The following is a 72,089-nucleotide window of genomic DNA, read 5'->3' on the forward strand; positions in this document are numbered from 1 at the left end:
TGTGGCACCGTTCTTTGGATGCAGGACCTAGGGACGTATCGGTTTTGAAGGTTTAGCGTCTGATGATATTAAAGAGCTCCTTGGGTCTGTTCTTGGTGCTATCCAGTGCGGAGCGAAAGTACATGGATTTTTTGTTTTTGATATGACTTGTATTTCTTCCGGAAAGGTCTATGTTGGTCACAATGAAAGGTAGTGGGCATGAACCTCCATTATCTATCTGTGGCTCTAAGGTGCCTCCTTTCATCATTGATGTCTGAGTCGAACAAAGATCTGGACGGAATGGGCTGATTTTTTTTTGTTTCAGGGGTGCAAGTTGGTCAAGCAGGGTTACCATATTCGAGTTATAGAGCGAGGTGAGATCAGTTATGGAGAGTTCGTTGTCACTAGGGAGGAGCGAATTTAGCCTCTCTTTCATGACATCTAGGGGAATCTGGGAGACATTTGTGGGGGTCATGAACAGGAAGAAGGATTAAGACTTTTTGGTTGATGTGGAATAAGATCATGTGGTGATCAGACCAGTCAACTGGAAGAATGTTGTCGCTCGTGATGGCGTCCTGGTGGGCAATGATGGCCTCTAAGGTTGTTCCTTTGGTGTGAGTTTCTTACGAACAGTGTTGGTAAAGGTTATTGTCACAGAGGAGGTTATTGAGAGATTGAATTAGAGAGTTGTTAATTTCATTCCAGCGTAGGTTGCGATCACCCAGGATAAGGGAGTTAGTGTCTTTTAGTGCGCAATGGGCAATCAGGTCCTATAAATGTTCACCAAATGTGGGGGTGTTGCCTGGAAGGTGATAGAGAAGGTGACAGGTTAAAGGGCTGTTGTCCTTAGTCTTAATGATGACAGAAAGACATTCAAAGGAGCTGTACTTGCAGGAGTCAGTTACAGTGATGTCTATGTCGTCCTTGTGGATGATGGCTACACCTCCAGCTTGTTGATCTTTTCTATCTTTGTTGATAATGGTGAAACCTTGGGGTACGAGCATATCAATACAGGGAGGGGAGATCTAATTTATCCATTTCTCCGTGATGGACGCAATGTCTAGATCATGCCACAGGATGGCTTCTGCTAATTACGTTGCATGTTTGGGAGCAGATCTACAGTTAATGAGCATGTAGTTAGTGGATACTTTCTTTTTACTAGGATACTTTCCTGATGGGGCCGTGGGTAAGGAGGAGAGGGAGGGCAGGTGTCTTGAGGCTTTTGAGTGGGGGTATTCTCTTCTGAAGCCTGTGATCACTTGGATATTGGATTTAGGAGAGGCTGTGGGGGGAGAGTCGTAGGTAGCGGCTTAGTCCGCTGCTTCTTCCGTGGACATTGCTGCTATGATCCTAGAAGGTCTTTGAGTCGGGGTTAGCACATCCTTAATAGGGGGACTCTGAAGCCTGGACACAGGGGTTTTGATTCTGGTGCGGGTCTGTAGCGGGCTCTCAGCGTCGGTTTTTGTTGGCCTCTTTTTGAGGGTGAAGGAGGACTCCGAGTGGGGTTTTAGGAGGTTGGAGTTGGTCGATGAGGAGAGCCTGGTATGAGATTGCTGGGGCATTCGAGCCTTGTCTAGGTTGATTAGGATTTCGTCAAGGCCTCTGAATATTATTTCTAGCTGACTCTCTAATAGGGTCAACCGGTGCATTATGATTTCCGAGGCAGAGGGCATGCAGTTGTGGGTATGGACCGCCCTTGAGGAGGGGGGCAGGATCGCATTGTGGGGTCCAATGCTAGTTGGGTCGCCCAGAATGTGAGGGGTCGAGTCCAGAGCAGTAGTTCTACAGGATTGCAAAGGGGGTCAGTGGACCAGACTCGTGGGATGGTGATGGGGTGTAGAGGAGGGTGAGTCTGAGGAGGTGAAGGGATTAGATCCACCTTGAAAGATTGACAGTCGCGATTAGTGTGAACGGAGGAATGGAAGAAGCGTCTAGCGGGGGCTGAATGGGTCCAGATTCCCAGTTGGTGGTATTCTGGGTCTGCCCGCGTGCTTTGCCTCTGTTGGAGTAACTCCCTCTTCCTCTCGGGGGTCGCCATGGTCCGGGGCGTTGTCCTAAAAAAGGGATGAATTGAGGTGACTGGTATCCGTATTCTTGGTAGTTGTAAGGACGGCTTGGACCAGCAAATTCTTGCTCTCCCTCCGAGCTATAGGATGAGTCGGAGAAGGTGGTATAGTTTCTTCTGCCACGAAAATTCCCTCGTCCTCTGTTGGTGAAGCGACCTTGATTATCTTGTTTTAATAGTCGTCTTGAAGGTATGGATACGTTTTCTTTTTATCGTATAGCCTGATGTCTCTGGCAAGTTTTTCTAGTTTCCGGTTCTGAGTGGTAAGATCAAAATCCTTCAATGTAGATTCCAAGTTATTAAGGGTTTCCTTAGCACCAGCAAGGTTAGCATCGGCAGCAATCTCAGCTCTGAGTGTCTTGATTTCACTTGTCAGTAATTGAATCTGTTCGGCAGCTGTCTCTATGCCGAGCACCATCCAATGGCGAGAGCAATTGTTTGATATGTGGCTAAATCCTTCCTTAAATTTGGGTATTTCGACAAAGATAGCTGGTTCAATCTTTATCTGTAGGCCAATGGGAATAATATTCTCTTTCAGGTATCTAGTGAGTAGATGCCCGTGCCAGCGGGTACAGATCAATTTCTTTTCGAGTCGTTCTAAGCGTTGAATTTTATCTTTTAGAGTGAAATCTATAGTGGGTAGGTCAGTAGATAGAAAAATGTTATCAGGGTTGTCTAGGAGTTTCTCTATGTAATCTTCGGAATAAGAAAGTAGTTCACGTTCGACCATGGTGTGTGAATACCCGGGGGTATAGAATTGAATTCTAAAGGGAAGGACCTCGCAGACCAGCGTCTGCACGAAGTATAGTATCAAAAGGGGGGTATACCCAAAGTAAGTCACTGGGACCTGGGTAGTATCAGCACTAAGAGGGAAGGGGTCCCAGTTTAGGAGAAGTGATTAAATATACATACAATTAAGTCCAATAAACAAAAAATGTGTCTATAATGTTTTATTCACATTATTGGACGGACCAACGGATCCACCTTCCCTATCATGCCGGAACGCTAGATTTAGTCTGAAAAGTAAGTCTTATTTAATTGCATATCCCTTATGGATTATGTCAATATTTAAACTACGGACTTACACATTGTTGGCATTTTCCGTAGGAAGCATCTCTCTCTCTGCGGACTCTTCCCGATCATTGACCATTAAGCACTGATTAATTCAGGTATGCTTTAAACACGGTGTGTTCCCACTTTATTCTCAAATGTTGCAACTATGACTATTTCTAACAAACAGAGCAATAATATGTATCCATTATTAATAGGTTGCTAGCCCCATCCCCCTTCGTCCTGATAAAGACCCTGACGCAAGGATTTCATTGATTCCTGCCTAATCTGGGGTCGAAACATCGACAAATCCCCCGTATAACACACAGCCCCTCCTACCCACCACCTTTGTATATTATGGAACGCGGGGCATGTGTACCATGAAATATTGTATTGTACTATGACCGTTTTGTTACACATTGACTATTGAAGTTTTGCGAATTTTTGATATATAATTGCTTTTATTGTCACTATTCCCTACCTGCACTACCCTCACGATCTCACATCCTCCTTACCTCCAGGGGCACCATTATAACGATAATGTTTCAAACTATATCTGTTGGTCCGTCCTATAATGTGAATAAAACATTATAGACACATTTTTTGTTTATTGGACTTAATTGTATGTATATTTAATCACTTCTCCTCAACTGGGACCCCTTCCCTCTTAGTGCTGATACTACTCTGGTCCCAGTGACTTACTTTGGGTATACCCCCCTTTTGATACTATACTTCATGCAGACGCTGGTCTGCGAGGTCCTTCCCTTTAGAATTCAATACTATACCCCCGGGTATTCACACACCATGGTCGAACGTGAACTACTTTCTTATTCCGAAGATTACATAGAGAAACTCCTAGACAACCCTGATAAAATTTTTCTATCTACTGACCTACCCACTATAGATTTCACTCTAGAAGATAAAATTCAACGCTTAGAACGACTCGAAAAGAAATTGATCCATACCCGTTGGCACGGGCATCTACTCACTAGATACCTGAAAGAGAATATTATTCCCATTGGCCTACAGATAAAGATTGAACCAGCTATCTTTGTCGAAATACCCAAATTTAAGGAAGGATTTAGCCACATATCAAACAATTGCTCTCGCCATTGGATGGTGCTCGGCAAAGAGACAGCTGCGGAACAGATTCAATTACTGACAAGTGAAATCAAGACACTCAGAGCTGAGATTGCTGCCGATGCTAACCTTGCTGGTGCTAAGGAAACCCTTAATAACTTGGAATCTACATTGAAGGATTTTGATCTTACCACTCAGAACCGGAAACTAGAAAAACTTGCCAGAGACATCAGGCTATACGATAAAAAGAAAACGTATCCATACCTTCAAGACGACTATTACAAACAAGATAATCAAGGTCGCTTCACCAACAGAGGATGAGGGAATTTTCGTGGCAGAAGAAACTAGACCACCTTTTCCGACTCATCCTATAGCTCGGAGGGAGAGCAAGAATTTGCTGGTCCAAGCCGTCCTTACAACTACCAAGAATACGGATACCAGACACCTCAATTCATCCCTTTTTTAGGACAACGCCCCGGACCATGGCGACCCCCGAGAGAAAGAGGGAGTTACTCCAACAGAGGCCAAGCACGCGGGCAGACCCAGAATACCACCAACTGGGAATCTGGATGCGGCCAAGCTCAGAAACAGGCTCACTTTCAACAAGAACAGCATGGCGAAAGAACCACACGCAACAAGACATATCGATGGTAACTGATACATCTGCGACTAATCCCATAGTCAACATTTCCCAATACACCTTGAATGAACATGAACAACGCGCTCTGAGTAAAGGGTTATCGTCATCCAAGACGTTTCAAAATATGAATCCGAAATCAAGCACCAACTGATGGACGGGGTCAGCTACCACAAACTGAGATCTGATCCATCCCAGGCAATAGCATTGGAAATTCTAGAAATAACTCAACTTGGACTTGACCAAGGATTCCAGTCGAAAAATGAATTTGAATACCTCAATCAACAACACCCTCGCCTGGCAACTATCTATACACTTCCCAAAATCCATAAAAATATGGTTGACCGACCAGGGCGCCCGATTGTGTCAGGCTGTGGATCCATACTTGAACCTCATGGCAGATATATTGACTTTTTCCTTAAACCTCTAGCGGAGGCAACACAGACATATCTGAGAGACACCTTGCAGACGATTAATCTTGTTGAAAATTTACCATTTAATCCACTTACCCAGTTGCTTGCTACCTGTGATGTGGTATCCCTCTACACCTGCATCCCTCAAGAGGAAGCTCTAGCGGTCATTACCAGATATCTTCAACAAAGACCGGAACCTATGCAAGTACCCACCGAATTCATTATAGCCCTGCTCCAGATAGCCATGACGAAAAATGTCTTTACATTCAAAAATTAATTTTTCCTTCAGACCCAAGGTGTGGCGATGGGGGCCCCTTTTGCCCCGGATGTAGCCATTCTATACATGGCGGCTTTTGAGGACAGTACAGTACTAAATATCCAGAATCCTTTCAGAGACCATTTACATCTATGGGTTCGCTATATCGACGATATCCTGTTAATTTGGAATGGTGAATCAACGGCATTAACAAGGTTCCATACTTGGCACAATCATCAGCTACCTCACCTACAATTCACTCTTAAATCGGACAATCAAACTATTGACTTTCTTGATATTACTATATATCAAGATCAAGGTCATCTCTTAACAACACTATACAGGAAATCTTCAGAGAGGAACTCCCTACTCCAATATAACAGTCATCACCCCCGGGCACTAAGGGACAATCTCCCTTTTGGTCAGTTCCTACGTATCCGTAGGAACTGTTCCAACAAGGAACATTATCTTCAACAATCTGAAGATCTAGCTGACCGTTTAAAAGTACGTGGATACCCCAGGAGACTTGTCACCAAAGCCCGCAAGAGAGCCTGGTTCTACCCTCGTGATGAACTTCTAAAACAAAAAGACTCCACCACCAACCAATCAGACCGCACTGTCTGTGTCACAACATTTTCTACTAAGAGTAATCAAATCAAGAAAACCGTCAACAGCCATTGGCAACTCATCTCTGACGACATAAAACATCCAGGAAATCCCCTCCACGCCTTCAGGAAAGCAAAAAGCGTTAAGGACCATGTTGTGCGCTCTCTTCTTCCCAGTAAGGAGGAACCCACCATAAGATCACTTTGGAATCTCCAGCCGGTCACAGGTGGTCACTGTAAAGCGTGTGATACGACTATACAGACAAAAGAATTCCAGCACAACCAAGCCAAAATATCACTCAAGACACTGACAAATTGCAACACTTCAGACGTAATTTACGCCATTGTCTGCCCATGCAATCTCATCTACATTGGTCAGACACAACAGAAGGCTAAACTGCGCATTCTGCAACACATGAGCAGAATTAGGTGTGAAGCAGTGGGTGCACCTCTTGTGGAACATTTAAGATCAGCATCACATCCCCCTGAGAGCCTTAAATGGGTCATAATTGAAAAAGCTACTCTGGGACCCCGGGGAAGTAATATCACTACCATCTTGAATATCTGTAAGCTTAAATGGATGTTTTTCTTTAATTCCATACAGTCAGGCCTTAATGAACATGACAGTTCTTTCTCTCAATTGACAACTTTACCCTGAGACTTTGTACTAACTCTGATTACTCCTATCCATACTCTGATAAGAACCAGCTACACCAGGTCTTTACCGTCATGTGACAGGTACACATGTGAATCTATCTTCCAACTTGTACCGGATTTTGCCAACCAATATCTGGATTCAATTTTAATACATTTCTAACTAATTAGCATGGCCTTTACCATCATGTGATAGGTACGCCGTGCCAATCTGTCTTTGATTTCTCATATGCATCTCTATAATTGATATGGATATACTGTGCCATAATATAATGTGTTCTGTTGTAATGATTCTGGGGTCCTCCAAAATGTCATTTTGTTTCCTCCACCTGAATTTTGCCTTGTAGGGACCTTTGGTCTCATTATATCACTACAACACATGACGAACTCGATTTGACCGATTTATAATCACCCTCTCTGAATGAATCCAACAGTCGCCCTGTCGACTTTTCCATCTTCTTGATTCCACAGTCGATTTTAATTTGATTCATTGCCTTTCAGCAATTATTCTTCGCTATTTCCCTGGAATACATGACACACTGAGTCTTTTTTCCAGCCCCATTGGTCACGTGTTACTGGTGTTACTATGACTACGACCATATCAGGAAGTTCGGCATTCCGCCTCGAGGCTCCCGAAGAGACGCTGGTTTAATCCAACATCGGTAAGTCTACCGATCCCCCGCTTCCCATTTCGGAATCGCTCTGGGTGATTTAGATTACCATATTAATTACACTGCCACTCTTTATCATTTGTCCAGTTTAGGATTCCCGACCAACGCGGATGTTCGTAACTTCAACGGGGATGCTCTGAATTTCTTCACGTCATTCGGTAAGCCGTCCCCCTGCCTGACCATACCATTCCTCGCACATACGTGCTATGGCCATACTTGAATATGTTCCCCTTTTTGTGTAGATACGTTGAGTGATCCCCAGTGCCTAACGCTCCCGGATCCACCTTCCCTATCATGCCAGAATGCCAGATTTAGTCTGAAAAGTAAGTCTTATTTATTTGCATTTCCCTTATGGATTATGTCAATATTTAAACTACGGACTTACACATTGTTGGCATTTTCCGTAGGAAGCATCTCTCTCTCTGCGGACTCTTCCCGATCATTGACAATTAAGCACTGATTAATTCAGGTATGCTTTAAACACGGTGTGTTCCCACTTTATTCTCAAATGTTGAAACTATGACTATTTCTAACAAACAGAGCAATAATATGTATCCATTATTAATAGGTTGCTAGCCCCATCCCCCTTCGTCCTAATGAAGACCCTGACACAAGGATTTCATTGATTCCTGCCTAATCTGGGGTCGAAACGTCGACAAATCCCCCGTATAACACACAGCCCCTCCTACCCACCACCTTTGTATATTATGGAACGCGGGCATGTGTACCATGAAATATTGTATTGTACTATGACCGTTTTGTTACACATTGACTATTGAATTTTTGCGAATTTTCGATATATACTTGCTTTTATTGTCACTATTCCCTACCTGCACTACCCTCACGATCTCACATCCTCCTTACCTCCAGGGGCACCATTATAACGATAATGTTTGAAACTATATCTGTTGGTCCGTCCTATAATGTGAATAAAACATTATAGACGCATTTTTTGTTTATTGGACTTAATTGTATGTATATTTAATCACTTCTCCTAAACTGGGACCCCTTCCCTCTTAGTGCTGATACTACCCAGGTCCCAGTGACTTACTTTGGGTATACCCCCCTTTTGATACTATTCACTAAACTTAGCCCATTAAAAATATTGTCAGCAGATAACATTATAATCAGATTAGAATCTTCCATTTCCTTGATGGTGTGCGTCCTTATGTACAGACCGCCTGATCACATGCAGGCATGTCCTCACTAATTATTATCCATGCAAACAAATCTGCTTCTGGGTGACCTGAATTATTGGGCAAAGACTCCAGAGATCAAACAAACATGCTACACAATCTTAACCTTACCCAACATATATTTGGTCCAACTCACATTAAAGGCCACACCCTGGACCATGATTTGGTCCAACAACCTCACCATCTCCAATCTCTTCATAACTCTGTGTGTATGATCGGATCACGTTTAAACAGGTTCACCGTAGAGGAGCTTGCCTTACTTAAAATCACCACTTGCCCAGGGATTAACTCAAGAAACTGCAACTGTATAAATACACACTTGTTCCATGACACCTTGTCATCTAAATCGACCCTCTTAACAGGGAACCTGGATGAATTTGTGGAAGCCATAGCAGACTGGCAAACAACAGCCAGCACTTTCCATTCCCCATTTCACAGAACAAGATTCATTCAACGCAATGAGGTGACAAAATGATTCTCAGAAGATTTAAAGACAGACAAATTAAAACTGTGCCAGGCAGAACTGAAATGAAGGAAAACAAATTTACATGGTGATGAGGAAATGTTCATTCAAAGCATGAAAAACAATTAACAAAAAGCTATCTAACTGTTCCGAGATTAAAGCGGAAAATATTGGTAAGAACAAGCCGCCATATTCATGAAAATCGGCATTTGCGATTCTGAAATAGCGAAAAATAGCGAGTCGCTATTCAGAAATCGCAAATCCGAATTCCTGAAGATTTGCGATAAAAAAAAGCGATTCGCACGCGATCGCAAAATCCGATAGCGATCCGATCGAAATTGCGATTAATCGCAGATTAATCGCTATTTCGGCCTACCCGCGGCTGGACTGCGATCTCGCAAATAGCGATATCGCTATTAGCGATATCGCTATTTGCGAGATCGCAAACTCGCGAGATCGGGAAAACGGGAAGTCGCATTTCGAGCCCAGTGATGACATCACAACCAGGAAGCTGCCGGTTCCGAGCACCATTCTCCACAGTGAGGCAGAGAGACAGGGAGCAGATCGAAGAGCAGCTGCACATCTTGGCTTGCAAAGTGCACCACTGAGCCACAACCCATAACATGGCAGAGGAAGCAGCACCAGGGACCAGCAGCTCGACTGGGAGGAAGCGAAAGCTGAAATTCAGCGAGCAGGAGCTTGAGCACCTCATCGAGGGAGTCGTGGCTAACCACGACCAACTGTTCGGTGCAAATTCCAGGAGGGTCCCGGAGATGGAGAAGAGGCGCATTTGGCAGGGGATAGCCTCTGCAGTTAACTCGGTGGGAGTGGCGGCCAGGTCCCTTGAAGAACTGAAGAAGAGGTGGTACGACCTCCGAGGCCGTGCCAAGGAGAGGGTGGCGGCGCGCCTCGGGGAGTCCTCGGGCACAGGCGGAGGAGGTCCGACGGTACCACAGAACACCCCCCTGGAGGACCAGGTGGAAAACACCCTCGAGATGGAGGCCGTAGTGGGTTTCACTGCACTGGACTCATCCGCCCCCACACAAGACACCCAAGGTAAGTGGCATGCGACTGCGACCCTGCCCCCTATGGATGTCCATGACCAAATAGGCCCCCCCAATGTCCCATAGGCATGTAATTGTTGCACATCAAGGATTGTCCTGAAGCATTGTGGGAGATGTAGTCTGACCACAATGTAGTAGTACCACAATGCAGCCATTGTGGGAGATGTAGTCAGGTCCCAATGCACACAAAGCCACTGCCATTCAGGGAATGTCACCCAGCATGCATGTTGCAACTGCACGTCTGCCAGATGCATACAACTAATGGTCCTCCACTTACCCCCACAGGTGGAGATACCAGTGACAGTGACAGGCTGGTGATAGACGACAGCGTCCTGGAGGAGCCAACACATACCCAGGCACCAGCCCCTAACGCTGCAACTGTACCACCATCAACTTTCACCGGCAGCGTTCCACCTGCAACTGCTGCAGCGCCCTCATCTGCTGCCATCGCAGCACCCATTGTGCTCCCTGCCACCGCTGCTCCTCCCAGAGTTAAAGCCAGGTCAGTCACTCCTGTGGCCCCCGCAGCGACTGCCAGAGCCACACCAGCAGGCACACCCCCAGCGACGAGCACACCTGCAACACCGGTGGCCTCATCCCCATCAGCTGGCGCCGCAACTTCCGGGGCTGCGCCACAGTCCAGTCAGCCCCCAGCCTCACAATCCGGCCAGCAGGGCAGGCGTGGCAGGTCACGCCAGCGATCCGCAGCTGCTACCAGGCGGGCCAATAGTGAAGGACAGGCGCGGCTCAGCATCGAGCGACGGATGCTGCACATACACCAGCACCAGGCACGGCAGCAGGGGGCAATTCACCTGCAACTATGCAACATTGGCCGCAACGTGGCATGTGTTGCTACACAGATAGAAGGAATGAGGGCCGACCTGGCCGGGGTGGGCAATGGAATGGCCCGCATTGCTGCAGCCGTGGAGGCTAACACCCGCGCCATGAATCGAATGTACGGTGGCCAACGCCGGCACCACCGCCAACTGCTGACACAGCTTGGCACCTACAGCAGGGCGAGCTACGTGTCGGCAAATGCCACTTCCCTACTGGCGAGGCGCTGTCTGACACAGCAGCACACTGTCATACAGTGCAGTGTGGACATGTCGAGGGTGCTGGAGACCCTCACCACAGCTGTCGTGGCTCTTCACCCTCCACCCATTCCATCTGTAGTGGGGGGTGATGATGCGAGTGAGGGGGCGTCCAGCATGAGCTCGCAATCAGCCTCACAGGCCCCACTACCCACCCGCAGCACCAGAACCCCCCCATTGCCTGACGCCCCGGAGGAGGAAGGCCCTCAGAGGCGTTGTGGAGGGGCACGCTCTAGGCACACCTAGAGGACTGGAATCACCACTGCCACAGGCTGAGGTGAAGCCTGGCAAGCACACCAGTATGGCGAAATACTGTGTGTGGGACTAATTTTGCACGGACCATTTCATTTACTTTTGTGAAGAGAACAGTTACTTTGATTTTGATATTTGGCACGGACCATTTCATTTACTTTTGTGAAGAGAACAGTTACTTTGATTTTGATATTTGGCACGGACCATTTCATTTTCTTTTGTGAAGAGAACAGTTACTTTGATTTTGATATTTGGCACGGACCATTTCATTTACTTTTGTGAAGAGAACAGTTACTTTGATTTTGATATTTGGCACGGACCATTTCATTTACTTTTGTGAAGAGAACAATTACTTTTATTTTGATATTTGGCACGGACCATTACATTTACTTTTGTGAAGTGAACAAATACATTTATTTTCCTACACACATTAGCGTTGTGTCTTCTTTACATTTTGCATGCATTGTCGATTCGTGGGGTGATGGCAGTGGTTGTACTAGAAACTGTTCACTGTGATGTGGTTGCGACGTCTGTGCCCTTCTGCTGGGGTCTCCCCTTGTGCATGGCGCGCATGTGCAGGTGGCTGGTTGTCCCCCTCAGATTCACTGCCAGAGATGTCAACAGGTATCCGGCGCTTGGTTGCCATGTTATGTAGTATTGCGCAGACAGCCACTATGCGGCAGCACTTTGCAGGACTGTAATACATGGCCCCACCTGTCTTGTGCAGTATGCGGAACCTGCTCTTGAGCAGGCCAAATGTCCTTTCTATGCAATTTCTTGTCCGTATGTGAGCAATATTGTAGCGCCGTTGCTGGGGTGTAGCAGGGTTGAGGTATGGGGTCAGGAGGTATTCACGGAGGGCGTAGCCACTGTCACCTGAATGGGAGGAGCAGATGGTGATTGCCTGTGCTGCGCTGTTACATCTTTGCAATGTGACATTTCAATCAAAGTGTACTTACCAAGTAGGTGTCCCTCCCCAAACTCTCCCCTGACCAGCCGTGTGTGGAGTGCGCTGTGCCGGAAGATGTAGGAGTCATGGGTACTCCCTGGGTACCGTGAGACAATGTCAGTGATGTATGTCTTGGCATTGCAGACCATCTGGATGTTGAGGGAGTGGTAGCACTTTCTGTTGCGGAACATGTACTCCATGCCAGCTGGTGGGCAGACGGCGACGTGGGTACAGTCTATGCATCCGAGCACATGTGGAAAATGGGCTACATTGTAGAATTGTAGCTTTGTCATGTCCAATTCCTGTTGGCTGGCGGGGAATTTGATGTGACGGTGTAGCTGGGTGAGCATGGCGTCTACAAAACTGTTGAGGCAGCGTGACATGGTGGGCTGGGATATTCCCCCAGCGGCCGCTACTACCCCCTGGAAGCTTCCGGAGGCCAGGAGGTGCAGGCTACTCAATACCTGCACATGTGTGGGCACAGAATTGTTTCGCCTTGTTGGGTGCTGCATGATGGGGTCGAGTTCTTGTATCAGCCAGGTGATCATTTCCCCATTCAGCCTGTATTTAGCATAGATCTGTTCTCTGGTTTGGCCCAGCAAGGTGACCCGCAGCCGGTAAATCCTTGCCTGCCTCATGCGTCTCCTCCGTGCTGCTCGCTGTAGCCTTCGCCGCCTCACCACCATGTACATCCCAGGCATTGTGGAAAGCCTAATGCTGCTACTGAATGTCCTTATGTGTGATTGGTCAGGCCTGGCCCTGTTGGTGATTGGACAACAGTTTTTTGAAAAAAAAAATTCTATGCCTTTCATGGTTACCACCTGCTTTGAGTTGTCCTTATTTTGCGCCGTGCAAATAGCGATTTTTGGGTTTTTCGCAAATTGCGATTTTTTTTGAATGCCGATTGCGATTTTTTATAGCGAATTCGCTATTATTTTCGCAGATTCCGTGGTGTGTCGCTATTACCGATTCGCTAATGCTCAGCGGCAGGGATTCTGCGATTATATTAGCGAATTCGCTAATATGTGTTAGCGAATTCGCTATTTTGTTGTGGAATGCCGATTACGGAAATTGCGCCCGCATTTGCCTTTTCGCAGCGATTGCGGGCGCTATTTAGCTACATGAATCAGGCTGAAAATTCTCATTGAAAGGTCCTCATATTTGGAGCTCACTCCCAATTGAAATTAGACTAGAAGCTAAATACAAGAGCTTCAGAAAACAGTTGAAAACCTGGGTTTTCACACAACATAAGTTCAATATAACATAACATAACATGTTGGCAGCAAACATTTATGAAACTGACAAACCATTACATAGAGAACAGACACAATGAGGACATGATGCGGTAGACTGTGATGGATAGACCAGGACCATCATCATTGTCCACTGACCTTTCTGAGTTTCTGGTTATGAGAGAGCAAAAATAATTTTTTAGAGTGGGTACACATTGAGGGGACTGAATGATGAAATCCCTAGAACCAGTCTGTCTGTATCATTTCTACCTGGACAACATTAAGAAATGTATATATTTTCATAAGAGTTAATACCCTCCTCTTTATCGGCATAGCCCTTCTTATACTGGCTCAACATATTTAGGAATGGCTACCTCATATAGGATTAAGTTGTGAGCTATGGATTGTGCCTACATCCTTGGGAAGGGGACAGTGAATGGAATTGAAAATCTTTGTCACAATTAAGGAAATATTTTTGTGCATTCCTTCAAATTAAGATAATATTTGGTCAAGTACTCTTGATACATGTTAAAACAACAGTTGATGGACAGAATGCAGAACAATGTCATACATTCACACCCGTACACTTTGTTCGCCCTAAGTAGGCAGGGTATGCCCATGCATGGGTCCCTTGCTCACTTTGCCACTGGATTCAAGCTAGCCTGGTTGATGATGGCTTATTAGCCAGAAACTGGTCACAGGATGCTTCTTTCCGGTCCAGGAAAGCCATGGCTTGGCAGTTTGGGCTGGACTGTTCCCATGAGGCACAGGATCAGACTGATTTGCATATGGCCATGTCTGCACTGGGGTGGCGGAATGAGCTAAAGAATGATGATGGATTAAACCCAGATCTGTTGACTGCGGGTGAGTGCTTGCAATGTTCAACACTCTGTCCATCATCCCCTTTGGTTTTGCTTTGTTCGCCCTGAGTTAACAGGGCATGCCCAGACGTGGGTCCTTTGCTCACTTTGCCACTGGATTCAAGCTAGACTGGCTGATGAAGGCTGAATAGCCAGAAACTGGTCCCAAGATGCTTGTTTCCAGTCCAGGGAAGACATGGCTTGGCAGTTCAGGCTGGACTGTTCCCATGAGACACAGGGTCAGACTGATTTGCATATGGCCATGTCTGAACTGGGGTGGCAGAGTGAGCTAAAGAATGATGATGGATTAAACCCAGTTCAGTTGACTGGGGATGAGTGCTTACAATGTTCAACACTCCGTCCATCATCCCCTTTGGTTTCACTTGATACATGTTGCCGTCATAATTGAAAGCTTTCCCAAAATATTAAATAACATTTCTTTGTCATTGTGCTCCAAGTCACTGAGCAATGATTAATGACTAGCTATGATGGTTTGCCTAGGCCACCCCCTTTCATTCTTCATTTCTATATTTCAAATACACATGGGTATATGGAATTACATTTTCCTGCTTTCCAATGTAACTTTTGGATGACATCATCTTCGAGCACGAGGAAGTACACTTGATAAAAAGTGATGAGAGCTTGCCTGGGCATCCTCTATCCAGTAAGATGCACAGCTCAGTAGAAGATGAGAATGCTCTGGGCTGTTCCTTTAAATTCCTACAATTTAAATCTTAAGATACACTGTGACCATTAGGAACACATAAAAGTCTAAGCCTGTAACTTGAAGTTAAAATATTTATTACAAACTCAAAGCCCACTATAAAAATACAAGATTATCAAAGGAAGAGAAAAGTTCCATACAAAATGGGTCCTCAACATCAAGGAGCATATACAAATTTCTATGCCAGTTATGCAGAAAATTAGGAATAGTAATTGATGACTGGATGAATAGTTTTGATCCTTTTCCCGATACATGCTTCTTTCTGCACCTGTCTTGCTTCTTTCTGCACCCCTGTTTTCTATTTATGTACCTCTTTTGTATCTTTCTGCACTTTTTTTGCCTTTTTCTGCACCTCTCTTCCCTCTGTCTGCACGTCTGTTGCCTCTTTCTGCACTTCATTTGCTGCTTTATGCACCCCTGTTGTCTCTTTCTGCACTTGCTTTCCCTCTCTCTGTACCTTTCCTGCCTTTTTTTGCAACTCACTTGCCTCTTTCTGCACGTTTCTTGCTTCTTTCTACACCTCTGTTGCTTCTTTCGGCAATTCTCTTTCAGTTGTTCACTTCTATTGCCTGTTCCTGCATTTCTCCTGCCCATTTCTGCACCTCTCTTGCCTCTTTTTACACCTCTGCTGGTCCTTTCTGCATCTCACTTGCTCCTATCTACACATCTCTTGCCTCTATCTGCACCCCTGTTGTTTCATTCTGTACGTTCCATGCTTCTTTCTGCACCTTTCATGATTCTTTCTGCACCCCTGTTTTGTCTTAATGTACATGTTTTGCCTCTTTCTCCACTTGTCTTGCCTTTTTCTGCACCTCTCTGTTGACTCTTTCTGCAGCTCATGTGCTTCTTTCTTCACCTCTTTTGTCACTTTCTGCACTTGTCTTCCCTCTTTGTGTACCTCACCTGCCTGTTTTTGCATCTCACTTGCCTATTTTTGCACTTTTCTTGTGTCTTTCTACACCCCTGTTGATCTTTATGTACCTCTTTTGCATCTTTCAGGACTTTTCTTGAACTTTTCTGCAACTCTTTTCACTCTTTCTGCACGTCTGTTGCCTCTTTATGCACATCATTTGATTTTTTCTGCACTTCTGTTGTCTCTTTCAGCACTCGTCTTCCCTCTTTCTGTACCTTTCCTGTCTGTTTTTGCATCTCACTTGCGTCTTTCTGCACTTTCCATGCTTCTTTCTGCACCTGTATTTGCTTTTTTCTGCTCCTCTGTTATCTCTTTATGTATCTCTTTTGCCACGCTCTGCACTTTTCCTGCCTTTTTATGCACCACTCTTCCCTATTTCTGCACGTCTGTTGCCTCTTTCTATACCTCATGTGCTTCTTTCTGTACCCTTGTTTTCTCTTTATGTACCTCTTTTGACTCTTTCTGCACTTTTCTTGCTTTTTTCTGCACCTCTCTTCCCTCGTTCCACACGTCTATAACCTCTGTTGCTTCTCTCAGGTCATTCTCTTGCCGCTTTGTGTACTTCTCTTGCCTGTTTATGCACTTCTCTTGCCTCTTTCTGCACCCCTGTTGCTTCATTCTGCACTTTCCATGCTTCTTTCTGCACCTGTCTTGCTTCTGTCTGCACCCATGCTGTCTCTTTACGTACCTCTTTTGCCTCTTAACGCAATTTTCTTGTCTTTTTCTGCATCTCTTGATCCTCTTTCTGCACGTCTGTGTCGGGACCCAATTTATTCGCAGGAGCAAATGGCCGCTGTTCCCAATGCCCACCCACCGGTAATGCCGCTCCTCTGACAGAGCAACGTCACCAACAGGGGGGAAAGGGGAATTAGAAGAGAAGAAAAGAGACACTCCAAACAGCTGTCACCCTCTGTTGCTTCTGAAGCCTCTGTCTGCGCTGTGTTATCTTCTGCTCTTTAGGGTTGCCTAATGCACAGAGGCAGAGAACCTTAAACACCACAAAGTTGTCTAAACATGTAAATATATTCACTCTGACCTTAGCTCTCCCTACCAGTCGTTATTGAAGTAAAAGCCCCTCTTCTGTATATTGAATTTTGACTTTTGTAGTTTTGTTGTTAGAAGTGTTTCAGACTATCTGCAATAGAGAGAGTAGCCTTAAAACGTATTAATCTATATCGCTTACTGCATTTGTAAATAACTACTCGCAACTCTACCTTCTAACTCATTATAGAGTCGTTAGTTATGTTCCATTCAATATAAAGTCAATATGTACAAGTCTTTTCAATTATGTCCAGTTGATTTTGCAGATATTAGTCAGTAGAGAGTTTCCTTATACTGGCGCGCAAAAAGGAACTAGGAAGGTAAGAAAGGGGAAGGAAAAGGTGAGGAAAAGCGCCAAGGAAGGATTGAGCCCTTAAATAAATGAAGAACGTTTGATTAGAGGAATAAGCACTGCTCGGCTTCCAAAGAATAGTCTTACTTGAGAAGTGGCGACGCTGAGTCCGGTTCTGTGCCACCCCGAATCCTTACTAAACTAACTCGTTGTCTCTGCTTCCACGAATGAAACCCCTCAGTTGTTTGAAGCAAGGATTTACTGATATCTTTTCAGTAATCGTGCAACTCTCTCTGGAACTCTTCAGGCTTCTTCTCTACAAACAAAGTCTTGAAGCAGCAAGATATACTCTGGAACTTGCGGAGTCGAATCACTTTTATTAGCGGAATACTCCAAAACCGCTACTAGAAAACTAAGAAGTACTGTTCTCTCGCACATGTGTTATCTATAACAGAATCAAATTGAAGTGAGCAGTTGAATCAGCGCGCGTCACCCTTAAAGACTAGACTGGTCAAGAAACTCAAAATGGCGCTGAATGTTGTGCCAATACGACGGCCATCTTATAATGGTTAATTGTTATTTATATCACGCCAGATATTGACCATTTGTGGTTTTATTACAACTCTGGCTCTTATTTTTAGGACACAGAATGAAAGCTTGTTTCAGATAGTAGCAACTGTGAATTTCCTGAGAGTCTGTTGACTCCCCCGCACCAGAAAGACCAGATCGGGAGGCCGCTCCTTCTCCTTCCTCGCGGCCAAAGCATGGAACGCCCTTCTGCTCCACCTCAGACAGACAACATCGCTCCCCATCTTCGCAAGAAACCTCAAAACCTGGCTCTTCGACAGACCCCCTCCTTGATGGAATGGAACCTGCACCCCCCTAGCGCCTTGAGACCCTTACGGGTGAGTAGTTGTATTTTAACTCCTGGTTGATTGATTGATCTTTCTGAACCTCATTTGCTTATTGCTACACCCCTTATGTCTCTTTCTGCACTTATCTTCCCTCTTTATGTGTCTTTCCTGCCTGTTTTTGCATCCTATTTGCCTCTTTCTGAACTTTTCTTGCTTCTTTCTACACCTCTGTTGCCTCTTTCAGCAATTCTCTTGCCTCTTTGTTGACTTCTCTTGCCTGCCTCTGCACCTCTCTTGTCTCTTTTTGAACCTCTGTTGACTCTAGCAGTGCCTCACTTGCTCCTTTCTACACATCTCTTGTCTCTTTCTGCACCTCTGTTGCTTCTTTTTTCACTTGCCATGCTTCTTTCTGCACCTGTCTTGCTTCTTTCTGGACCCCTGTTTTCTCTTAATGTACCTATTTTTCCTCTTTCTGCACTTTTCTTGTCTTTTTCTGTACCTCTTTTCCCTCTTTCTGCACGTCTTTTGCCTCTTTCTGCAACTCATTTGTTTCTTTCTGCACCCCTTTTGTCTCTTCCCTCTTACTGTACCTTTCCTGCCTTTTTCACCACCTCTCTTCCCTCATTCTGCATGTCTGTTGCCTCTTTCTGCACCTCATGTGCTTCTTTCTGCACCCCTTTTATCTCTTTCTGCAATTGTCTTGCCTCTTTCTGTACCTTTCCTGCCTGTTTTTGCATCTCACTTGCCTCTTTCTGCACTTTCCTTGCCTCTTTCTGCACCCCTTTTGCTTCATTCTGCACTTCCCATGCTTCTTTCTGTACCTGTCTTGCTTCTTTCTGCACCCCGTTGACTCTTTTTTGTATCTCTTTTGCCTCTTTGTTCACTTTTCTTGACTATTTCTGCACCTCTTGTCCCTCTTTCCACACATCTTTTGCCTCTTTCTGCACTTAATTTGCTTCTTTGTGCATCCCTGTGTTCTCTTGATGTACCTATTTTTACTATTTCTTGAACTGCTTCTCCAGGGTAAAAATGTCCCAAAGCTGGTGGCCGACCCATTCCTGCACTTCTTTATGTGGATGATGCCGTATTGATGACTCGCACCCAAAACGGCCTTCTGAGAACCCTGGACATTTTTAGCACATTCATGAGGGATCTTGGTCTCGAAACTAATATAACTAAGATGTATGTTATGAGGTTTAAGCAAGGGACCAAGAAGACCTGTGAAATGTTTGTATACAAGAAAAAGCTAGCCTCCACAAAAAACAATTCTTACCTAGATGTTCTTTTTAATCACCATGATTCCTAGGCCCCCTCCATATCTGCCAAAAAATTAGCTTTTGGTAGAACTACTGCTGCACTGTCAACCTTTGCTAACAAGTTAGGTAGGAACCCACCTACAGAATTGCTACATATATTTAAAGCAATGTGTGTTACCATGGCAACATATGGAGCCGGGGAGTAGGGTTTTGTGGATACTAACCCCCTACAAATAATTGAAAATGCATTTATAAGGTATATTCTCTCTGCACCTCCCAGCACATCGACTTTTATTTGCCACGAGGAGTTAGCTCTCCATCATATAGCAGACTTGGCAAAACTAGAGCCCATTTTTCTGTGGCATAGCATCTGGAGTAAGGACAAGACAGGGTTAAACACGGAATTTTTAAAAAAATACCTTAAAACTAGATTGTGCCCTTGCAATCGCTTAGATTAAATTTGTACGTGATATTATGAACGAACTAGGTCACCATGAATATTTTTTAATTCCATCTTCAATGAAGGAGATCTTAAGAAAACCTTAAAATAGTGGGCATCCAGTTTCTAGAAGCTAAAAGATTGCATGGAGAATCTGTGGCAATAATACCTGTGAGGCTCCATCAATTGTTGCGTACCACACTAGGGATGGAGCCCTATTTATCTTTTGTACCAGCAACTTATGACAGATTTCTTTTAACTAGGTTAAGACTGAGCATCATCCAAAGATTGATGACATTTCCAAAAATAAATGACTAGTTGCGCTCCCTAATACTGTGCCCTTGCGATAACATCTCCGACCATCCACTTCCCGGCTGAAAAGAAACAGGACTATAGAGAGGCAATTAGGAGGTATAAGGCAGAGATCAAAAACACTCAAATCAACTTCTATGAGGAGTAAATTAACACAGCGGCTAACTCCCCTAAGGAGATCTTTCGTATTGCCGAATCTCTCTCCGAGTACCACACAAACCTCCCAACTCAGACGAAGCCCCAGACCGATGCTACAATCTACCAGAATATTTCCATCACAAAATTCAGACAATCTGCCAACATTTCTCTCCCCACCAACCTGAGCCAGCATTTGACAGGACATCCACTGAACACCTAGAGCCACACTATTCCTTAGGAGAACTTCCACTGCTAGATGCGGCGTCCGTGGACACCCTCATCTCAAGAGTATCTTCTGGCTCCCCTCTGGACCCCGCCCCCCACAGTACCACTCACTGGTCAAATAAACTGTAAGCCCAGTCATCCTAGAAGCACTAAATTCCTCTATAACTTCCGGCACAGTACCCCTGGCATGGAAATGTCCCCAGGTGAGAGCCCTATTGAAAAATCCCAACCTTGATCAATCTACATGGCTAACTAGCGTCCAATCTCCCTCCTTTCCTGGCTGAGCTAATTACTGGGGAGACATTTAAACTCCACTCTGGTTCAACACCTAGAATCCAATAAACTACTGCACACAACCCAAACCAGATTCCGCCCTCAACTGGGGACTGAGACAGCCTTATTGGCAGTAACTGAGAAAGCCAGAAGACTATTGGATCAGGGCAGCTCAGCAGCTATCATTTTGTTGGATCTCAGTGTCGCTTTCGACACTGTGAACCACACACAACATCCTGCTAGAGCGGCTAAAAGACAAGGGAGTGTCACACAAAGCTCTCGCCTGGTTCCACTCCTTTCTTAAGGACAGGTCTTTCCAAGTCTTTGAGGAAACAGCCACTTCCAGGCGGATGCCTCTCAGCTGTGGGGTCCCTCAGGGTTCGTCCCTAAGCCCTACACTTTTTAATCCCTATATGGCCCTCTGGCAGTAATAGTCCTCCCATTCGGCATCAATATCGTCACCTACGCAGATGATACCCAATTGGTGTTGGCACTCAACCACCATGAGGGATCATCAGGCACTCTTAGGGCCTGCTTAGAGGCTGTAGCCGAATGGATGGGCCGCTCCCACCTCAAATTGAACGGGGACACGACCGAACTGATACTTCTGGGAAAATCACCATCTCCCACCTCTACCTCCATCTGGCCAACCTGCCTTGGCCCCATGCCTATTCCTAAGCAGCAGATTAAGAGTCTGGCCATCTGGCTCGACAGCTCTTTGAGCTTCAACCAACAAGCCTCTAAGCTGTCGGCCACCTGCTTTGGTCTAATGAGAATGCTGAGAAAGATTCTCCCCTGCTCCCCTTCCAGGCCAAGAGGATTATGGTACAGGCCCTCATACTATCCCGCCTCGACTATGGAAACGCGCTGTACCTGGGTGCCCCCAATCCATTACCCAGAGGCTACAAGTCATTCAGAATAGTGCGGCTCGCTTTTTGCTCCAGATTCCCCGTAGACAATCTGCGAAACCCGCCTTGAGTCACCTCCACTGGCTTCCTATTTGCTCCAGAATACAGTTCAAGGCCATGTGCATAGCCCACAAAGCCATTTGAAATCAGGCCCAGGCATCATTCAGTCCCTGATCACTCCCTATCAACCCCGAGGTGCCTAATCTCCTGCTCAGCGTTTCGGGCAACATCCGTGAAAGTCCACAGATCTAGGTGGGATGGACGCTCTTTTTCCTTGAAAGACTCTAACCTCTGGAACGCCCTCCCCATCACCCTCCGAGGGGAACCCAACCTACTACTCTCGGCTTTCAGTTGGCGTGCCAAAACTCGCCACAAAACGTCACAACCCGCAGCAGCGCCCAAAACTTCAGTCCAGAGCTTTCAGCAGCCACAGCGAGCGCAGCAAGGATCCCTGCGGCAGCAGCAGTACCTCGGCCTGCTGTCCCCCGCCCGACTCCGCATAGTGAACCAAGATGAGTGATGACGGGGGCAACTGGGGGCAGCATGAGTGAACAAACGGCAGACAGGAAGTCTCTGCCCCTCGCCCCTTCTGGTTCAAACCATTGCACCCTCGAAGAGAGGTGCTGCGAGGTGCTGTGAGTTGGGGTGGGCGGAAATTGCGTAATCGCGTTACGCAAATCTCTGCAAAATGGTACAAAATCTCCACGAACATGCAGAAATACCGCGAACAAAGGAATTGCTTGTTCAAAATGGGTTTTTACTGTTCGCAATCGTTGTTTGCGTGCTCGGGGGAAATATTTCCTGAATATGCATGGCGTGAACGCGAACAAGCAAAAACTGTCATGAAGTCGCGTAACGCAGAATTTTGGGCAATTTCACTGTCTCCGCGGAATGCGAAAAAACCCAAATTCCGCAAATTCTGCGAGAGGAACGGAATTTACCGCCCAGTCCTAGCTGTGAGGCAGCCTCTCCCATCCACTCTGCTCCTCCATCCTGCGCCCCCCACCAGGGACCCCAACCATTGGGTAGCAAGGCAGTCAGATAGGCAAGAGATGGGGGTAGCTGGCCGGGCCCGGGACTGGCTAACTTCCTATCTTAATAACAGGCATCAGGTGGTGGCCTTGCCACCTTTTAGATTTGGTACTAGAAGGGTAGGACAAGGGGTGCCCCAGGGGTCTGCAATCAGCCCCATCTTATTTAATCTATATCTCCATCCTTTGATTAGGCTGATCAAATCCTTTGGCATCTCGGCCATCAATTATGCCGACGACACGCAGCTAATTTTTTCCTTTGAAGGCAGAGATGCCATCTCTAAGGAAACTTTCCATCGCTGCATGACGGCCACTGCGGACTGGTTGAAACACAACTCCCTCCAGTTCAATGGATCCAAAACGGAGGTGTTGTATTGCTCCACGGACCGTACCCCTCGACCTTTGCTGACAGTTGTGGCAGCGGATGCTGCTCGCAATCTGGACGTTATGTTTGCCCAAATCTTCAGCTTGACGCCTTTGTAAATAAAACAATTGCTACATGTATGATGTTACTACGTACATTGCGTAAGATCCTTCCCTTGCTTCCGGCACTGGCTAGACCGGAGGTGGTGCGCAGTATCATTCTTAGCAGGCTTGATTACTGCAACGCACTACTTCTGGGGGCCCCAAGCACTTTTATCAGGAAGTTGCAGCACTTGCAGAATATGGCAGCTAAGCTTGCCCTCTCTCGGATGCGCTTGGCCTCCTCCTCTCTAGTGCTAAAAGATCTGCATTGGCCACCAATTCACCAGCGTATCTCTTTTAAGGCGTCCTGTATTTTGTTTAGGGCTCTTCACGGACAGGGGCCTGTCTTACTGCAAGAGCTCTTTTCCTGGTACTCAGCAGCTAGACCTTTGCGGTCTTCCTCTGCATGCCTGGTGGCAGTCCCTAGAATTCAGAGGATACGGATGGGCGGCCGCTCCTTTGGTTTAACTGCTGCAAAACTCTGGAACTCTCTTCCCCTATTCCTGAGGAGTTTGAATGAACTTAGCTCCTTCAAGAAAGGGTTGAAGTCTTATCTCTTCCCAAGGGCGGTGTAAATTCTGTGACCGCATTTAGCCAGGTAGAGTCAAAGCGCCAGGATACCCTCTGGGTGACAGCCTGCGCTATAAAAGTATGCGATACATACATACATACATACATACATACATACTGGCAGGCTGATCTTCAGAATCCCTACCAGAGCCCCAACCAGGAGCCCCAACCAGAGTCCCAACCAGAGCCCCAACCAGAACACCCTGAGTGATAACCTAAGTGTTGAGGTGTGTGGTGAGGCGAACACTGGGCAAAGAACATTGTAGTATCTTAAGAGCACTGCAGCATTTTTAACACTACATCCGGAGAGACCAACGTTAAGACTGAGGTCCATAAAACGATAAGGAACCATTAACAGCCCAGCCCAAGCTGCCTATTTAAGGAGTGACACATAGACACGTAACCACCGCAGCCGCCCAACAGTCCAACAGAACAGTCTAACTCTCCAACAGTTTAACAGTTTAAAAGTCTAACCGGAGGGCTCAAACTCTATATCAGCTCACTAGCCCCCCTCAGTGAGAGCTCAGTGCACATCACAACTATGAGGACAAGAAATTCAAACATGGTCCAACATCAATAAAAATATTGCCCTTACAAATCAGCAAGGCGGCAAAAGTAAAAAATGCCGTACCCCCTGGGTAGAGGGTGCGCTAAATCAGGGCCGGTCCCTAAGGAGGGGCCATCAGAGGACCAGCAAACTGGTGAGTCATTGATAGCACGCGTAACTCCATTGAGAAGGCCCACAGATACAAGCGAATCCATGGCTACCAGGAACAGACTCAGCACTATAATGGTAACATTGATATAAGAGCGTTCCTGTACCATACAATCCCAGAAGACAAACTTGGTGAACTTGTCGAATCTGGCGGAGTAGCTCGCACATTATGCTCAGGAAAAACTGCCAGAACATCGGCAGATGCCTAGGATCATGCGGACACAAGTTTAGGACTTTATTCAGCCACTCCACTTTCACCAGAAATAATTAACTTTAGGGGGGAAAGAGCATCAGAATTTAAAGCGGTTTCATGTTCGCCCAGCCCCAACAACCCAGTAGGTCAAACCTCAGAGAGTGCGAAAACGGGCCACATGGCCAAGGGAGCTAATGGTCTCATAACAAGTGAAAAATTGGAATCTAAGGAGTACACCACCAGCCAACAAATTCAATGCCATCAGCTAAACCCGACCCCCCCGTTAGCCCAAGGGGGGCCTAATAACAAATAGCAAATCAACTGACCATCCGATTGTGTTGTCCCCCAAGGCACCAAACGGTGCTTTATCGCTAGGTCAAACTGTCACGATGGCATGGTCAAACAGCAATAATAAGGCCGCAAATGAAACTAGTGCAGTACGAATGGTTCTCCCAATATGAGGTTCCGTGACAATTGTAAGTGGTGTTTTCGACTCGCACGAATATGGTCGAGTCTGGTATCTATGAACCGCAAATGACGAGTTTAGTGGGTGTATGCAGTTTCGCTGTGTTAACCTAAACCGTTCGTCTGTTATGTGGATTTTTCTATCTGTACCCACGGGTTCCATCTTAGATACGGCTTCCATTTTGTCTCTTGCCCTCAAGTAGCCAGCGAACGGACGTTGTCCGTTTCGCGACCCTGGGATTCCCAAGATATCTGCGGAAGACACATGTCCTTTGAAAATGTCTTTATGACGAGGGGGATGATACTGTAAGGCAGATGGCCCCGCTCGAGGCTCATCTTGCCGTGCCGGTTTATTGTCTCAGCCGTGCATCTCATTAGGCACGTCCCTTTGATGCCTGCAGCTCGTGTTTCCCGATACCTCCTCTTTTACACCCTTTTCCAATCTCCCCACTGTCTTCATCTTCCTCTACACCTGTCCTTGTTCCTTCTTCTATCGGTTTTATCGCTGATTGGAATGTACTAATGGTGGGAAGATGGGTTTTTACAGTTGGGAACCGCCAAATGTTTCCACACTTATGCTCCGGACCTTGAATGTATCAAAGTGACCAAAGCGACCCCTCTCGGGGATAATTATGGGAACCGAGTCATAAACCTTTGTGTACCATGTAAACCTATGGAAGAAACGTGTATAAAAGGAGCGACCCACTTGCAGTAATTTGAAGCAGTCTCCCCAAGTTGCACGTGTTGTACTTGCTGTGACTTCTGTGTTCCCTGCAGTAATAAAGCTCGAATCTTTGACGCCGAAGGAAGTGTCCCGTGTCTCTGTCATTCGTACGCCGGAGCAGGTTACCCACGAAGGTTTCAGGTGTTGTCCCCTGGCACCGCTGGGTCTTAAATAACCCAGTCCTTCAGTTGGCGCCCCACGTGGGGCTGCATCAGTGGTACCGGTCCAAGCCCGACGATCGTGAGGAACTTCGTGTGAAATCTCCGAGGGAAAGTGCACTCCGCTTCATCGATCCTGTTGTCGAAACAAGTGGCCCGAAGACTTTTCCCGCGAAGATTCCCGCCTCCTGACGGCTGCGACGGACTGCTGCCCTGACTGTAGACCTGTTTTGGCGCCTGGCGTAGACCTTGGTATAGCGAGACGATTGACGGGCCTTCCTGGTGACGCCAACGATCTTTGAGTTAAGTATTTGTGGGTCGCTCCCAGAGTTCTTGGTTGTGGTTACTTAGTTGTTGCATGGTTCCATTGCATTTGTGGTTCTTGGTACTTTGTTGTGATATTTGACGACTGCAGACGCCAAAAACCGAGGGTTTTTTCTCTTTGCTGGGACTTGGTAAATCCCGTAACCCTTGAAGTTTGTGAAACACGGCCAGTGTGCAAGATGCCTGGTCGCTGTACTTTGTTTAGTTGTTTCAGACGTTGTGGTACGGATTCCCGACTGGAGGACTCATGTCCGATACCTCCGGTTGGAACTCCCACTTATGAGCTCTACAGCAAACACGGGCTAGGCCCAATTACTTTCAATGAATATTGGATTCGTTACACTAAAAAGGATGGTGTCCTTAGTTGGCCACCTCATGGTAGCTTTGAGACCCCGATTTTAGATAATCTTGAGGCTAAATTGTTTGCGAAAAAGTCAAGGCCGGCCATGTTTGATGCCTTTCGGTTGTGGCGTAAAGAAGCCCGACAGAAAGAGATCAGACAGACTAAACGTAATCAGAGAGATGGTGTTGCTACCATTGTAAAGAAAGCAGAGCAGTTTCAGCGTGATAAGGAGGATAAGGAAAAGGAAGTGTTTGATAGGCTACAGCGTATGTCCATAGATAAATGCTATCCTGCTTTGCCTACGGAGTCGGATAAGAAGGAAGAATCAGTTGAGGATCCTCTAATGTCTTATCTTATGAAGTCGCCACCTCCGTATGTACAGGGTACCGCAGCTCCTGTGGTCCCCCCCGTACCTGCTCCTCCACCTGTTCCTCAGCCTGTTCCTCAACCTGCACCCGTTCTTCCGACTGTTCCTGCTCCTTTGCCTACTGCTATTCCTACTGCTCCTCCACTTCCGCATACTCCTGCTCCCGCTACTGTTCCTGCTCTACTAACTCCTGTTGTTGCTTCTGTCTCTACTCCTTCTTTTGTTAGTCCCTTGTGCTATACTTCTTCATCTACTCGTAGTCGTACCTCTCCTGTTGCGGCTAGCTTCTTTCATTCTCTTGGACCTGTTTTTGGGTCCGCTGGTTCGGATGGTCCTCAGAGACGTAGTCAGCTTCCCGGTAACAGGGAACGTGCTTCGCTATACAATATGGCGATGGGTTGGATGACGCATCCTCTTAGAAATCCTCCACGTGCTGTACTTGATACGTTCTGTCAATTCAATGTACCGACACAAAGATATGTGTTCGAAGAAATGTGCAAGGTTTTGCGCGATCAGATATCGGCCGATGCATCTGACGAGGTGTTGACCGCTTTGTCTGATCTACAGCTTCAGTTCTCGAACGGACTGATAGTGGATACCAACGTTCGACGTGCTGTTGAGCGGTTGTTATCTTTCCGTCCCACTCCTATACCTCAAGCCTTGTTTGTTGAGGACGTTGAGAGGCAGTTCGAGGCGTCTGGTCAGTTTCCCATGCGGGAAGTTCCACCAGTGTGGATGCCAGGTGATAATGCCGCTGTTCCTATTGTTCCACCACATTTCCAGAGAGTATGGATTCATCTCCCATGGAAACGATCAGAAGTGTTACAGGTGAAGCAATCTTTGCCTGACCCTCGTAAAAATCCTGCAGGATACTATAAAGAATTATCGCAGCTTGTAGACGCTACGATAATGAATCTTGCCGACATTGATATGCTGTTTGGCAATGTAGTACCGCAACCGGTATGGGCTAAGATTCGTCAGGAAAACCATCCCAACGAATTAGGCGGTGATTGGGCTGCCCTTATAGTGGCGGATGGGTTGCAAACTGGTGGTGCTAAACCCGAACAGTTGATTGCTGCTCTCCCTCAGAGAATAATTACACTAATGAAAACTCTTATGCCAGCTATGAGGGTGAATTGGGACAAATTGTCAGCTTGTAGACAGAAGAAGGACGAGAGTGTCTCCGATTTCTTCACGAGATTTGAGGAAGCATTCATCGATCATAGTGGTCAGGATATGGGCACTGAGGGTGGTCAACGGTTGTTCGTGGACAAATTTGTCTCTAACTTATTGCCTGATTTGAGCAATAAGTTGAAAAATTCTGAAAGTGCGTGGGCCGTTTCTACCTCGGCTCAAATATTGGCTACAGCACAGTATTATGAGAACAGAGAGAAAGAGGAGAACGACCGTGCTGATAAAAAGACGAAAGAACTTAAAACTAAAGTGTTGTTACAGCAAGCGTATCCTCCGCGTTCTAATCAGAATGCTTCACAGCAAAATAGATCGCAGTCGCAATCTAATCGATCACAATCTCGAAATGACTCATCTTCTCAAAGATCTTCGTTAGGGTACAATCAGTGTGCCTATTGTAGACAGGAGGGTCATTTAAAATTCAATTGTCCTGCTCTAAACGATCGTAATAGTGGTAACTCATCTAGAGGAGGTCGTGGTGGTTCTCAGCACACATCACGTGGTAGAGGTCGTGGTGCTCAAAATGATCGATCTGATAACTCATCAAATTCCAATAATTGTTTCGATCAACGTGGATCATCGCAAGGACGATCTGCGCAGTACAATGTAGACGATTATTACGTCGATCAGGGAACTGACGATAGTAATTACTAGGACAGCCTTAGACAAGGAGAGGGAGTGGTATCAGTTCCGGTTGATCAGAGAGGGCCTTACGTCGCGGTTGCCACATCGGGCGTCGTTGAGCCTTTTCTGTTGGACACTGGTGCAGCGAAAAGTTCCATAATGCATTCGAAACTCCCTGGCGCACCTTTGTCTGGCTTAACAAATGTTTCCGTTGGATTCTCTGGCGCCCCCGTTAGCAATCCAGTTTCACGCCCTTTGCCCCTTACAATTGGGCCACGTGAGCTTGAAGCTCCGTTAATTTTGACTACTGGTTGTGGTGAAAATCTCTTGGGCCTGGATTTGCTAAAACGTTTGTATGCAACTTTGTATTGTTCTCCTGCGGGTGTAAAGCTTACGTTAGGAGAGAGGGTTGTCTCTCCTATGTACTTGTCTCTCGATAAGCTTCCACCGGAATTGAGTTCTCTTCCTGCATCTCTGTGGGCAACAGGTCCCAATGATGTGGGCCTGCTTGACATCTCCCCTTACGTTGTTCAGCTGAAATCTAATGTGCGATTGCCACGTATTCCCCAGTATCGTATCTCTCTTGATGGTGAACGAGCGCTGTTAGCGATCATCTATGATTTGATCGAGAAAGACGTTATTGAAGAAACTCGAGGAAACGTGTGCAACAGCCCTGTACTGCCCATTCTAAAACGTACTGATCCTTCGAAGCCGCCTGTTTATCGTTTTGTTATCGATTTACGGGAGGTAAATAAAATTGTGATTCCTCAGTTCCCCGTTGTGCCTGACATCACGGCGCTACTGACTCTGATTCCAGCTTCTGCATCTTGGTTTTCGGTGATCGATTTGAAGAATGCGTTTTTCAGCATTCTGATTGCAGAAGAGACCAGAGACCTTTTCGGTTTCTCTCTTGGTGGACGCAGCTTCCGGTTTAAACGCGCTCCTCAGGGCTACTGTGAGAGTCCATCGATTTACAGTTAAGCCTTGAAGGGTCAACTGGATGCGTTTACGTTGCCGGCTGGTGCGGCCCTGATCCAATATGTCGATGACTTATTGGTAGCTGCAGATACTCCGGACATTTACAAAATTGCTACGGTGTCGTTGCTGCAACATCTCTGTGAATTACATCACAAGGTGTCACCTTCTAAACTCCAATATTGTTGTCAAGAAGTAACCTATCTAGGTCACTTATTGTCAAAGGAGGGAAGGCGGTTGACCCCAGAGAGAATTGCAGCAATTGCGCGAATGACTGTGCCAACAACCCAAAGAGATGTGCGTGCCTTTTTAGGTATCACGTCGTATTGCAGGCAATGGATTCCAAATTTTTCATTGCTAGCGAAACCATTGGTGGCTCTTACGTGCAAGGATGTTTCAACTCCTTTACCATGGACGGAAGAATGTCAGAAGAGTTTTTCTGAATTGCGTGATTCATTGTGTTCGGCTCCTGTGTTAGGTACTCCTGACTACAGTAAGCCGTTCACATTATACGTTCACGAGAGGGAAGGTTGTGCTTTGAGTGTCTTAACGCAACCTTTTGGTGGTAAGCAACGTCCATGTGCATATTTTTCCTCGACCTTGGACCCGGTAGCTAGAGCATTGCCGAGTTGTTTGAGAGCAACAGCGGCAGCTGCGGTGTCCATCCGACAATCAGCAGGATTGGTCATGGATAATATGCTTACGGTGATGGTTCCGCACGCAGTCGATACTCTTTTAAATCGTACGAAAACTCAGCACTTGACGAGTGCGAGGTTGTCTGGGTACGAGTTGACGCTGCTGGCAAGTCATATTCAGATAAAACGTTGCAATGTTCTGAACCCGGCAACTTTGTTACCAATTAGCACGGAGTCAGATGAAATAGCAGAACATGACTGTTATTTGAGGACCGAAGAGGAAACAAAAGGTCGAGTGGACCTTAAAAACACCCCTTTAGAAGATCCAGATGGAACGTTGTATGTGGATGGTTCATGTTTTAAATTGCCGAACGGCGATGTCACTACTGCATATGCTGTTGTGACGTTGAATACTGTTGTTGAAGCTGCAAGATTGAATCAGAATTCTGCCCAGGCTGCGGAACTGATTGCTCTTACTAGAGCGTGTGTGTTAGCAAAAGGGAAACGTGTGAATGTGTTTACCGACAGCCAATATGCATTTGGCGTCGCCCATAGTTTTGGACGGTTGTGGAGAGAGAGAGGTTTTATGACATCGCATGGTACGAAGATTCAGCATGGTCAGCTTGTGAGCGATCTTTTGGATGCACTTACGTTGCCTAAGCAGGTAGCGATTGTTAAATGTAGTGCGCATCGTAAGGTGACGGATGATGTTGGACGTGGTAATGCGTTTGCAGATGAGACTGCTAAGGAGACTGCCCGGAACCTTAGCACTAGAATGTATGTGACGAGTTCGGTTAGGTGGCCTACAGAGTCTAGTATGTGTGAGGATACTATTGAGAGTGTGAAAGAAATTCAGAGGGAGGCCACCGAGACTGAAAAGACGAAGTGGAAAGAAAGTGCGGGAAAGTTGGATGCGAATGGTTGTTGGGTAGACTTGTCGGAACATAAGAGATGGATGTTGCCAGATGCGTATGTGCTGGCTGTTGTGACAATGGCACATGGGTTAGCACATATTAGCGTGAAAGGTATTTGTAAGTTGCTGTCTCCTGTGTGGAAGAATGATGGTATCACGAAATGTGCTGAACGTTTGGTTAAGAATTGTATGGTATGTATGTTGTACAATCCTGGTAAGGGAACCCCAACTCCTCCTGGTAGTTTTGCTCCCCCTTCGTGTCCCTTTGAGGTGATTCAATTAGACTTCATCCATATGGAGCGATGCAATAACCTGAAATACGTTTTAGTTGTGGTTTGCGCGTTCTCCCGATGGATTGAAGCCTATCCTCTCAAAGACAACACTGCTTTGTCAACTGCAAAAATCCCACTGAAGGAATACTTTCCTCGGTACGGAATGCCTCAGGTTGTATGGTCTGATAACGGAAGTGAGTTTGTGGGGAGTGTGATGAAGAGTGTGTGCAAAGGCCTTGGAATTAATCAAAAATTCCACAGCGCCAATCATCCCCAGTCAGCTGGTTTGGTTGAAGGGTATAACGGCACCCTTAAACTAAAGCTAGCGAAGATTCAGGCTACGACTGGTCTTTCGTGGCCTGACGCTTTACCCTTAGCTTTACTGTCAACAAGGGCAACCGTACACTCCCGAGTAGGGCTTAGTCCCTATGAAATAGTGTTCGGTCGCCCTGCGAATGTGTGGGGGGTCCCTAGACCGGGTGTGTTCCGTGATCTTGAGTACCCAATGTTGATTGACTATCTTCATGATCTGACTGCTAAACTGAGGTTAATTCACCAACAGGTTTACGAAGCATTGCCGACGCAGACGGAGGGTCCAGGCCACCAGCTCCAGCCCGGAGACTGGGTGGTAACCAGAAATTTTGCTCGTAAGAAGAATTTGGAGCCCAGGTTCACTGGACCCTACCAGGTCCTCCTGCCGTTCGTTTAGAGGGCCGGAAAAATTGGGTGCATGCCACCCATACGAAGAAAGTTCCTATACCGTTACCGGCAGACTCGTGGGTGAGGAGGGGCATTGCTTCAGCTGAATCCGAAGGATTGCCGGCGTTTGTACCTTTTAGCGACGCACAACCTGTCGGAGAATCCCCAGTGCAGCAGAAAGACACTGTTGAATATTTGTCACCAAAAGACTCAAGACCAGAACATTCGACTGATCAACAGAACTCTGTTTCTTCAACGGATCCTTTGTTCGACGAACAGACACGTCCTGGGAAAACTCGATACTTTTTGCGATCCAGCACTAAGGACAAATAAAAAGATTTCGTTCTGTCCCTTGACAATTGCATTACCCTGTTTTCCACGATCAGTCTGAACACCCGTATCATTGTAATTATTCTTGTATATATTGAAGGTTCGTTCCATATGTATTTTTGCTTCCACAGCTGAGAGACATTTGCATATACATTGTAAATAAAGGCCGTAGGGCCGCGCGTGTACTTCCTTCTGGTTAGTAGGTCTTGACGCTAGGTTAAAGACCGTCGGTTCCTGGGAACTCCTAGGGATTGACTACCGCTACACAGAACGAAGTGCGTCAAGAAACGTTGCGGACGGTCGTAGGGGATGGCGTTTTCAAAGCTGATGGACTTGGAAGAAGCTCAGGCACAAAGATTCAAGCTACAACAACTTAGTCGTACCAAATGTTTTATGTTTCAGATATTCATATTGCTTTTGACTGTTTCTGCATTATTGGCGGGTGGGGTGTACTATATGATGTCGTACTTCTTACCTTCTGCCATACCTACTCCTACTTCTGACCCTAAACTTACCTCCACTGCATCCCCTCATTCTTTCCATATCTTACCCGAACACGAGCAGGCTAGACGTGTAGAATTCCGCAATAATTCCTTTATCCAGCTCCTTCACCAGCACCAGTTAGTGGTTAACACTACTAATTGTTGGGTGTGTGGGTTGATGCCACATACCACGGATAGGGGAATTCCATATCTGGTTTTACCGTATAGTTCCCAGGGTTCCGCTCGAGCATTTCAAACAATGTTTCGAAGTGCACTAGATTCTTACCCCAGTCGAGAGCCACGTTCCCCCTACTTTGGCCCTGGCTCGTATCACAAGCCTTTGTCTATAGCGATAGAAGACTTAGATAGAGATATCTATGAGCCGTCGCTCATTCCGGAGGAAGAGGTACAAGCCTATAGGGTCCTGAGTAAGGTGCTCACGAGTGATAAACAGTTTAAAAGCTCACCTCCGATATGGGTCGTACCCCACATTGGTAGTTTTTTGTTAATGGGTCGTGGCCGAAGATCGAAAGCTCGACTCGGAGAGAGTGCTTGCACCGAGAATTACATTCTGCCGATGGTCTCATCCCCTGTGTTTCTGGCTGCCAAGGGTACATACTTTGTCTGTCATGATGGTGCGTATGCATGGTTGCCCTCCGACTTTGCGGGCTCATGTTTTATCGCAAATCTGTTGCCTCCGACGTTCACTGTAGACGCAGACTATCACAAGACTAGAGTTGTGAGAGGCGTAGTTAGCGAAGAGGATACTGCCGGTCAAGAGGCAGGAGACTTTTTCAAGGGTTTCCTCCCGTTTTGGGGGCCTATGGTTAATAGTAGGAACCTGAGACAGTTGACTCGAGTGGTAGAATCGACAGCTAATATTACTGCCAGTGCCCTTGGTAATATCACCACAGAACTTCAGGCGGATAGACTTATGACGTTACAAAACCGTATGGTTTTAGACGTGATCTTAGCAGATCGAGGTGGGGTATGTAAGGTGATCCATTCGAGCTGCTGTATTTTCATTCCAGATAACGCTCCGACTGTCTATCAAGCCATCTCAAAGTTGCATAAGATCTCTGAGTCCATACACGTGGACGTAGGGGATTGGACGCTACTAGGGTGGTTTTGGGGCCTGATGTCGACTTGGGGTTGGAAGATTTTGATGATTATCGGAGTTGTTGTGGCATTCCTGTTCACGTGTTGCCTTTGTGTGCAGTGTGGTCCTGCCTTATGTGGCCTCTGTGCTACGACGTGTATAAGACAGCCGCCTGTTACCAAGGGAGCTCGATTGGACAGAGCTATGTTACAGCAACATCTAGATGGTCTGATGAATATCGAGTATGATTCCGACTAGTGCTTGCCTACATGAGGGCAAAAGGAGCGTCTGAGGTTCCGTAACAATTGTAAGTGGTGTTTTCGACTCGCACGAATATGGTCGAGTCTGGTATCTATGAACCGCAAATGACGAGTTTAGTGGGTGTATGCAGTTTCGCTGTGTTAACCTAAACCGTTCGTCTGTTATGTGGATTTTTCTATCTGTACCCACGGGTTCCATCTTAGATACGGCTTCCATTTTGTCTCTTGCCCTCAAGTAGCCAGCGAACGGACGTTGTCCGTTTCGCGACCCTGGGATTCCCAAGATATCTGCGGAAGACACATGTCCTTTGAAAATGTCTTTATGACGAGGGGGATGATACTGTAAGGCAGATGGCCCCGCTCGAGGCTCATCTTGCCGTGCCGGTTTATTGTCTCAGCCGTGCATCTCATTAGGCACGTCCATTTGATGCCTGCAGCTCGTGTTTCCCGATACCTCCTCTTTTACACCCTTTTCCAATCTCCCCACTGTCTTCATCTTCCTCTACACCTGTACTTGTTCCTTCTTCTATCGGTTTTATCGCTGTTTGGAATGTACTAATGGTGGGAAGATGGGTTTTTACAGTTGGGAACCGCCAAATGTTTCCGCACTTATGCTCCGGACCTTGAATGTATCAAAGTGACCAAAGCGACCCCTCTCAGGGATAATTATGGGAACCGAGTCGTAAACCTTTGTGTACCATGTAAACCTATGGAAGAAACGTGTATAAAAGGAGCGACCCACTTGCAGTAATTTGAAGCAGTCTCCCCAAGTTGCACGTGTTGTACTTGCTGTGACTTCTGTGTTCCCTGCAGTAATAAAGCTCGAATCTTTGACGCCGAAGGAAGTGTCCCGTGTCTCTGTCATTCGTACGCCGGAGCAGGTTACCCACGAAGGTTTCAGGTGTTGTCCCCTGGCACCGCTGGGTCTTAAATAACCCAGTCCTTCAAATAGAGATGCACAGCATGATGGCCGAACTCCCTCTGACCCCTGCACACCTGATAGAGCACCCAATAGTGCTAATAATCAAATAGGAAACAGTAGAGTACTACTCAAGCACCGAAATCCACCTCCCAGCCTCTAAATTCAAGATTGGTGTGAGGCCTCTTCCTCAGCTTGGCTCATTTCTGAGCTAATTGATTAATTTTCAGTACCATCTGAGTCTACAAGTCTACACTCTAATCCCTCAAACTCCAGTCTTTGTTCACAAAACAATGATCTTTGGACCCTCAGCCCCCCAAAATGGGAGCGGAAATAGATCAGCAGCCTCCAATAATTGAAAACAATCTAGCACTGATCAATGACGCTATGATTTCAATGGCAAACGCAGCCATAATGAAGGCAGATAAATTGGACACCCAAATAAATATATTACAAACAGTCACCGGCCTGATTTCGAGGATAGACTCTAAACTGGAACATTTAAATTCATTGATACACAGAGCCCAGGCCAACACAGCTTCAACAGTCAAACAAGAGGCCTGTGGCTGTAGGCCGAATATTGCATAATTTAGAAAAGCTTCCAGAGATAATGAGCACGCACTCCTAATAAAATACAATGATGTTCACAAGTTTGAAAGACTTACAAACCAATGAAAAGGAAGCCTTGCAAAAAATGACAGGGGTCATGGGTGACAATCTAAACAGGGGTGAAGAATTCGATACAAACACTAGTTGTGATCCAGATAACGGCAACGGAACTCATAATAAGCCAAAGCCGTCAACTTCAGACACCCAACATCTATCTATAAAAAAACAAGAAAAATATAAAAATTTAAACAAACAAAAAAAATCCAACAACAAAGGCTCTATCTGGCACTGGCCAGAAAATCAGGAGACTGAGGCTCTGAAGGAAGACCATCACAAGATTAATATCTCACCTCAAAGTAAGACCTAAAATAAAAATACTTTGGGTTCACAAACAGAAGGCACAATCAATATTGAAACTATTCCTGATGACATCTTGGGACATCCTACGGCGCATCTGTTAAAGCCTCCGCTTATGATCGACCCAAAAAAAAGTTGGTGTTTTAACAATTCACAAGGACAATAGGCTGGGGAAGCAAACTATGAACAAAATAAAGACCCAGGATTCAAATTAAAGAGTTCTTCAGTGACCAAACCCGCTAATACATGCACAAACAGTACTAGCCAAGGAACACTCTAACCAAACAAACATGTGTCCACGCTAGTACCAGTCCTCAAGGCATCTCAATGTAAAACTTTATTTACCAATGATAGGGAGACGAGGTCCACTCAAACGTGTACCAATGACTAATTTTCATGCATCGCCCATAACCTTAGCGCCAAAAGCACAGCTATTTTATGGTGGCAAATTTAAACCTGCCTGGAGAAGATCAGGACACCCAGGTGAAGTCAACTCATAATTCTTTAGAGGCCAATGATGTGCAAGTGGCAATCCTTCAACAAAATCTGCCATCCAGTGACCAAATAAAAGACCATGAGGATCTCAAAATATTGCTGTACCCTGAATACATCTTGCAGGGGAAATGGGAAATTCTTAATTGCGGCAACCTCATGAAACTTTGCGCAAATATTCCAGGCTTAGAAAAGATAAAAACAACTGACATTGGAAGTGTGTCTTTTCATGCCCCAGGACCAAGCGAGACTAATGATCCAACAGAGTTAATCTTCACCAATATGGCTATGGCCGAGGCCCTGAAAGGAAATAAAAAGCAACTGGAAACCTGGGGTATAAAAATCATGAGCCAGTGTGACATAAAATGTCCAGTGATCCTGAAAAATAGAGACCTGAAGGAACATCCGATACCCCAAGAATCGATTAACCAGAAAAGGCCACTTATGAAGGATTTGACCCGCCTCAGCTTGGTCTATTCTTCACATGACCAAAAACGGTCTAAAACAAAACTTACCAGCAACAGCTTAATCAAAAAACAACATGCTCAGAAGGGGGTACCCTCTCCTGCTCGATTAGGGGGAATACCAGCAAGGACTGGTCCTGACTCTCACAGGCCTTAAACCCAAGCCCCTAACATCAGGTCCCCCATAACAAAGGAGACAACGTCACCTAAGGTTCGGCACCAATTGTGAAATGGCTCAGCCCAGTACAGAGACCCTTTGGATAATTTTCGAAGATTAAATATTATGACCTGGAACGTCGCAGGGATTACAAAGCTCCTGCAAAGTCCTCTGGCATCTACATTTCCCGAAGGCTCTGACCTAATTTGCACCCAAGAAACATGGGCAATCAAACCTATAGCAATAATAGGCTATCCAGACTATTGTAAGCCTGCTATCAAAGGCAGCATATTCGGGAGACCCTCAGGTGGGATTTCCATATACACTCGCTGAAAGTACACTTCACAGAAATAAAAACCTCCTCAAATATATTTCTGGCTGGCACCCTGAAAGGCCTTACTACAGTTGATGGCCCACTATCAATTCTTCTAATTAACGTTTATTACAACCCCCACGGGCCGGGCTCCAAGGACAAGCTTATTCAGCTGATAAATCAGATAGAAACTCTGCTTTTACAGTTTGCACCTATGGAATCTATCATCTTCTGGGATTTCAATACGCATAAAATAGGGGCCATTGTATCACAAAACCACCGCTCTAGGCCCACAGGGACTTTTAACGCCCTAATGCAGACATACAACTTGGCCACAGCGCAATCCCTAGCTATAAGGAACAAGCCAGGGGCACTCTTTGCACCTACATACAACAATCAAACAACAATAGACTATATCTTAATAAGCAAGAGACTACAAAAACTCATGTCAAACTATACAGTGCACCCACAGAGAGAAAGCGACCACGCCGCCTTAATAGTTCAGTTAAAACTTACAGCAGATATTCGCCACTTTCCATGCTGCATTGGGGCACACAACGGAGAAGAAAAGCATAAACTCCTTAGGATAATTAAATGGGGGGCACTGTCAATTAACAAGTTCGACTCCTGGAAAAAAACATGTTAAGCTGGCAAATCGTCTCAAATAATAGGGGCATCATAGATGAATTGGATCATTTCCCCAACAAATTAGCCTCATTGCTTCGGGGAGCACTACACGCAGAACCCCCACAGATTCTTTATATACTCTAGAACTTGTTCCAGAGATCAAGGTAAGTGTCAAACATTTAAATGCCAAACGAAGGGCTCATCAGAAAACCTAGTCAGAATTTGCCAAAAGGCAGCTCAAAGAAGCCGCAAAAAGCTATTCAAAGCAAGTTTGGGCTGCAAGACGCGAATGCATGGAGCCAACATGGCTGAAGAACTTTGAGCTGCTGGGACCATGTAAATCCCAAGAGTTCTGGTGACACCTAATTAATTTAACCCACGGGGCCACTAACGGTGAAAATCCACTTGACGCAGGCACCTGGGTAGCCCACGTGAAAACACTGTATACGGACAATCTAAACACAATTTCTCCAAAGACACCCTCAATACCAGGGGATGGAACAGGCAATACCACAGCAGCACCCAAAACGTTGGATGACCCAGTTCCTCCAGGCAAAACCTTAGTCTGTATAACTTTTAAAAAACATTAACACAGTGGGGCACCGGGTCCCAATGGCCTGCCAGGCTCCCTTGTTAGGGCAGACACAGACTTCTGGATGGAAAACCTGGCCCAGTTATATGCCAAATGTAGGCTCTTTTCAGATTCCTGGAGGGGATCGTTATTGCATCCAATATATAAAAAAGGGCCAAAATCTGATCCTAAAAAGTACTGCATGATCGCCCTGTTGAACATTGAGGGCACGGCTTATGCAAGCACTCTTCTGGTGGAACTAGCAGACTGGGCCAGCACTGACGGCCTTCTGCCTTTCTTTCAAAATGGGTTCAGACCTGGGGGCTCAACAGTGGACAACATAATCGCCCTGTCATACTTAGCCCAGCAAGCGGTGGCTCACCAAAGCCTGGCGCTTTTTGCTTGCTTCATTGACTACTCTGCAGCCTTTGACGGAGTAGATCGTACCATTCCATGGCAGAAGTTGGCACGCTGGAACATCAAGCCATCCCTACTACAAGCCATGAGATAGCTGTACTCACAAACCTGGGTAAGAATCAAACTCTCGAGCGAGTTTGCCACAGAGAAAATTGCCACAGAATGCCAACCACACATTTACTCTGAGTCCTCTATTTTTGAGGAAAAAACCAAGTGAGACTTCTTGGTAGATCCGGGTATATCACTATAACCCTTTTATTCTTTGATTTTCTTACTTTTTTTACTGTTTTATGTATGAAAAATACACCTTATCGTATTTTGTATGATGGTTCATACTCACTGACAATTATTTACAACACAAAAACATACAAATAACAAATCGTATATACAAAATTATTTGCTTTGATATATACACAATTAAACCTTCATATTTACGCAAAGACAAGAGTCAAAAAATGAACTCAAAGTTTAGAATAGACAGTTGATTGCAGTCATAAATTAGTGAACTACAACTTGATGTAATTAGCTATACAAAAAAATATTTTTTCCTCAAAAATAGAGGACTCAGAGTAAATGTGTGGTTGGCATTCTGTCTTTTCAAAGTTTATTAATGGTCCAGCCAGCCTCACGTCCCAGGACCTGACTCCCCCATTGTCTAATTTTAATTTATACTAGCACACCCAGGATTGGGTGCACCAAGATTCAACTGATGCAATATGCTGATGACATGGTACTTTTAGACCATACCAAAATTAGCTTACAAAAAGCACTTAAGGCTCTTGCAGTTTTCAGCGCTAAAAACAAGTTGGTCGCCAACCTAACAAAGTCATAAATAGGGATTTTTGGGCACTGCCACCAAAATAACTTGGCAAAATGGAGGCTGGGTCAGCTGACTTTGGATTTCATACAACATCACAACTGCCTGGGGGTTTGGTTTAGCGAAACGGGCTGCCCAGGTGTCCATCTCCACAAACTACAGATGAAAGGGAAACCCATTACCTATGCCCTCTGTAAATTACACGCCACCTTACATAGTCCCACAACAACAGCTATCCAAAGAGTACTGTGGGCGAAATTAATACCACCTCTCAATTATGCCCAACAGGCCTTCCCAGGGAAATTTGTGAAAGGCCTAGAAAAAAATCACTGCACAGCCTACACAAAGTTATTTCACCTACCAGCGTGTACCAGGAACAATTTGATTTGTCTGGAATTTAACCTCAACCCACAAAAACTGGAAGTGATAGAGACTCCGAGCAAATACTTTTATCTAACAATGGCGGCACCGGAGAACACAATGAAAGCTGCTATAAAAAGTATTTTCCAAGAATCTGGCAATCCCTGGTCCGCGGTCTCGCTTCCGCCAAATACCTTTTGCAACTTGCAACAGAGAACTGGGACCCCAGGTTAGTCAAGGATGTCACTATTAAAAGTGCAATAAAAAAGCAAGTATGTCTACGCTCCCGTACCTTGGACATGGACTCCCTGGTAGCAAGAGGATATCATAAGTCCCAAAGCCTCCCGCATACAGCGCATAACCTCAAACCTCATCTTGAGCAGGCAGTGGGGAGACAAGCCCTATATACGATTTTAGCAGCCAGACTACATCCCCTCCCCTTAAATAATTATACCTCACCAAACCAGCAAGGCCAGTGATCATGGAGTGCCGGCTCTACAAATACAAACGTAAGTCTTGGCCCATATTTTATTCTGCTGCCTGGCTCTGCATCTAGCCCGCAGAATCTACCTCAGGCCCATTTTACTTCAACTGGGCACTCGCACCGCAAAGGAGGCAGTCCAGTGACTTTACACACTGGACACAGTGAAGCACATGGCTACCTTTGGCAAATTAGTCCAACATAACCACATAAAATTGATGGACACCTCCCCCTAAGCAATCAGGCAGGCACTTGTGTGGCGGCTGCCCACTACCTTTTATCACCTGATTGTTTTTATCTAAGCATGTAAAAGAAAATCTTGACAATTGCTGTGATTATATAATCATCTCTTTTCAGATTTTGGATTTTAGACCTCTACATTTTAATTCAATTGTTTTCTTTTTAAATGCAGTGTTCTTTTTCTGTTGTAATGGTTTTGAGTAACCACACAAATAAAGCTTCATTAATTACTTCATTCATTCATTTGCTTCTTTGTGCACCCCTGTTGTCTCTTTGAGCACTTGTCTTCCCTCTTTCTGAAACTTTGCTGTCTGTTTTTGCATCTCACTTGCCTCTTTCTGTACTTGTCTTGCTTCTTTCTACACCCCTGTTGCTTCTTTCAGCAATTCTCTTGTCTCTTTGTGTACTTCTCTTGTCTATTTCTGCACCTCTCTTGCCTTTTCTGCACCCCTGTTGCTTCATTTGCCACATTCCATGCTTCTTTCTGCACCCCTGTATTCTCTTTATGTACCTCTTTTGCCTTTTTCTGCACTTTTCTTGCCTTTTTCTGCGAATATGATTTGTTACTACGCAAACCAATACTTTGCATGCTTTTAGTAAAAAGTTTTTACTTTGCAAATACCGTTACAATGAAAGGTTTTAGTGTGAACGCTTTTATATTGCAACTGCTTTTAAATGTAATAAAATGCTTTTACTTTGCAAAAAATATAACACCTTCAACTACAACACATTTTAGTCTCTATTTAATAAAAAAATAATGCTAATATTAGCCTTTCCCCATTTGCAGGATGCCACAGAAATGGGGGTTTTGGGTGGGGGAGTGTTTTAATTTGCGGTTATTTGTGCTAAGTGCCTGGAGGATCTTCCGGTGAAGGGGGAAAGAGATGGGTGCCGAGGTGAGAGTGCTGTGCGGATGTATGTCGTTACAACGCATGCTTTTTCCACGCATGCCTTTACAACGCAGGTTTTACAACGCAAGTCGTTACAACGACTTGCGTTGGGGGGCGCTGGATAGTGAATAGTTTAATTTACTATTCCAACTCCAGTCCCCGTGGATAGTAGGGAAGGTGTTGATAAGTAAATTAAACTCTTCCCTATCCTACAGCACCCTCCAGCGCAAGTCGTTGTAATGACTTGCGTTGTCATTCCTGCGTTGTAAAGGTACTGCGTGGAAAAAGTTCAGTTGTAAAGGATGTTTCCTGGGCTGTGCACAGAGCGGGAGGGTGCTGAGGAGAGTCGGGAGGGGGTTGTGCTTTTTCCTTCAGTTGACATAAATCCTTTCAGACGCGGATAGAATAATCCTTGTCTGCTTCTGCAATTGAAGACAGCATAAACTCCACCGCAGCTTCCAGAGGGGCTGGGGGTGGCCACCCGTGTAGAGCACCGCCTGGACCCGGAAACCAGCCTAGCCCGAGCCAGACCCTGAATAGCGCTGTGACAGAACCGGGGTCCGCATAGAGCTGGAGGACTCCCCCACAAACCGATCAAGACTAGGTGAGCCTGGGACAGAATCAGAGCAGTGCTGAACCCGAACCAGGTAAACTATTCACCTGCCACCATAGATTAACCTCCACCACCCGGGAAACTGCCCATCCTGGGGCTGAACCGGACCACTGCAGGATCAGAACTGAGGTATAACAACTTTCCACCCTGGGACATAAACACACCAGTACTAGGACAAACCTAAACAGCAGCGTGTTGCTTTTAGACACCTCAAAGAAAACACACACCTCCAATCCTAAGCATATGAAGCAATGTTTTCATTTTGTGCCTTTGAAATATGTGCATATTAATAGATCTGTCGAGGGTCACACGTTTAGTCAAATCAAGAAGCCGGGAAAGATAACTTCAGACTCCTAGTTCTGCCGGCAGTTTTATGGCTTGAGAAATCTGAACAGATGAATTTGACAGACCTCCCCACCAGATCCATGCTTAATATACTTATTCACGCCACTGTCGATACAGCAAATAGAAGACCTTGAAACAAAAAAGTTGCAAAAGAGAACAGAGCTCTCGTAGGCCCATTGGAGTAGCATACCAAATCATCAAACTTAAATAATTCGGGGCAGATTTACAAGCCCCTTGCGCCACTTTTGATTCACTTTTCCCATGTTCAAAATGACGCAAAAGTGGCACAAGGGCCTTGTAAATAAGCCCCTTACTCTTTATTGTTCTCCAGTCCTTTCCACAAATTATTATCATATGTCGTGATCACCTGGAGCTGTTCAATTTCAATTGTAAGGTCCACTGCCATGTTCTTACAGCCTTCATTTCAGCTGTGTCCGTTCTCCCCTCCCAGTAGTCAACATTTTATTAAAGCGTTTTTTGCATATTGTTCAGAGCCATTAACCCTAAATTTCTCGCAGCTCTTGACTGAGCATTCTAGAAACCCACTTCAGAAATAAGCTCCTCGCATTTTCGGCTAAAAACAAACAAATTACAGTTTTTATGGACCTTTATCGACGGTTCATCTGCTATCACCTTCCTGCATTGACAAACCAAAAACAAACAATGGGTCGATTTAACCATCTGGAGATATAGTTGCACTGAAAATGCTTGTTTTCCCATTAGACTAACAATATTTCCGGAATATGATGTGAACTCCTTACAACCACAATATATCCGAAAAAGCTTAGGCAAGTAGCATTCACTAAGTTCTGTGTTCAATTAGACTGTGTCAGCTGGGACTGCATGAAGACTCCGGGCTCTCTTTGTGCCAAGAGGAAATATAAATATTCAGATCCCTGCCTTGTAGGTGGTCAAGTTTGCTTCACAGTCAATTCAATTCAATTCAAAAATCTTTATTCGATTGTAGAATTTACAATCATAAAAGTACAATTCTTAAGTACACATTTAAAAACATTACAAAAAAAATTCATTTCATTTGGCAAATAATGACACAGTATACAGTACGAAGAAAAGGGTGGTACATCAGACGCTATGAGCATGAGCAATATTTGGTTAAAAACATAAATAACTGTGTTCTTAAAAAAGCACTTAAAACATTCGCAGCGTAATTAACCATCCATACTTTTCCTAAAACAGATGGCTTTTTTAAAAAAGTTACAGACAATTAATGTACAATCGCTATTCAGTAGTTGTAAATAGTAAAGTGCAGGTTTAATTTGTGCAAAACTCAATTTTTTAAGGCACGGTTTAAGATATAATTTCCGTGGGATGGAATAATAGGGGCAGATAAAGAGAAAGTGTGCCAGGTCTTGAGGAGACTTTCCGTCGCAGCCACAAGCTGGTAACACTTCACCCCGTTGAGCCCCACTTGGAACTGCCAGTAGAAGATGATAAAGATCAAAACGGAACCTTATTAGCAAAAACCGTTCATAGCTAGTAATCGGCCATGTCAGGTAAGGTTCCAATTGTGGACATGTTTTTAATAGTAAGTGTTTCCTTACACTGACCTTCTGTATCTCAACCTCTTCTCTGTCAGTACATCTTAACAATAGTATAGCGTTCTTGACAGAAATAACATCAGATTTTATAATTGAGTTGGGAGCATAAAACAGGTTCGGCCGACCAATTGCCGTTAAACTATCCTTTATGTACTTCACCCATGGTACTTTGAACCTCCCGTATAGCTGTAAAGCTTCTTTCAATAGGGCATGTGTTAGTGGAATGTCAGTGTTAAGCCAGCAATTCAGCCAACACAAAACCAGATTTACTGCTATTCTGTCGCCTAAATAGGGGATCCCCAACTCCTCATGTACAGAATAGTTCCCAATACCCCTTGGCAGCCTCAATGTCTTTTTCAGGAAGTTATTTTCTGTAACCTCTAGGTCTTTAATCTTGCGATAGCCCCAGAGCTCGCTCCCATAGCAGGCGACAGCAACACTTTTTGCCTGGTACAGTTTAAGCAATGCGGCCGTAGGGCAATTGCCGATTTTTTTGGCAAAGCCAAGAATGGCCGCATTAACCCTTGTTGTTTCGCCCTTCTTTTTAGAGACTGCTGGGCCCCACGATAGTTTATGATCTAGCAGGACCTCAAGGTATGAGAAGGAGTTAGTTGATGGGATTTTTTCCCCATTTATGCTAAAGGAATCAGTTTTCCGGGTTCCCTTTCCTGTTTTCATGACGTAGGACTTGGAATTATTTATACTCAGGCCACGTGACTCCATAAATTTATAGAAGGAATTTAATAATTTCTGAAGACCGATTGCTGTTCTAGATATGAGAACAGCATCGTCAGCATAGAGTAATACAGGTACCCCTTTGCGCTCAACTAGGGGGTAATCTGCTTCTGTGTTTAAAAAAAATTCCTCCAATTCATTAATGTACAGGTTAAAGAGGAATGGGGTCAGAATACAGCCTTGTCGAACTCCCCGGTTTATTTTAAATTCGTCCGTTACTTTGAGATCTTGAGTGTAACGGACGTTTGCTCTTGTATCTGAGTGCAAATCAGCAAGGAAGTTGACAAGATTCCTCTCTACACCCATTCTCAGTAAGGTAGCCCATAGTAAACTTCTGTCCACGCAGTCAAAAGCGGACGACAGGTCCATAAATGCCATGTAGACAGTACCTTGTCTCGCCAGGGTATATTTGCTTAGAATCAGGTATAGGCTTCACAGTCAATTTCAGTCCTCAAAGGTCAAAACTATTTTGTCAAACAGCATGTTCTGTGATGCTTTCTTAATAGTTGCTGTTTTGTAAACAGACTTGAGTTTGTTTTTAAGTGTGTGTGAGGCACTAAAGTGCTTGCCTACCTGCGTGATCTGACAGGAGGTAACTCTAAGACAGGTTAGAGTGCAGGTACAGGGGCCCTTTTTTCTTGTGTGCATGAATCTTGTTGTATTCTTCCCTGTTTTGTTAACTAAGTGAAGTTGGAGGCGACGTAACAATGCATCAATTACAACAACTTTGGTGCTGCTTTTTTGCCTTATTGCCCCACAAGTGTGTTCAAGGAATGAATGAATGAATGCAATAAATTGTCAGGGCAGGTTCACCCAAAACCCTCGTTGTGCTACAACTATGATGCTAGAATGCTACGAAGTGATGTAACGAACAGACATGTTTTAAGGGGTTTTCGAAAGGCAGTATCATTAACTATGGAGCAGAGTCCCAAAGGATAGGTGGCCCAAAGTTCAAGGGTTAAGACTGGAAAAAAAGCTTTCCATTCAACACATGCCTGACTTTAACGGATAACAGTTAACAGAGATGCGTCAGGAGCAGCCTAGAATTGGTAGTAGAACTCCATGAAGACAGCCATCCTACAAAGTCTAAATTAAGTATTTCCAACAGTTGGACTGTTTAAGGACAGATTTAGATTTTACCCACAGCTAATCTACTATTTTTTTTAGTACACTGCACGCCTATAGATTGCATTAAGCCCTAAAGCTACTTCCGAACAAGACCTAGAATGTGTCCTACAAGTGCCCCCAAACTATCCTGCTCACTACATTGAGCTTTGCATAACTGACTTCCTTGCGTCAAAGAAGGACATTTCACCCTCAAAGCGACATTGCTGGTCCTTCATTGCCATCTGTCAGTAGTCTCCCTACCTTTGGGCCATCACCATTATCAGATCCGGAAAAAAGTTCAGTACTTTAAAGTTATGCATGCCACCTTTGTTGTACTATGAGCACTGCATCATGCACCAAAGAAATCCCCTTGGACAGAGAACTCAGAACACATAGCTGACTGGCTGTGTCTTCCGGGTTGTGACATAGGACATGTTCCAAGAACTCTCTAGTATGATTCATTGTCCAGTTTTTCTTCCGCCGAGGGTCATACACTAGCCTCACCCAGTTTTCTTTTACAATCGGTGCAGCGTTCCATAGTTTGCTCTTCGCACCGTAGTGAAAGAAGTACTCTTATTGGCAGAAACTATCATTTCTCACTTGTTATGCATTGCATTATTCAAGCTAAGCTATTACTGCCAGATGCTGCTTTTTAGGTCGAGTCTGGGCAGCTCATACGCTGCTCCGCAAGGCATGCTGTAATCAGGTAGGGACTTGAAGCTCCGCCCTTTCTCCAGGTATCTTTTTTATTGCCTGTGTCATTGTCCACTGAAAACTGTGCCTGTTCATTAGTCAATAGGCTTGGTAGTCACTTTCTAGTACTGCCTTGTCTCATTTTGTACCTCCCATAAGGACACCCCCCTGTTACGTGCGTTGTTACTCAGTAGGCTTTAATTACAGCCTTGGAGCACTATTTTCTCAAATAGTTTTGTCCTGCCTGCTAAGACACACTCTCTCCTAATGCAGAATTTATTTTAAAAATCTTTATAACACAGACGCCGAACCTATTTCCAATGCTTATGGCATTGTAAATCACAATGCCTTTTATTTATCTGTATCAAAAAACAATGCATAAATATAATGCCAATAGCTCTAACTCTCTTAAAAGCAAGACCTATTGCATTGCAAATGCTTGTTTTTACTGTTTTGTGTTCTGAACAATTGCGAGTTTCTCTGTGAAGATAAAATGGCACCTTTACATCCTATCATTTTTCTCCCTTCAAAAAAGCTAATAGTTCTAGGTAAGTTCTGGCTACTAAAGATAAATTGAACTGCAGAACAACTAAAATTGTTCTTTGTTGTATGCTGTAATGCTTTGAGTTGGAGGTGGGAAAGTGCAAAAGTATCAGTATGTGGCGAAGGACTCCACTTCGCTGTTTTCTAAGCATTTGCTCAGTTTTGCTGTGTGTATGCTACTGTCTCTGCTCGCAGTGTTAATTTCCACTCTATCCAGAGCGTCATCCCTCTCACAAATGCCCATTTTTTTCGGTCTTGGCAGTGCTGCTGTCTTCAAACCTAATGCTAACAATACTTTGCCATAATCGTAAGAGTGGGATTGGTTCCTCCCCTGAAGAGAATTACTCTCCCACTTTAAGCCTTAGGCTGTTTGGTGTCATTCCACCTTCTATGCACTGCTTTCATTACAAACAAGTACTCTCAATCATCAGACGTTATATTCTTTATCTTATTGAGGCATTGTACACAGAAAGAAATTGTGTTGTTTCGTTTTTCCACAAATGTAGGCTATATTATAGCTTTATAGCCCGCAGTAGTGGGCTTTACCGGCTATTAGAACATTGGAATGTTGGGAGCTCCATTGCAGACAATGGAGTGCTCCCTGCTTCTACGGCCCGGTAACGGCCCGCAGAGCAACATTCCAATGTTCTACAAAGTCTTCTCGAAGCTCGAGGGGATTTATTTCAGGTAGGCACCTGAAGCTTAGAACACACAGCACACACATCCACTGAGACAGGGAGCGCACACAATGACTGAGACCACACCAGTAAGTTTTGATTCAAATCAATACATTTTATCTAATCATCAAATTCACGGCTGGTAAATCATTTAGGGCAGATCAATACTCACAGTAGCAATGATTCATTAAACCATTTCATCAGGGGAGCAAAGGAAGCAAATTAATAATCACGGTAGCATGTCTAAATAACCAATCCTATTTAAGGAATAACCATTACATTACTGAGCAATAACCATTTCATTCTATCCCTGTAGGCCTAACCACTTTAGGGGAATTTAGGAAACATCTCATTAGGCAAAAGTAACAAGGCATCAGTTGAAAATGTGCATTTCATTAACCCCTTCAATGCTATTGACGGAACGGTTCCATCATGAGCGTCGGTTGGCCTGTGCTCAGGACGGAACCGTTCCGTCATGAGCGCGTTGGCTCATTAGAACGTTCAGCAGAGCGCAGGAATCTGTGCCGTGCTGAAGGTGTTAAGAATACAAAACTTGGCTTATGCATATAAAACATTTCCTTAATCATGAATAACTATTTCATTGAGTAGAAATACCCATTTTAGTAGATAAGAACATCCACTCCATTCCTCAGCACTAATAAACAAGGCATCAAGCCGAGGGGAGCCTCTCATTAGGCAGGGAGCAACCATGCATAAGGCTTAAATGAGTGTTTAACTTTACCCCAGGCAGGGGTTAACTCGACTAGCCCTGGGCCTAGGGGCTTACCAGAGTCCTGGCCCAGTTCTTTTCCAGATAGGGGCTAATCGGGGGCCAACAGGGCCCAGTCACCAGTCTTCCCAAGGAGGGGCGAGCTCAGAGCCACCTGGGGCCTCCCGCCCTCCTCCCTGGGGGTTGGTCTAGCTTCTGGCAGTGGATTGGGGCCAACGGGCCCAGCAACAGTTCCACGGGGGGGGGGGTGAACTCGGGCCTTCTCCAGCCTTCCGGCCCCCTCCCCGGGGTTACCTGACTCTTCGGCCCATTGCGATGGTTTCAGTGCGCCCGCAGGGACAGGGGGCTCATGCTGACCAGAGCCCCCTCAGTGGAATTTCCAGCCTTGGCAGGGAGCAGGCTGATCAGGGGATGCCCGCGCGGCTCCTGCACACTTCCTGAGCCTCCCTACAGCCCCGACGTTGCTTCGGTCTTCAAGTGCTTCCCTCACAGCGCCTCACGGGCCCGGGACCAATCTGGTCGCGGCCCCGTGTGGGCGTAGAGCCAGCTGCCAATGGCAGCACGGCCGGCTAGGGGCGCGATCACTCGGCCCAATTAGCAGTGTGGGAAAGACGGGGGCGTGGCCAGTAATGCGGCCGGTGTCCCCCCACCATGTGACAGGGGTGATGGTGACTTCGGGCCTAGTCAGAGTTCGCGGCGGCCTCCCTCCGGCTCTGGGGACCGCTGCAGGGACCATATTCAATCGGGCCGGACGCGGCCCACAGCAGCACGGTGGAGGCCCTCTCCTGGCACCGGGGGCCGCCGGGGCGAATGATGGTGATGTTGGCGCCTCAGGGCAGCACCAGTGAGTCTCAGAGCTGCGGCGGTGAGTGGGGGCTAGTCAGCGCCTCATGGGCGGTCGCGCTGCGGGGCACAGGCACAGCGATAGACGGCTCTCCAGCAGGTCGGGGAGCACAGTGCTTGAGGCAGTCAGCCCGATCAGCGCTTCGTGAGCAGCTGTGGTATCTGGGGTCACAGCGCTTCTCAGGGGGCTCAGTAGGAGAGCGCTGTATAGGTAGGGGAGGCAGTACTGCAGTCTCAGTCAGTTTTAGCAGTAGAGATGATGCAGGACAGCGCAGGGGCTCTGGTTGAGGTAAAGAAGAACAGAGGGGACACAGCCCAGTACCTGGTTGATCCATAGTAGTCCTGTGGGCAGTTAGGTTTCTTTTTGGTGCTTGGTGGTTCTGGCGCCCTTGGTAGACAGTAGGTTCTTGGTTTCTTGGAAGGGGGGGGTTTGAGTTGAAGGCTACCGACAAGTTTCCTCAGCAGGTCACTGCAGGTGGTCCCTGGGTTCCCCTCCTGCCGGGCCAGTTCAGTGGGTTAGTTCAGTGTTTCTCACACACCTTGGTGGGCAGTGCCTAAACCCTGTCAGCCCCAGTGGCATAAGTTTCTGACTAGGCCATTCCGCCTAAGTCTCCTGCTTAGGGTCCCCCAGGTCAGTGATGCCCCAACTGACTGAAAACTTTCCCTCTTTTTCTTTATATATGCCCAGGTCAGGTGACCACCCTCTAAGGCGACAAAAACAGACTCCGCCCCTATTCTAGAAGGTTCCAGGAGCTTCCCTAGTCTAGCTATGGGCAGGCAAGGTAGGCTGGTATGGCAACAATGTTTAGGGGTTCCAGCCAGCTCCTGGCAACTAGAGTGCATCTAAAAAGACCACGCTGCAGTAGCAGGGGTCAGTGGCAGCCATGTTGGGGCAAGAGAGCACCTCCGCCTTAGCATTGATTAGCAATGGGAAGGTGCTCGGAGACCTAAGGCCAACAAAAAAGGAAGGTGGGAAAAATGAGGCAAGGGCCAAAAAATCGGGAAAGACCAGCCTAGGGCTGACAGGTCTAACAGTCTCATTGTGGCATCACAAGATGGCTTGGACTGGGATAGACTGGGGCTGTGATAAAAACATGCTAATCAAGAAACAGGGCAACCCAGTAGTCCCTGCGAGTACGAGTATAAACTATGAGGAAGGGAAAGTGAGTGTCTGGGAAATCATTTTGGAAGAAATGTATAATTCATTTGAATTATCTGTCCCAGACAGTGACAGTACGGAATGAATCACACCTATGTCTAACCCTGTTCGCAGGCAGGTCACTCTTCACGCTGCTGCAGTGTTCTGCCAGACTGTGCCTTGATTGCCTAACTTTGTTTTTTCCAGACTGTGCTCTGCTTGCCTAATTTATTTATTTTTTTCCAGACTGTGCTTTGCTTGCCTAAATTTGTTTTTTCCAGACTGTGCTTTGCTTGTAAGTATGGGCGAATTTTGCAGATTCGTGGTCCACGAATTCGCGCGAAATGGCAAAAAAATCTGCGAGTTCGCATATTTTCCTGCGAACTCGAGGATTTTTTTGCCATTTGCAAAAATATGTGCCCACGTGTGTCCGTAACTCTGCCACCACGCCGAAAGGCGCCGAGGTCCCTCGAGTGAGCTGTCCATGAAGGTGAGGAAAGGGCGGGAAGATGTTGCATACCCTAGTGTGTGTGTGGCGGGGCCAAACGGGCAGGGCTTCTACGCAAGTTCACATGCCTCCTGTTTACAAAAGGTCAGAGACCGATCAGAGCAGCAGATGAGAAGGAAGCAGCCTCCTGGTCACAGTAAGAACAAGGGAATTGCGCTGGAGAAACTAGTGGATGCAAAGACCTCCATCAAGGATTACATCTAATTGCAGATGTTAGATATAGGGAGGAAGCACACCTGCATAGCCTTGACCGTGCTCACTACGTCACTAGTTGTTTGGGCTGATTATAATGTGTGACTGAATTTGAGCTTCAACTCGGGCACCAGCCTTATTTATATCTGGAAGTGCTTCCTGTTGAGGTTTAATTGTTGTAACAGGAGCATCGTGCCAGGATAAATCCTGCCTGCATATTTATCCACGAAGATGCGACCGTGTTGTGCCATACCTCTACTCAACTGGAGTACTTTCTACAGGCTAATCAGTAAGTGCTACCTCGTTGGGTAAATGTATAGTGCTTTTGCTACACTACAGCTGCGCAAAGGGCCAGAAGAGTTGTGTCCAGTGACCACGTGTGTCTGTACCTTTGCCACCACGCCGATAGGCGCCGAGGTCCCTCGAGTGAGCTGTCCATCACAGTAGGGGAAAGGGCGGGAAGATTTTGCCCCCACCCTTATCTGCTTGCCCTAATATGTTTTTTCCAGAATTTGCTTTGCTGTCCTACATTAGTTTTTTTTCATACTTTGCTTTGCTTGCATCAATTTGTTTTCCGTTCTGCTTCTCTTCTGTGCCAGCCCTTACCCTTTTTTCCCACCGCTGCCCCCCTGCAGCCCTGCGGCCCCGCCCCCCTGCTCTCCTATTTGCCACCCCGCTCCCGCCCCCCAGCTGCTCCTCCCTCCCACCTCCCCTTATATGGAGGCCGTGCAGCTTTAGGCTCTCCTAATGCAAGCCTAAGGCAAGCCCGTCTGCGCCCTTCCTTGCCTCGACCGCGCCCAGCGCCAGACCCCCTGACCCCCACAAACACCAGGACGCCCGCCCCCGCTACGATGCCGGCACCCTTCATGCACTCAATGCCGGACGATCACACACCTGCTTCCTGGCTGCCCTGAAGCGCACCCAAGGACTCTTCTCCTGCCGGAACTGCACCTTCACTAACATCTGGCCCGCCAACCCACCAAGAACGAAAGAAACCAACTACCTCAGATGCATTCTTCTTAACACCCGCTCTGCCAGCAAACACACGGTTGAACTCTAGGACCTACCTGACTCAACCACCCCAGATGTCGCCTTCCTGACGGAAACCTGGCTGAACCCCTCCTCGGCACCCGACATCGCCATAGTCATCCCGGAAGGCTACAAGATCACTCGCAGGGACCCCACCAATGGAGTAGGAGGAGGAATTGCCATCGTCCACAGGAACACCCTCAGAGTCTCGACCAACACTAACGACACCCTCAACACCGCCAAACACATGCACTTCCAGATCCACACCGACCCCAACACCACCCTCAGAGGACCCCTCGTCTACAGACCCCCCCGGACCCCAACCACAGTTCAGCGACTCCGTCGCCAACTTCGTCAGCACACACACCCTCGCCTCCACAGACTACATCCTACTCGGGGACCTGAACTTCCACCTTGAGAACAATAATGACACCAACTCCACCATCCTAATCACCTAGCCACCCTCGGACTCAGACAACTCGTCACAACACGCACCCACCCCGCCGGCCTCATGCTCGACCCCATCTTCTCCGCAAGTACCCATGTCTTCTTCAACCACACCACCGTACTCCCCTGGACCAACCATCACTGCATCCACTTCACTTTCCGGAAACCCATCATGGACCACCGCACCCAACAGATGCCTCGACTCTGCTGGAGCAAAGTCACCACAGAACAGCTAGCCACCACCCTCGCCCAAAGCCCACCCTCCATCCCCACAGACCCTGACACCGGCGCCCGCAACCTCAGACAGAGGATCAAAGACTGCGCCAACACCCCTGCCCAGGTCAAGAAACCCTCTGACAGCCACACCAGCAAGAAAGCCAGTTGGTGCACTGAAGACCTTCGGGCCTCCAAGAAAACCTTCCGGAAGCTAGAGAAGAACGGGCTCTGAGAATGAACACCGGACAGCTACGCAGCCCACAAGAACACCACCCACAGACACCATCACCTCAGTAGAACCGCCAAAAGAGCCTCCTTCAAAGACCGCCTAGACAACAACTCTCACAGCAGCAAAGAGCTCTTCAACATGGTGAAGGAACTCTCCAACCGCAGCTCCAACACCAATGACATCCCACCTATGCAGGACTTGTGCAACTAACTGGCCACCTTCTTCCATCGCAAGATTGCGGACATCCACAACAGCTTCAACGCCACGACCGCCCACTGAGACCTCCGCCCCCACGACCACCATCCGCACCAACCGCCTGCTCTCCTGGACCAACATTAACGACAACAACACCATCAAGATCATGAACACCATCCACTCCGGATCTCCGTCAGACCCATGCACTGACCACGTCATCAACAAAACCAGCACCACCATCGCACCCCATCTCCAGAAAGCCATCAACATTTCCTTCGAGACAGCTACCTTCCCGGAAAGCTAGAAACACGCTGAGATCAACGCCTTACTCAAGAAACCCAAGGCGGACCCCAAGGATCTCAAGAACTATCCCTGCTTCCATCCCCGAAGAAGGGTCATCGAGAAGACAGTCAACATACAACTGACCCGCTACCTCGAGGAGAACAGCATCCTGGGCCTATTCTAGTCCGGGTTCTGCAGCAACCACAGCACCGAAACTGCCCTCTCGCCGCCACCGATGATATCACGACACTGCTCAACAACAAAGAACCAGCGGCACTCCTCCTCTTGGACCTATCAGCTGCCTTCGACACGGTCTGCCACCGCACACTACGCACAACTCTCCACAACACCGGTATCCAAAAGAAGGCTCTGGCCTGGACCACCTCCATCCTCTTCGGCAGAACACAGAGCATCTGCCTCCCCCCCTTCCGCTCCGAAGCCACCACCATCATCTGCGGCGTACCCCAGGGTTCATCTCTCAGCCCAACGCTGTTCAACATCTATATTGCACCGCTCACCCACGTCAACCGACTACACGACCTCAACAATATCTCCTATGCTGATAACATCCAGCTGATCCTCTCCCTCACTAAGGAACCCCCACACCACCAAAACCAACCTCCACAAAGGAATGAAGGCTGGCACCGAATGGATGAGGAACAGCCGACTGAAACTGAACTTGGACAATACGGAGGTCTTCATCCTCGGACCCACCCCTTCGGCTTGGGACGACTCCTGGTGACCAACCGCACTAGGAACAGCTCCAACAGCCACCGACCACGCAAGCAACCTAGGGGTCATCCTTGCCTCTACCCTCTTCATGACTAAACAGGTCAATGCTGTCTCTTCCTCCTGCTTCAACACCCTCCTCATGCTTCGCAAGATCTACAAGTGGATCCCCAACTAAACATGAAGAACGGTCACACGGGTCCTTGTCAGCAGCAGGCTGGGCTACGGAAACGCCCTCTACGCAGGACCCTAGGCCAAACTCCTGAAATGGCTTCAACGCATTCAGAACTCTTCTGCGCGCCTGATCCCCGACATCCCTCACCGCAGCCACATCACACCTCATCTGAGAGACCTGCACTGGCTCCCAATCAGCAAGAAGATCACCTTAAAGCTCCTCACCCACGACCACATGGCACTCAACGACACCAGACCAATGTACCTCAACAGACGACTCAGCTTCTACACCCCCACCCACCCCCTCCACTCTGACAACCTAGCCACAGTCCCCCGCATCCGAAGAATGACCTCCTGCGGCAGATCATTCTCCCACCTCACAGCCAAGACCTGGAACACCCTCCCCATCCACCTACGGCACACCGAAGACCTGCTGTCCTTTAGGTGACTCCTCAAGAACTGGCTTTTCGAGCAGTAGCAGCACCTCCCACCCCAGCGCCTTGAGACCCTCACAGGTAAGTAGTGTGCTTTACAAATGAGAAGACTGATTGCTTGATTGTTAAATGATGTTGTAAAGAAACTAAATATCAGGAAAAAGGCACACACAAATATAGAATTAATCCTTATATTAAGTTCTTATAATTAGGGGGTACAGATGAAGAACTTACATGATAGCCTATACTTTGTCAGACAAGTTACAATAACTGGATGAAAAAAAACAGAGATAAATGCCCATAAAGAACTATTCAAATCCAAATTCTATACCTTTTCATAAAAAGCTCAAACAATATAATGTTGAAAATCTCAAAAGTTAATAATTGAAGAGATGGACTTATCATCGAGGTTTGGGTCTCTGATGTCACTTGTCCACAAGATCATCCTCAGGACCACCATAAAATAGTGGAATTAAAAAGATGGCCCCTTATACATTGTGTACAATACTCAAGACTGGCCATCAAGCTTAAATGAAATGATAGAAACTGCCTATACCCAAAACTGAATTAAATCATGAATATGGAGCATCACTAGATACTTGTTTTCAGTGAAGGAGACCAACAACGATCAAATCAAAGCGGTAAACGTCTCACGGATATACCTTCTGGTGATATAAATATGGAACACTAAGTTGAAGCACCTGAAAGAACAATGTCGCATTTAAAACTACTTTGGCGGGATATTCTCAATGATGCCAAGCTCAGTCAACGTCAGAAAGTTAATGCCGCCTAACCCTGAATATTATCGACATTTTGCGATAATTATCACATGTTCTTGAGAATATCCCCCACAATTTTTTATATAGAGAAAGCTTGGCTCGAGGTCATTAGAGTTCTTTAAATGAGCACCAGAAGCCCACGCTACATGGCGATAGTAACAGGGAAGGGGTGTGAAAACCCACATTAAAATAATCACAATAGGGATGTCAAATCCTCCGTTAGCCGGCGATACGAGGTGATTGGTCAATTATCACCAGAAAAGTCCCATCATTACTCCCGGCGATATTGCCTTGAGAATATGCCAACAGACTGTTAAATTGTTCGAGTGGGCTTTAATATTCTTAACACAGAAGTGTGCAACGATTAGTGCAGCAGTAAAAGGTCCAACCAGTAAAGCTTGAAACCGCACCCTAAACCCTGTTTACACCACAGACGCCTACCTTCATAAAGACATACTGTAGAGTAGTTCCTATATTCCCAATAGGCTCTGTGCATTGGAATAATATATACTATAGATGTGACTTCGGACTTATGTCTACTAGTTCTCCATCGAATATATTAGACTTAATTGTGAGTGCCAGCTAGCTCAGAGGACACTAGAAACTTTCTCGAATTCACAAGAAGGGATTAGTTTCTGACAACCGCATAAACATGACAACTTTGATTCTCCAAAATAAAACTGATCTTCAGAGTCGTGGAAACAATAGATAGATATTTTACTCAGTCATTCATGCATGGATCGTTTCACCAGAGGTGCAGAGAAATAGAGGGTCGGGCGTTTTCAATAAATGTATTTTTTGAACAGTCTTCTTTCTCATGCAGAAGAAATGAACTGCTACAATCGTATTACTGGCTGTAAAGTATAATGCATACAGCAAGAAGAGTATTACAAAATAATACTGTAAAAGCATGGTATGGTTTCTAAGCCATAAAATATATACATAATAAATAAAGACTAAAAGTACTCAACTGGTTCTTCTAAAATACGCCTACCCCAATGTACCTAACCTAAATCTAGTACGCGGGAAGAAGTAAGTGTGGTGTAGCATAAGTTTAGTATTCTTTTGCCAAGAATCTATTGAAGATTTCTCTTAGGGTCTATTCAGCTCCGTACCTTGGTTTAGAATGAAGGAGGTCTGGCATCTCTCTGTCTCCAGACTCGATTTCCCAACACCCCACAAGGAGAGCTTGGAAACACTGGAGCTTGATTTCTCGGCAAGAGAAAAGACAGCATCTCTCTCAGTGCGTGTGCTGGAGGGTCTGCTTCCTTCGGCACTTGCTGTAGCGAGATGCGTCGGGCAAGTAGATAGTCAAACGGCTCCGAGTTTGATGTACAGTTGGACATGATGACGTCATCAAAGAGTCGTAGTTCTTTGAAAACTCCATGAGTTTTTGGACCAATGAATATTCAAGCAAAGGGAAGTCCCTAACTGCTGAAGCCAAGTTTTCCAAGAAATCGTTGTGGCTTTTCGGAACTAGTGGAAGTAGCCATGCCGTATTTGGACTGGATCTGTCATGTATAAATATGGTTATGATTTCTATGCCTATATAAGGACAAGATGATTTATACCTATATAAGAGCATGAATCGGGAAAATTACACTAGGGTCCTAAAATGCTATACAACAATACATTTTCCTGAAAATAAACAACACTTTTTTCACTCTGCCTACTTGCTCATCACAAGTGCCTTGGTGCGTGTAAACTTGGGCAGAGTTGCTGTAAACACTGTGTGTTCTATTTTTGGAGAAAGTACACCGCATGGTATCAAAATAGGTTTGCTTTTTCTTGCCCATTGCATGCACTAACTTGGGGCAACAACTGATGCATTACTAGGTGCAAGTGGGATTTCACAATGTGGGTATTGTGTCGGATTCTATGAGGCAACACAGACTGAGTTGACTAAAGTTTTAATTTCTCCTAATGCGTTGCATCAAAAACTATTTCAAGAAATTTTATTTCAGGTTGTTATGGCTCTTAATTTCATGTACTGCCTTCAGGGACAACTGATGAGGAATGAGCTGCAGTCTTCATGCCAGTTACAACTTGTGGAGGACCACCAAGAACATGCAGGGACATATGTCCCTTGAAAGGACTTGTCATGTCATGGGGTGGACCACTGAAAACGTGCTTGGACATATGTCCTACTAGAGCCCATAGGCAGGTGCCTGAGGATGTAAGTGGCCTGAGCGCTCCATGTCATAAGCTGTAGAAGTTTCTCAACAATAGGAATTTGCTGCTAGAGCTTGAAGAGCATGTTTGTGGGGACTGGGGAGCACTGTGTTCTTTTGTGCAGGTTGGAATGGCTTTGCAGGGTACTTAGGATGGCTGAAGTTTTATTTAATCAGGTTTCCATCTGAGTTCTCCTCCTTTTACCTCTGGTTGATAACATTAATAGATCTGACTTGGTATTAAAATGTCTTTACTTTTAATGTGTATTTCATATAGCAAGAGCAACCCAAATGTTCACACGTACCTGGGTACAAAGTGCAATAAATACTAAGAATGCGCAGACGCACAGCAGACACCATTGAATAGGGGAGGGGGGAGTGAGGCACAGCTGGGAGCCAGGAGCAGGAATGCTGGGGGGCGAGTCTCTCAGCCACATCACAAGTAGATGACGCACCCCCAGTGGCAGCTCATCCGCTATGGCGGAAGAGCATTGCCCCACTGCCTTCAAGAAGTCCCGAAGAGGGACAATCTTCACATGAAGATTATTTACTGATGTTATAATGCTATGTATCATTAGGGGGTTGGAGGGTGGGTAGTACTGCTCCACTCACAGAGTAGGGCAGGGGTGAAGTGGCATGGCCACTCAAGTGTGCAATGTCTGTTTGCTCTGCCCACTCAGGCCGCACAAAGCAGTAATGCGCAATTCACTGTTGGCAGTGCAGGCTGCATTACTGTCTGCATCTAGAAAATGCCCACCCCTCCCGGCCCTGGCTGTATGACTTGTCCTGTTGAAAATTAGCGATAACAATCGTAACGTTGTGATTGACTCAGGGTAGGGAGCCAGGCTGCCAAATTCCTCTTTCTGGAAGCAGACGCAGGGGAGCAGGAGCTATGAAGCCACGGGGCACGGCTTTCAAGTAAGACTTCCCTAATTACAATGATAATGATACACGCTCACACACATACCCGTGTCCAGGCACCATCTAGTATTATTTCCGGCCTTTCCCACATCACATCTGTCCATCACCCACCAAGCACTTCTCAATGGTGGACGCTGTGCGCACTTGCACAGCAGAACTAATACTTGTGTGACAAAGACACATACGTAGTTACAACTCATTACATGACATTGCATTCCATCCCAATGCATACTAATACAGGGCACATTGCAACAATAGGTCAGATGTTGCATTATGGAGACATGAAAATCACTATTTCAACTCCAGTGAGTGCAACCCTAAACTAACTTTTGCTCCCCAATCCCAAATGGGAACCCAGGATTTTTTTTGAGCACCCCATTACACACCCAAAACTCTAAATTGACCCAAATGCACACCCAAAATTCATAATGAACCCCCAAAAAAGCCAAATTTTCATATTGTACCCTAAATAACACCAACATTTCCATAACTAACCCCAAAAAACAGTCCAATCTTCATATTTTACCCCAGATAAAACCCCAATTTCAATATTATACATCTGGAATCCTGCCCCTTTCCTGCCCCTTTCCTGACTGTTTCTGCAGCTCTCTTGTCTCTTCCTGGACCTCTGTTTCCTCTTTCTACACTTCTCCTGCTATTTCTGCAAACTTTGTGCCTCTTTCAGCACCTCTGTTACTTCTTTCTGCACTTCTCTTCCTTCTTTCTATACCTCTCTTGCTTCTGTCTGCACCTCACTTGCCACTTTCAGCCCCTCTGTTGCTTTTGTCAGCAGATCTCTTGCCTCTTCTGTACCTCACTTGCCTCTTTCAGCACCTCTGTTGCTTTTTTCTGCCGATCTCTTGCCTCTTTCTGCAACCTGTGTTCCCTCTCTCTGCACATTTCCTGCCAGTTTCTGCACCTCTATTTCCTCTTTCTGTTCCGCTGTTGCTTCTTTCTGCTCTTCTCTTGCATCCTTCTGCACTCCTCTTGCCTCTTTCTGCACCTCTGTTGCTTCTTTCATCACTTCTATTGCCTCTTTCTGCACCTCTTTTACTCCTTTCTGTACCTCACCTGCCTCTTTCAGTACCTCTGTTGCTTTTATCTCCTGATCTCATACCCCTTTCTGCACCTCACTTGCCTCTTTCAGCACCTCTTTGTTATTTTCTGCAGATTTCTTGCCTCTTTCTGTTCCCTTCTTTTCTATTTCTGCACCTCTCTTGCCTCTTTCCACACCACCCCTGTTCCCTATTTCTGCACATTTCCTGCCTGTTTCTCCACCTCTCTTGCCTCTTTATGCACCTCTGTTGCCTCTTTCTGTACTTCTCTAGCTCTTTCTGTACCCTTTGTGCTTCTTTTAGTACCTCTGTTACTTCTTTCTGCACTTCTATCCTTCTTTCTGCAACCCTCCTGCCTCATTGTGTACATTTCTTGCCCCTTTGTGCATCCCTCCACCCTCTTTCTGCACCCCTCATCCCTCTTGTTGCACCTCTGTTAGTTATTTCTGCACTGCTCTTGCTTCTTGCACCTTACTTGCCTCTTTCTGTACTTATCTTGCTTCTTTCTACATCTCTGTTTCTCCTTCCAACAATTCTCTTGCCTCTTTCTGCACTTCGCTTCCTTCTTTCTGTAGCCCTCTGGCCTCATTCTGTACCCCTCTTGCCTCTTTGTGTACCTCTCCTACCTCTTTCTACACATTCTTGCCTCTTTTTGTGCCTCAATTGGTTCTTTCTGCACTGCTCTTGCTTCTTTCTGTACCTCAGCTGTCTCTTTCTACACTTCTCTTGCTTCTTTCTAATCCTCTGTTGCTTCTTTTAGCAATTCTCTTTGCTCTTTTTGCACTTCTCTTGCTTGTTTCTGCATCTCTCTTGCATCTTTCTGCACCTATGTTGCCTTTTTTTGGACTTCCCTTGCTTTTTTCTGTATCCCTCTTGCCTCTTTGTGCTACTCTCTTGCCTCTTTCTACACTTCTCTTCCCACTTTCTGCACCACTCTTGCCTCTTTCTGTATCTCTGTTGCTTCTTTCTTCACTTCTAATGCCTCTTTCTGCACTCTTTGTCCCTCTTTCAGCGCCTCTGATGCTTCCATCTATACTTTTCTTTTTTCTTTCTGCATCCCTCGTAACTCCTTCTGCACCTCTTTTGCTACTTCCTACACTTCTCTCTCCTCTTTCTGCACCCTTGTTGCTTCATTCTGCACTTATATTACCTCTTTCTGCACCTCTCTTGCTTCTTTCTGTGCCTCACTTGCCTATTTCGGCACCTCTGTTGATTTTTTCTGCAGATCGTACGCCTCTTTCTGCACCTCACTTGTCTCTTTCAAGCCCCTGTTTCTTTTTTCTACAGATATCTTGCCTCTTTCTGCACCCCTCTTTTCTCTTTCTATACATCTCTTGCTTCTTTCCGTACCCCTCTTCCCTGTTCCGTTTCTGCACATCTCCTACCTGTTTCTGCACCTCTCCTGACTCTTTCAGCACCTCTGTTGTTTCTTTCTGCACATCACTTGATTTTTTCAGCAACTCACTTGCCTCTTTCTGCACTTCTCTTTCTTCTTTCTACACCTCTGTTGTTTCTTTCCACAATACTCCTGCCTCTTTCTGCACTTTTCTTCCTTCTTTCGGCACTCTTCCCATCTCTTTCTGTATCTCTCTTGCCTCTTTGTGCATGCCTCCTACCTTTTTCCTCACCCCTCTTGCCTCTTTTTGCACCTCTCTTGGTTCTTTCTGCACTGCTCTTGATTCTTTCTGCACTTCATTTGCCTCTTTCTGCACTTCTCTTGCTTCTTTCCACACTTCTGTTGCTTCTTTAAGCAATTCTCTTGCCTCTGTCTGCACTTCTCTTCCTTCTTTATGCACCCCTACTGCTTCTTTCTGTACATCGCTTGCCTCTTTTTGCCAATCTCTTATCTCTTTCTGAACCCCTCTTGCCTCTTTTTGCATCTCTGTTAGTCATTTATGCACTGCTCTTGCTTCTTTCTACAGCTCACTTGCCTCTTTCTGTACTTATCTTACATCTTTCTGCACTGCTCTTGCTTTTTTCTGTACCTCACTTGCCTCTTTCTGCACTTCTCTTATTTCTTTCTACACCTCTGTTGCTACTTTCAGCAACTCTCTTGCCTCTGTCTGCACTTCTCTCCATTCTTCCTGTATCCTTCCTGCCTCTTTCTGTACCTCTCTTGTCTCTTTGTGCACCTCTCATACCTCTGTCTGCACCCCTCTTGCCTCTTTTTGTGCCTCTGTTGGTTCTTTCTGTACTGCTCTTTCTTCAATGTGCACATCACTTGCCTCTTTCTGTACTTGTCTTGCTTCTTTCTATACCTCTGTTGCTTCTTTCAGCAATTCTCTTGCCTCTTTCTGTACTTCTCTTCCTTCTTTCTATACTCCTCTTGCTGCTTTCTGTACCTCTTTGTTAACCCTGGGCAGAGTTCACAGAGTTACACTATGCAAAGTGCAAAAAAAAACTCTGTTGCACTACGCGGAGCCTTACAGGGGAGGTCATGCCAATCAAAGGAGTACCCCAACGTATAGTGTACCTAGTGTATGTAGATGTTTTCACTGTATACTAAGTGTCTATCAGTACAGCACCGGCCCTGGGCCTGGGTAGTCAGAGTCACTTACCACCAGTACCAGTGAGCACAAAGTTGGAGGCACATGATGACTTTGCAACAATGCCTGTTTCTGTTGGTTCTTTCTGCATATCTCTTGCTTCTTTCTGTACCTTTCTTCCTCTTTCTGGACTTCTGTTGCTTCTTTCTGCATTTCTTTTGCTTCTCTTTGCTCTTTTCTTCCTCTTTCTGAACATGTCCTACCTCTGTAGGCAAAGTTAGAAATGATCATTTAAAAAACCTTTGAAATTTACAGAGAAAACACAGGTTTCAGGGACGTTATAGTTAGAAATTATCATTTAAAAACTTTGAAATTCACTGATAAAACCATTGGTTTCAGAGAAGTTATAGTTAGAAATTAGGATTTAAAAAACCTTAGAAATTCAATAAAAAAACACAGGTTTCAGGGACGTTATAGTTAGTTGGACATTTCACTCATGCAAAACCAGAGAAATGTGGCTGTTATAGTTAGATGAGCTTCCCCCCTCTTCCCCCCTCTCTTACTCCAACCTCCCCTCAAACAACACCCCTCCCTAACATTCCTAATGCACTTTTGTCCTTGTTTCCCCCGTATCACGATCCCTCTCAACCCCTCCCTACTCTCCCCCAACCTGACTCCACTCCTATGGGCCACCATGCTAAAAACAATGCTTCATGGAGTGAATTTAGTCCAGTATCAGAAACCACTATCAACAACATCATTTCTAAACTCAAACCATCCTCTCATTCCAAAGATCCTCTTCCCGCCCATTTGGTTCAAGAACTCAAATATATCATTGCCCCAATATGGACCAATATCATCAACTCATCTTTTTCCACTGGCCATGCTCCTGCCTCTCTTCAGCTAGGTCAAACCTCCCCCATTCCCAAAAACACCTCTGCCGACCCTAATGACCTTAACAATCTACGCCCTATCTCTAACCTTCCCTTCCTCTCTAAAGCCCTTGAAAAATGTGTCCTGTCCCAATTAGACAATCATATCGACTCCTTCAATCTCCTTGATGTTTTCCAATCCAGTTTTAGAAAGGTATGCAGTACCGAAACTGCTATGCTCAATATTACAGATGACATTCATCGCTCTCTAGACAAAGGTGAATCCTCACTACTAATCCTCCTTGACCTCTCGGCTGCATTTGATACTGTCCACCATCCCACCCGTCTTAATACTCTCAAAGATCGCTTTGGTTTTGAAGGCACTGCACTCAAATAGTTCTCCTCGTTCCTTCAAAATAGATCCCAGCAAATTAAGCTCAGTCACTGCCTCTCCAAACCTCAACCTGTCTCACTTGGTGTCCCACAAGGTCCCTTCCTTTCCCCAACCCTATTCAATCTATTCATGGAACCACTCACCCTCATTCTCAAACAAGCTAAAATCAGGTACCACCTCTATGCTGACGATACTCAACTATACTACAAGATAAAATCCCACAATGACATCCTTCACCTCAATGAACCCTGAATAAAGTTCAAGCCTGGTTCCATCTTAATAATCTCAAACTGAATCCTAAAAAACTGAAATCATCCTTTTCATTCCCCAAACAATTTCCCTTCCCATTCAACTCTGGATCAATGATATCAAAGCACTTAATTGCTCCCTCTCCACCTCTAATTCTGTCAAATCCCTAGGCATCAGCATCGATCAGAATCTTAATCTCATCCCCCACATTAAAAATGCAGCTAAAGGTGCTATTTTCACCCTTCACCACCTCAAAAAAATTAAACCTTTTATTCCAGCTGATGACTTAAAAATCGTTGTCCAATCGCTTGTCCTTTCCAGAATTGACTATGTAACGCCACACTTGCTGGCACCCCTAAAGTCCACCTTGCACCGATCAAATCTGTTCTCATCCTATCTGCCAGACCTATTTCGGACTGCAAAAAAGATTCGACCACATCTCTCCTGTCCTCAAAAATCTCAATTGGCTCCCAATAGAAGGACGATCCACTTATAAGATTGCATGCATCACTCACAAAGCTCTTCACCAAAACACCCCCTCTTACCTCTCAGACAAACTACAAAAAGCTGGGAGCTCCAGGTCCCTGAGAAGCACTAACTCCCTTATCCTGATCCCTCCTAGATTCAAATGTAAAAAGACCCAATCTCGTGCATTCTCTGGTAATGCCCCTACGATTTGGAACTCTATCACCAAGGATCTTGGCTGCAATCCTTCTTACCCTCTCTTCAAAAAAAGACTCAAAGTATTTCTTCTCAACAAATACTGGGGTACCTAATGTCATTGATTCTGATTTGCTCACTCTTTTTTTCTGGTTCTCTCCCCGACCCGCTCCCACTTTTCACATTTTCTCTCCCCTTCTCCACACTCCCATCTCTCTCTTAAATTTCAACATTCCTCGTCCCCTTAATGATCTCTCTGTTTCTTCGCCCCCATCGCTCATTTGGATGTTATGTTTTATCCTATGTGAGTAAACTGCACATTGTCACTTTTGTCTTGATAAGTGTACCTACCTTGTAAAGCGCTCTGATACTCTTGGGTCCAGTTGAGCTATATAAAACCTTTTAAATAAATAAATAAATAAATAACTATAACTCATGCCCCTGAAATGCACTGCTGATGACTTCACATATTACATCATTCATGACATGGTCAGTGACATCACTGATGACATCCGTGATGATATCTCAAATCACATCACTGATGACATCATCCATGTGATAATCTGATGTACCTCCTCATACCCTAATATGACCTTTGATACACCCACTCTAAAAAACAGACTACCATTTACGAAACGATAGAGACACCAATACCAGTTACTACATACCCACTCACTGATTCCTAGGTCTACACACACATCCACTCATTCACCCATACTGTCACTCATAACTGCAATCACTCATCAATACAGCACTATCATATGCACTCACATACCTATACAGGCACTCACACACAACCACTCATCCATAGAGTTACTCACACACCTACTCAGTCATGCAAAGAACCCACCACACTCCAATTTACTCACCTATATCGTTATACATACACCACCTCACTTATTCATACATATACTAACATATACTTACTCTCTTATACAATCACTGATACAAGCACTCTCACAATCACTCACTCTCACATTTATATACTCCACCACTCACATATACTGACTTTCACATATGTAGTTACTCAATTATGTACCACTGAGGCATCATTCACTCACCAACACACCCATACATAGACTCATCCGCCCATATTGCCCTTCACACAAGCAGTCTTGAACCCATACACCCAGTGAATCCCCCACTCTAACATCTACGCACAGAGTCACAGAGACCCCACCAACCCACACAGATACTCAGGCACTCATACAGTTATGCAGACAACCAATCAATAACCCATATAGACACTTCTGCAGCTACTCACCAACCCATGCAGCTGCGTACACACCAATCACTCACTTATACAGTCACACACCTACTAAATCATCCATTCAGACAATCATGCACCAACTCATTCTTTAATACTACCTATGTTTTTTGTTCAGAGAATACATATATATTCACTGAAAAAAACACAGGTTTCAGGGACGTTATAGTTAGAAATTCGCATTTGAAAAACCTTTGAAATTCACTGAAAAAACACAGGTTTCGGGGAAGTTACAGTTAGTTGGACATTTCACTCGTACAAAACCAGAGAAATGTGGCCGTTATAAATAGTTGAGCTAACTATTACTTGCCCCTCCGCAATGCACTGCTGATGAAGTCACAAATTACATCATTCTTGACATGGTCAGTGACATCACTGATTACATCTCAACTGACATCACTGATTACATCAATGATGACATCATCCATTGACTGTGTGTATCTGTAAAGTTTTAATATGTGTTATATATATAAATGCCAAGGTGTAATAAAGAATGAGTGGGTGCATGAGTGTCCTCTTGTACAAAACCAGAGAAATTCGGCCATTATAGTTAATTGAACAGGAGGGGTACAGACAGAGGGAAGAGACGTGGAGAAAGAGGCAAGAGAATTGCTAGTAGAAGCACAGAGGTACAGAAAAAAAGCAACAGAGGTGCTGAAAGAGGCACAAAGGGTGCAGAAATTGCAAGAGAAGAACAGAAAGAAGCAACATGGGTACAGAAAGAGGTAAGAGAGGTGCAGAAACAGGCAGGAAAGGTGCATAAACAGGGAACAGGGGCACAAAACAGGCAAGAGGGGTACAGAAAGAGGATAGAGGGTAGCAGAAAGAGGCTAGAGGGATACAGAAACAAGCAAAAGAAGTGCAGAAAGAGGCAAGAGGGGTACAGAAACAAGCAAGTGAGGTATAGAAAGAAATAACAGAGGTGCAAAAAGAGGCAAGAGGGGTGCAGAAAAAGGTAGAAGAGGTGCACATAGGCAATACAGGTATAGAAAGAGGCAAAAGATATGCCAAAAAAGGCAAGAAAAATGCACACAGAGGAAACAGGGTTGCAGAAAGAGGCAGAAGAGATACAGAAAGAGAAAAGAGGAATGCAGACAGAGGCAAGAGGAGCGCAGAAAATGAGGTACAGAAAGAGGCAAAAGAGTTGTAGAAAGACACATGAGAGGTGCAGAAACAAGCAAGAGAAGTACAGAAAGAAGCAAGAGAATAGCTGAAAGAAGCAATAGTGGAATAGAACGAAGCAAGAGAAGTGCTGAAAGAGGCAAGTGAGTTGCAGAAAGAAGCACGAGAGGTACAACAAATGGCAAGAGAACAGCAGAAAGAGGCAAGAGGGATGCAAAAAAGCGAACAAGTGTGCAGAAAGAATTAAAAGACCTACATAAAGAGGGAAGACAAATACAGAAAGAGACAACAGGGGTGCAGAAATAGGGAAGAGGGGTACAGAAAGAGGAGAGATAAGTACAAAAAGAAGCAAAGGAGGTGTACAAAGAGGCAGGAGGGGTGCAGAAAGAGGCAAGAGCAGTGCAGAAGGAACCAAGAGATATGCATATTGAGGAAAGTGATATACAGAAAGAAACAAGAGATGTATAGAAAAAGGGAAGAAGGGTGCAGAAGTAGCAAGAGACTTGAAGAAACAGCAAAAGGGGTGCAGAAAGAGTGAACAGGTGTGAAGACAGAGGCAAGAGAGGTGCAAAAAGAGGGAAGCGGGGTACAGAAAGAGGCATGATGAATGCAGAAGTTTGAAACAGAGGTATAAAAAGAAGCAAGAGCAATGCAGAAATAACCAACAAGGGTGAAGAAATAGTCAAAAGGGATACAGAAAGAGGAAATAAAAGTGCAGTAAGAAGCAAAACAGGTGCAGAAAGAGGAAAGAAATCTGCATAAAAAGGCAATAGAGGTGCAGAAAGAGGCAGGAGAGGTGCACAAAGAGGCAAACAGGATACAGAAAGAGATAACTGGGATAAGGGTTTTTTAGTGTAATCAGGAAGATTGGCGCTCATACTAGTGTGCGTCTTGTGTTAATAGTGTTATGAGTATATATGGTGCTGCCAGGTCGGGGGAACTACCCAATAACCCCTGTTGATTTTTGAGTCAGGAACCCACAATAGTTTGATAAGCACAGACCCAGGCACACATGCTGGGGATAGAAAGATGATGCGGCAGTCGATTGGATAAGTCTTTATTTCGATAGACATAATCATAAAAGACATTTACATTTAAAATATTAAACATTCCATTCTCGTAGTAGTAGAAAACTGACACAATAGAAAAGTAAATCCACAAGTTATTCCATCCCTATATACAAATATTATACATAAATAAGTCTAAAACATGATAAAAGACTCTCAAAAAATCTCAAGCCAAAATACAGTGGATACCACAGGGTAGTTGTGAGTAAGTTAAAAAAAATGTAAAAGACCAGGTAGGGCCAGTATTTTTGAAGGATAAAATTTCTGAGGTCGACACCAGTGTGATCTTTAGAGATATTTAATCAGGAAAATCAAAAATGAAATCAAACAGCCGACACGTGTTTCATCACAATGCAGTAGACCTGTGACTCTTCAGGGCTGTATAATGTTTGTGAGGTCCGTAAATGGGGTACCTCAGAGTCTGTGATAATTCCAACCCAGCCTGGGGTATGAGGAGGAGCTTGGTAGGCGGTGCACCTAAGTGGTGCTCAGTACGGTAGGTAATGCAGAGAACTCCAATATCTCTAGAACTGATATGAGGGCAGGTGCGCCATGACAAGGATATACATGAATCTCTGAGAAAAGGGTGTCGGATCTTCTACAGTCTTGTAACTGGGCGGGAGAGGTGGTATGTCATGGAGCGTGTAGTTGCCTGTTGTAGCCTTGGTAACGGTTCTTCACGCTACCATGAGAATGAGGAGGCGGGTACACAGTCTGCTATTCCTGTGACTGAGGTGTGGAGACACTGGTACTGCTGCTGATTCCAGAGGCGGAAGAAAGAGGCAAAAGGTACACAGAAAGAGGCAAGAGAAGTGCAGAAGAAGCAACAAAGGTGCTGAAAGAGGCAAGAGGGGTGCAGAAAGAGGGAAAGGAAGTGCGAAAGAAGCAACATAGATGTCGAAAGAGGCAAGAGAGGTGCAGAAAAAGGCAAATAAAGGTGGAGAAAAAAGGTACAGGGTTACAGAAAGAGGTAAGAGGGATACAGAAACTTTCAATAGAGTTTCAGAAAGAAGCTAGAGCAGTGCAGAAAGAAGCCAGAGAAGTATAAAAAGAAGCAAAAGAGGTGGCGAAATAGGGAGTAGGGGTGCAGAAAGAGGCAAGAGGGATGCAGAAATTTACAAAAGAGGTACAGAAGCAGTGCAGAAACCCCTAAAAGAGTTGCAAAAAGAGGCAAGAGGGGTGCATCAGAGGTAGGAGAGGTGCACAAAGAGGCAAGAGGGGTACAGAATGAGGGAGGAGGGGTGCAAAAAGAAGGAATAGAAGTAAAACACAAGCAAGAGAGGTACAGAAACAGTCAGGGAATGTACAGAAAGAGGGAACAAAGATGCAGAAAGAAGGAAGAGGGGTACAGAAAGTGGAGAGAGGGGTGCAGAAAGCAGTAGGTGAGATGTAGAAAGAGACAACAGAGGTGAATAAAGAAGCAAGAGAGGTGCAGTAAGAGGCAAGAGAATTGCTGAGAAGAAGCAACAGAGGTATAGCAAGAAGCAAGAGGCAAGAGATGTGCACAAAATGGCAAGAGAACTGCAGAAAGAGGCAAGAGGGATGCAAAAAGGGAAGAAGGGTACAGAAAAAAGCAAGAGAGGTACAGAAAGAAGCAAGAGAAGTGTAGAAAGAAGCAAGAGTGGTGCAGAAAGAGGGCAGATGAGGGCAGAAATAGACAACAGGGGTGCAGAAAGAAACAAGAGAAGTGCAGAAAGAGGCAAGAGAACAGCAGAAAGAGGCAAGAAAGTTACAGAAACAGCCAAAAAGAGATGCAGAAAGAGGAAACAGGGATTCAGACAGAAAGTCAGAGAGGGGTACATAAAGAGGCAAGAGGGGTGCAGATGTTTGCAAGAGATGTGAAGAAAGAAGCAAGATCAGTGCAAAAGAACCAAAAGAAGTGCAGAAAGAGGCAAGAGGGGTGCAGAAAGAGCCAAGAGAATTGCAGAAAGAAGGAACAGAGGTGCACAAAGAGGCAAGAGGGGTGCAGAAAGATAGAAGAGAGGTATAGAAAGAGGCAAGAGAGTTGCACAAAGAGGGAAGAAGGGTGCAGATAGAGGCAAGTGGTGTGCAGAAAGAAGCAACAGAGGTACGGAAAGAAGCAGACAGAAGCAAGAGAGGTGCAGAAAGAAGCAACAGAGATGCAGAAAGAGGCATGTGGTATACAGAGAGAGGCAACAGGAGTGCAGAATGAAGCAACAGAGGTGCAGAAAGAGGCAAGATAAGTGGAGAAAGAGGCAAAGGAGGTGCAGATAGCAGCAACAGAGTTGCCAAAAGAGGCAAGAGAGGTGCAGAAAAAGGCAAGAAAGGTAAAGAAAAAGTGTTCAGGGGTATAGAAAGAAGTAAGAGAGATACAGAAATGCTCAAGAAGGGTGCAGTAAGAAACAAGAGCAGTGCAGAAATAAGTAAAGATTTGCAGAAAAGTGGCATGAGGGGTGCAGCAGAGGTAGGAGAGGTGCACAACGAGGCAAGAGGGGTATAGAAATAGGCAAGAGGGGTGCAGAAAGAAAGAAGAGAAACGCAAAAACAAGCAAGAGTGGTGCAGAAACAGGCAAGGTAGGTGCAGAAAGAGGGAAGAAGGGTGCAGAAAGAGGCAAGTCAGTGCAGAATGAAGCAAGTGAGATGCAGAAAGAGGCCACAGTAGTGCATAAAGATGCAAGAGAGGTACAGAAACAAGCAATAGAAGTGCAGAGAGAGGAAAGAGTATTGCTGAAAGAAGCAACAGAGGGATAAAAAGAAGAAAGGGAAGTGCAGAAAGAAGCAAGTGATGTGTAGAAGGAGGCAAGAGGGGTGCAGAAAATGGCAGGAAAACTGCAGAAAGAGGCAAGAGGGATGCAAAGAAGAGATGCAGGTACAGAAAGAAGCAAGAGAGGTGCAGAAAGAGGACACAGAAGTGCAGAAATAGGCAATAGAGGTACAGAATGTGGAAGAGATGAGCAGAAGGAGGCAAAAGAAGTGCAGAAAATGAAAGAAAGGTGCAGAAAGAAGCAACAGAAATACAGAAAGAGGCAAGAGAGGCACAGAAAGAAGCAATCGTACTTTGCACACCTTCAGTACCAATATAATTCCACTACAAACAACCTACATATACTCCATTCCAAGAAACTAAGAAAACACTTTTACATTTGCAACGTCAATAGCTATAACCCTTGCAAATGCAAAACCTATTACATTTCAGATGCTTCTTTAACTAGTAGTTGCATTTGCA

The sequence above is a fragment of the Lissotriton vulgaris genome, chromosome 1_1, assembly GCF_964263255.1.
Source record: "Lissotriton vulgaris chromosome 1_1, aLisVul1.2, whole genome shotgun sequence".
Classification (NCBI taxonomy): domain Eukaryota; kingdom Metazoa; phylum Chordata; class Amphibia; order Caudata; family Salamandridae; genus Lissotriton; species Lissotriton vulgaris.